The 72,089-nt window shown below is 42.9% G+C and overlaps 1 protein-coding gene across 1 annotated transcript; it reads right to left on the reverse strand.

The window, feature by feature from the left end:
• Window positions 1–17,613: 17,613 nt before the first annotated feature.
• Window positions 17,614–21,620, reverse strand: LOC123443189. The gene is made up of 3 exons (XM_045119485.1): window positions 21,483–21,620; window positions 21,234–21,385; window positions 17,614–17,973 (listed from the first exon to the last, which is right to left on the reverse strand). The coding sequence occupies exons 1-3, from the start codon at window positions 21,580–21,582 to the stop codon at window positions 17,893–17,895; spliced, it is 333 nt and encodes a 110-aa protein (XP_044975420.1). The 5' UTR covers window positions 21,583–21,620; the 3' UTR covers window positions 17,614–17,892.
• Window positions 21,621–72,089: the final 50,469 nt, after the last annotated feature.

Here is a 72,089-nt window from a genome sequence, read left to right on the forward strand (position 1 = left end):
GTGAACTACTCACGAGTCATTGGAGGGGCGATGATGTTGGTGTAGAAGCCCTCCAACCCCAAAGTCCCCTCCGGCAGGGCACCGGGAAGGGTCTCCAGATGAGATCTCGCGGAAACGGAAGCTTGCGGCGGCGGAAAAGTGTTTCCGTGGATTCCCCTATTTTTCTGTATTTTAGGGAATATATAGGCGAAGGAGCTAGGTCAAGGGGCGCCAGGGAGGCCACAAGCCTGGTAGCCGCCGCCCCCCTGGTGGCGGCTACAGGGCTTGTGGGCCCCCTGTGGCTCTCCTGCCTTGGCCCTCAAGTCCCCTGATCTTCTTCCGTTCTGGAAAAATTTATTTCGGGGATTTTATTCCGTTTGGACTCCGTTCCAAAATCAGATCTGAAAAGAGTCAAAAACACAGAAAAAACAGGAACAGGCACTTGGAACTGAATTAATAAGTTAGTCCCAAAAAAGATATAAAAGGTACATAAAACATCCAAAGATGACAAGATAAAAGCATGAAACCATAAAAAATTATAGATACGTTTGAGATGTATCAGTGACCCGGTACGGTCTATACGAATGCACTGTCATGTCTTTCGGGTTGACTAAAGCCCGAGCTTACTTCATGTACCTCATGAACAAGGTCTTCATGGAATACCTTGATAAGTTTGTCGTCGTATTTATTGATGACATATTAATATTTTCCAAGTCCAAAGAAGAATATGAGCAACACTTGAGGCTAATGCTGGAAAAGCTTTGAGAGCACCAACTTTATGCCAAGTTCAGCAAATGCCAATTCTGGCTGAACGAAGTTGGATTCTTGGGTCATACCATTACAGCAAATGGATTGGCAGTCGACCCCTCCAAGATTACTACGGTAACCAACTAGGAGTCGTCAATTGATGTGAAGGAAGTCAGGAGCTTCCTCGGGCTCGCGGGATACTACCGCAAGTTTGTAGAAGGATTCTCCCGCATCGCTCGACCCATGACTCAGCTCTTGAAGAAAGGCAAGAAGTTTGAATGGACGCCGGAGTGTGAAGCAAGCTTCCAGGAGTTGAAGAAGAGGTTAACTACCGCCCCGGTATTGGCCACTCCAGATATCAGCAAGGAGTTTGTGATATATTGTGATGCCTCCAGAACCGGGCTCGGTGGAGTTTTAATGCAAGACGGCGGAGTCGTGGTGTATCTGTCACGACAACTGCGTCCGCATGAGGAGAATTATGCCACCCATGATCTCGAATTGGCAGCCGTAGTGCATGCTCTAAAGACATGGCGACATTACCTTCTGGGAAAGCAATGTGAAATATACACCGACCACAAAAGTCTGAAGTATATCTTCACTCAAAGGGAATTGAATATGAGGCAACAAAGATGGTTGGAGTTAATCAAAGATTACGAGCTCAGCATTCAATATCACCCCGGTAAGGCCAATATGGTGGCCGATGCCTTAAGCAGGACGACCAACACCTTGAACGTCATGCTCAAGGAAAGGCTACCCACCTTATATGAAGAAATGGAGAACTTTGGATTGGAGCTAGTAGAATCGGGATTCCTAGCTAACCTTGAAGTCAAACCAACGCTGGCTGATGATATCAAGGAGGCCCAGAAGGGGCACAAGAGCATTGAAGGCATCAAGAAGAAGATTCGCGAAGGCATGGACCCAGAATTCTCGGTGGATGAACAAGGAGTAGTGTGGTTTGGGAAACGTTTGTGCATACCCAACAAGGCAGAAGTCAAGGATTTGATCCTGCAAGAAGCACATGATACACCCTACTCTATTCACCCCGGTGGTACCGAAATGTATCAAGATCTCTGAGAAAAATTATGGTGGCATGGCATGAAGAGGGAAATAACGTCTTATGTTGCCAAGTGCGATGTGTGTCAGCAGGTCAAGGCTGAGCATCAGCGACCTGTTGGACTGCTACAACCACTTCAAGTGCCAGAATGGAAGTGGGACAAGGTTGGCATGGACTTCATCACTCGATTGCCCAGGTCAAGCAAGGGGCGTAACTCCATATGGGCCATTGTCAACCATCTGATCAAGGTGGCCCATTTCATTCCAGTCAACACCACTTATGATGGAAGCCAATTGGCTAGTCTGTACATCCATCGTATAGTGAGTCTCCACGGAATTCCCAAGGAGATTGTATCTGACCGAGGCACGCAGTTCACCTCAAGATTCTGGAAGAAGTTCCAAGAAGCCCTCGAAACCAAACTCTCTTTCAGCACCGCTTTCCACCCGCAAATGGGCGGACAAACGGAGAGAGTAAACCAGATACTCGAATATATGCTCTGCGCTTGTGTCTTGGCACATGGAGCCAAATGGGAAGACTGTCTGCTGTTCGCTGAGTTCTCATACAACAACAACTACCAGTCCAGTCTCCAGATGGCCCCATTTGAAGTGTTGTACAGATGAAAGTTCCGCACCTCGCTCAACTGGTCCGAAACCGGTGAAGGATTGATTTTCGGGCCGGAAGTTTTGCAAGAAGCAGAATATAAGGTGCAGCTTGTTCGGGAGAACCTAAAGGTGGCCAAGTCACGACAGAAGAGCTATGCGGATTCTCACCGCAGAGATGTGGAGTTCGTTTTCGGAGGCCAGGTGTACCTCCGTGTCATGCCTCTCAAGGGAACCAAGCGTTTCCATGTTAAAGGGAAACTTGCTCCAAGGTTCATTGGACCTTTTAAGATCACGACAAGGCGTGGAGAAGTTGCTTATCAGTTGGAGCTACCTCCGGAACTTTCGGGTGTGCACAACGTCTTCCACGTTTCACAACTTCGGAAGTGTCTTCAAGCGCCAAACCGTCCCGATATTTACAAGGACATTGACCATCAGGCCATCGACCTTCTGCGAGACCTCATCTACCGTGAGAAGCCGATCCGCATCCTGGATGAAGCAGAGCGTTGCACCAGAAGCCGCACCATCAAGTATTTCAAGGTTCAGTGGAGCAACCACACCGAAGCAGAAGCAACATGGGAGAATGAAGGCTATCTCCGATCTAAGTTTTCGTACCTTTTTAGCACATAGCTTAGGAATCTCGGGGACGAGATTCTTGTAAGGGGGATAGGTCTCTCACACCCTGTTTTCACTACCACTTTTTCTGTAATCCAAAAATCTGAGTTTATCAAAACTTTTTCAAACCAATGTTGTGAGTGCCATGATTGTCATTATATGCTTGTATGCTTGATCATGTGATGATAAAAACGACATTTCTCAAGATCAAATTATTTTCAAAACCCTTTTCTTATTTTCTGGTTAAAGTAAAACCCTCCTTTGAGTTGCACTACATGCCCTTGATGGCAAGGAGTGTTCTCACCCAAAGGTGGTGATCTGGTTCTCGCACCATTTTAGTGCACCAAAACCACAAAATAATTATTTTGTGAATTATTTTTCTAATTTAATTGCATGTCCATTTCTGAGGCCAGAAATGGTATTCCTATATGGAAAAATACTTTTCTGCCTTAGAAAAATCTGATTAAATTTGGAGATGATCAGAAGGACATATATTTTCCATACAAAAGAATTTAACCCCTATTTATGTTATTATTATTTGAGTAAAACCCTGAAAACCATTTCTGTCTGTTTTGATCTTTTGAAATATTTCCAATGAAATATTCTCAATAAATTCCTAGAAAATTCCAGTGGTATCCCTAAGCCATATTTGGTGTCCACATAAAGTTTCACCTTGATCCAAGGTGATTAAGGACACCAAATAACTGCAAAACCCCTTGTGTCCAGATTGAAGTTAGAGCAACTCTACATAGCAAGGTTTGTCCAATGGAGTTGAAACTTTGCAGGAGTGCCTAATACATCAAATGAGGGTTCCACACCAAAAATGGAATTTGTGGGACTTAATTTGCCCACACTCTCTTTGGAAGGAACATATCTGGTCAGATGGTGAAGTTTTCAAGTTTACAAAGCTAAACTTGTCCAATGAAGCTCAAACTTGGTGAAACCCCATGTTCTAGCACCAAACCCAATCGTGTTAAGTTGCAGAACCAGTGGTGGGGTGCAACCACCCCAAACCACTGTCGAGCACCTTCTGACAGATGGGTAAAACCCCTCTAACCTTAGCTAAACCCCAACTCTTTGCCCCAAGCTCTCAGATTAGGTGGCCATTATCAATGCCCAGCCCCAGTCAACTGGCCCCTCTCTGGTTCAAAGTAGAAATAACAAAATCCCCATTCTATGCTTCAGCTCAAGGCTGACAGCACCTGTTTCTCTTGTCTCCTTTGACCAACCGAAGCTCCCATGGGTCTTCAACGGCAAGACACATCCCAGCCAGTGCCCACGACATGCTAGACACGTCCAAGGCACCCAGAGCGCGCCAGCATGCCGTGGCATGCCAAAGCTGCGCTCTCGGTGCGCTACAGGAAGCCACCAAGGTGGGGGCGATGCTCTTGGCCTCTTCCAGCCTCCCCCGAGGTGTCTAACCTCTTCCCCAACAATCCCTCTACATCACACAACTATCAGGGCCCCTCCTCTCGCGCGCTAAGAGCTGGTGCGATGCATGCCCGCGCGCACCAGAACCGGCCAGAGATGCGCGGCCACGGATGCTCATCTCCCTTCTCTCTCCCTTCCCCGCAGTAGGTTGTGGCAGTCCAAAACCACGTCCTGAGACCGTGGTTTCGACCCCAGCTCCTCTCTGCACCCCCATGCGTGCCATGGTGAGTCACCGGCGCTCCCGAATCGGCTCATCGTCGCGGGCCTATATATAGCCCTCTCCCTCGCTCATGCACCCCTCAAACTGCATCGCAACAACCTCTAGCACCTCCCTAGCCACCCCAGCAAGCCAGCAGAGCCCCGGTAGTCGAGATCGACCGAGGCCCCTCCGCCTCGGAGCTCCGGTCGATCTCCGGCTACACGTCGGCTCCTGCGTCCCTCTGCCCCCCCCCAAACCACTCCCCTGTGACACCAGGGATCTTTCCACCATCTTTCCCATGCTAATCCGTGCCCCTAGCTACCACCTCCACCTTCGCCCGAAACTCCTCCGCCGCGGCTTCCTCGTCGCCGGTGAACTTGAGCCTCTCCGTCGTTGACTCGACCACCATCAGGTAGGCGACGACGAGCCGGACTCATTTCCGTCTTCGTTGGGGCCCGCGCGTCAGGTTCAAACCTGACGGCGCGCGCGCCTGGGCAGGCTAGCTGGTTGGCCTTTGGACTGGCCCAGTCCCATACCAAGCCAGGCCAGGGGCTGTAGCCTTTTTCTTTTATTTTAAACTTGATTTTCAATGATTTTTATAAAAAGATTTAACGAGTGTAAAAATATAATTTTTCCACTGTTATTCTTCTAAAAATGTGTAGTATTTAATAGAACCATTGGTTGAATTTTTGCAGCAACTATTGTGTTTTATAATAATAAAAAGGATTAATTTGGAATAGTTTTGCTTCTGTTAAGTTGATTTTTAAAATATTCCTTCATTAGAAATAGAAGCAAAAAAATTTAAAATAACAACCTGGACTTATCAGAAAGAACCAACATTTTTAAAATGACTTTGTGATCTGTTTTGGAGTGAGCTACTTATTATTTTTTACCTTATTACGATGATAGAAAACCCGTGTGACGAAGGAATCGGAGCGGAAGACCTCAAAGACCCTGGATACCTAGCTGACCAAGGCAAGCAGCCCTTTGACCATGTCTGAGCATATGTTATGATGCATGCTAGTGTAGCAAATATTTTTGTTGCATATGATCATAAGTGTCGGTAAATCATTGAAGTGATGTTACCGATGGCTCCTCCAGAGCATATGCATTGAGCTTGATCCTACCACCTATGAGGGTCATGCTAGTATCATGTTGACAAGTAAAGTTAGAATAGTAGTAGCATGAGCATGATGATGACATAAATCAAAGGTTTATGAAAACCCGTCGGGTGCCAGTAATGCCCGAGGGTGATGATGAGTTAGGTGGCCACTTTCAGAAAAATGGTGCATCGGGTAATTTGAGTGAGTATGGTTTCGGAAATGGGATTAGATTTATGATGTGTCGACCGTCCCAACCTTACATGTACGGCCACATTACCCCTTTATGGGACGGGGATGTGTTGATTACTCTGGTTGGTGCTAGCAAAGAGCCACATTACTAGTGGCGGGAGTGATGTGTGGTCACTCTCGTGATGGGGTCGTGCCAGGTAGGGCGACTATGCCGTTTTTACGTGTTCCAGGCACACCATTGGTCCCGCATGGTTGATACTGTCCAGAGTGGGTGCTCGTAAGACGTACACCATGTGGGCTAGGTACCAATCGAGCAGACCTCTTTGTCTAGTATCGTCAGGGGAAAGGCATTGATCGGGTACTTACCTCGGGTATGTTATATACCGCGAGTCGTGGATGACACGGAAGTTTCCCGGATCTCGTGGGTCCAGCGTACTACCTCTGCAAAGTGTAAAACTATTCGAATAGCCGTGTCCACGGTCAAGGACAGTTGGGTGGTGCTGCTTAAACTACGTCGAGTCATTTCCGCATAAACCAAGTGTGTGTGCGTATGTGTTAAATGGTGTTAATATGAAAGTATTGATATGACCAAGTTTGGTGACTTGCCATAAAGGGTGGACCCGGATGGTTCAGCCCGTAACAGATATATTGATATCTCTAACCTGTTCTTCAAAAGTAGTTTTACTTATGATGCATACCTATGATCATGTTTATTACCACCAAGAAGATATCCACCAAAGAAGCATGTTATTGTTATCCTTCACTTGCATTGTTCATATCATGGACTGTTTGCGAGTACATTCAAAAGTACTCATTGGCTTGACACTGGTTATATTATTGACCAGACATGGAAGGACCGGAGTTTGGAGACGAGTACGTCTTTGGAGACGCCCCTGCGAACTAGGACACTTCCCAGTCAGAATGCCTGTTGGTGAAGGCTGATGGCATGGGCACCCGCTTAGCCCTAAGAATTCTGCTACTAGTTGTATCAGTGTGATTTGGCCTTATAGGCCCTACCTTGTGAACTTGACCATTCGGTCACGTGATGTAATAATTCGATACTTGGATGTAAGACTCTTAATATTCAATATGTGTGTGTTCGATGAGCATTGATCTCTGGGATCACTGAGCACGTTCATTCGACGATCTCGACTCATAAGTCGGGGTCCCCACAGATGCGGTCCAAGTTCGATCAATCAAGGGGGCTCCTAGGTCCGTACTACTCTGATACCAACTTGTAACACCCAAGATGCGGTCCTATCCTTATATTGGCTCAAGGTCCTCAATAGGGATAGAAGCGCATCTTGTAGTTTTGCAAGAATGGATATCATTGATAAACCACAAGTGCAGGGGCTCACGATAGTCTTCACGGGTAGTATTTCACCCTAATTTATCGATTCGACACAAGTGGAGCCAAAGAATATTTATTGGCCATGAAAATTGAGTTTTCAATTCAATCGCACATGTGATATCACTCTGCAGCAAAGATTTCGCAGCACAACAAATAATAGTAGTAAGAGTAGCAGTGATAGCAGCAATTTTGGTAAGAGTAGTAACGAGAGCAATAGTAAAAATTGAGTAGCAGGTGTGATAGTAACAGCAACAATAGTAAATTAGCAAGATTCAATATATGTAAAGCGTAGGCACGTGAATCAGTGATGGACAATGATTTAGATGACATTGATCATGTAATAGTTACACACTAGGCCGACACAGAACTAGCTCCAATTCATCAATATAATGTAGGCATGTATTCTGTATATAGTCATACGTGCTTGCGATAAGAACTTGCATGACATCTTTTGTCCTAACCTACCATGGCAGATGGGTCCTATTGGAAACTAAGGGATATTAAGGCCTCCTTTTAATAGAGAACTGGAAAAAGCATCAACACATGGTGAATACATGAACTCCTAAAACTACGACAATCACCAGAAAGAATCCTAGTTATTGTCACCTTGGGGTATGCGGATCAAGCCACGTAATAGGTAACTACAACTTGCAAGAAAGGATCCAAATCACTCTCATATTCAAGAAAACATAATAGATTCAGATCTGAAATCATGGCACTCGGGCCCTAGTGACAAGCATTAAGCATAGCAAAGTCATAGTAACATCCATCTTAGAACATAGTTGACACTAGGGATCAAGCCCTATCAAACTTAACTCAATTACATGATCAATCTCATCCAATCCACCGCTGTCCAGCAAGCCTACAAAGGAATTACTCACTCCTGGTGGTGAGCATCATGGCAGTGTTGATGAAGAAGGGTTGGTGATGATGACAGCGACGAATCCCCCTATCCGGAGTCCTAAATGGGCTCTAGATTAGCCCTCCGGTGGAAGAACAACATTAGTCTAGGTTAGTCTCATTCAAATCATGCAAATTAGAGGTCAAAATGAGAGCAGAAGTGTTTGGAAAAGTAGATACGTTGGAGATGTATCAACTCCCCCAAGATTAACGCATTGCTTGTCCTTAAGCAATTCACTTGATAAACTGAAAGTGATCAAAAAAACTTTTACAAACTCTTTTGTTCTCGTCATTATACATATGCTTAGCTAGTGTTTAGGTTTTCAGTGTAAATTATAAATACACACATCCATGATAATAATTTAAGCATCATATGCAATCATGGCAATACATAACCAACTAGCAAGCAATAATAACATATCTCACATGCCAATAATTTGTCAATATAATCACGATATAATATGGTGACATGGTATCTCACTAGCCCTTTCTGAAACCGCAAAACATAAATGCAGAGCACCTTCGAGTTTCAAGCAGTGACTAAATATTATAATTCAAAATAGAAAAGATCCTAATCATACTCATAACCTACATTGGCTAGACTCAAAGCATAAAAAGGACAACAGTGCTCTCCAGTCTCGTGTTGTAAGTAAGAGGGTGATGACTCAACATAAATGTAAATAGACATGCCCTTCGTAGAGGGAAGCATTGATTTGCATAGGTGACATAGCTCAAATTTTTAAAGTAGGATTGAAAATGTTATTTTGAGAGGTGTTCTTTAGTGTCCATGTTGACATAGGTTTCGAGTAGCTCCCATGCCAAATTCATTATTGGTGCTTCCCAAATAGAATTGTAAAGTTTTACTCCCATTCACCATCCGTACACAACCATGGCTAGCCGAATTCATGGATGCCCTCCAACATATCAACTTTCCAAAGGAGTTTTTTTAATTTAATTTTGATTAAGCAGGACTGCGCATCCTTGTTACCAACCTCTCTCATGCAATGACGGTGAATAAACTCCCGTCGTGAGAGTAACTTACTTAGCATGGAAGATATAGATTGCCCAGTCGCTCCATGAGCGGTACGAGTGCACAAAACAGATGCTTGTTTGAATATTTAGAGGTGGCACATGCAAATTTACTTGGAATGAAGGGATAATACCGCATATAGGTAGGCATGGTGGACTCATGTGGAATAACTTGATTTTAAGGATACTGGATGCACAAGCAGCATTCCCGCTTAGTGCAGGTGAAGGCTAGCAAAAGATTGGAAAGCGACCAGCTATAGAGCAACAACGATCACTATCATGCATTGAAAATAATCAACTTTGGACAAAGCATGGGTAGGATATAAACACTCTGAATTTAAATATCATGATGGTTGCATTGGTTTTGAATAAACTACATGTTCGCACACAGACAGAGTCCAACCACTTGAACTACTAAGAGTAAAATACCATACTACCATATCACATCATAATCATTTTAATGCATGTTACCACACAAGGTAAATCATTATCAGCTCCTAGCTATTTAAGCATGACATGAAAAGCCATGATCTCTAATTTTCATCACAAAAATATTTACCCATGATGTATTGAATCAAGATCGAACGAGCCAACATATTTACTAAAACGAAAAACAACAAGAGTTCATACCCGTTTCCTTTGCCACAGTCACTTCATCAAATATCATCATTATTGCCTTTCAGTTGAACGATCAAATGATGTGATAATAATAAAAGTGCAGTGGTACTGTGGGCTAAGCTGGAATCTTCACGACAGTTTTAAAAAAAGGGGAAGACATGGTAATATTAACTTTTTGTTAGATCAACGACAAAACATATGTGAGTCGCTCATCATTTTCATCGCGATCTTCCCTTTTCAAGACTCAAAAAAAAAACTAAGGGTAAGCAAGAACGAGAAAAACTATTTACACTGGAAAGCTCCCGACAAGCAAAATGAAATATTTTTAGGTTTTATTTTAATGCTACAACCAATTGAATAGGAAAGAAAAAACTAAAAGAAGCACACAATATTTTTAGATTTTCTAAAGTTTTTCATACACACAAGAAGAAAGCGGAAAATTTAAGCTAAACATGAATATCCACTGAAAGAGGATGAACACCGACAATTTTTATGAAGTCTGTGAACATGAATGTAATGTCGGTGGGAAATACATACTCCCCCAAGCTTAGGCTTTTTCCTAGCTTCGTAGTCACAACTGGTAGTATGGGAAGTGGTTAACATGGTAGCTTATCGGGGCATTCATGGCTGCCTCTTCCACCAGGTGAGCAGCCACTACTGGAGCATTGTACTCCCGCACTTCGTTCCCAAGAACGTAGTATATCTGGCGAGCCTGAAAATTAAAGAGGGTAGGCGGAGGCAAAACAACATGCAATGACGTGTATTTTTCCAAAATTAAGTTATACTCATATCATCTATCCTGACTTACAATAAACTCACGAGAACGCATAGCGTCATAATCTAAATATCTATCGAGCAAAATAGAGTCATTTTTCTATGGTACGGGGAACTCACAAAATAGGGTAATCATGGCAGTTTATTTTTTTTCTATAGCTAAGAGAACAGGGAATAAACTTGAGATACACAGAGTTGTGAATACTCAATTCATAAATCACATGCCTTTAGAAAAGGATCCATTAATAAGGTTGATCAAGTCTTATTAATAATCGCTTTCAATAACACATGAAACCAAAGATTTTTTTTGTATATCACTAGGCTACCTCAATGGGGATTTCATATCCCCCACAATAAGATTATAGGATTTCCTTTTCTTGGCAGTAGGTAGAGGGATGGTAAAATCTCCAATAATGACCATGGGAATTGGCTCAATAATAACATTAATATTGCTAACCTAAGTTTGCTTCTTCGGAAAATCCACCGTATGTGACCTTGCTTTTGTTGCAGTCAATAACAGCCGCTGCAGTATTTAGAAAAGATCTACCAAGGATAATTGACATATTGTCATCCTCGGGCATATCAAGAATAACAAAGTCTGTCAAGATAGTAACATTTGCAATCACAAGGGGGACATCCTCACAAATTCCAATAGGTAAATCAGTTGATTTATCAACCATTTGCAAAGATATCTTAGTGGGTGTAGGCTTATCCAATTCAAGTCTTTTATAAAGGGAGAAATTCATAACACTAACACCAGCTCCTAAATCACATAAAGCAGTTTTAACATAATTTATTTTAATAGAGCAAGGTATTGTGGGTATACCCGGGTCTCCCAACTTCTTAGTTATCCCACCATCAAAAGAGTAATTAGCAAGCATAGTAGCAATTTTAGTCTCAGGTATCTTTTTTTATTGGTAATAATATCCTTCATGTACTTAGCATACAGAGGCATTTTCAATATATCAGTCAAGCGAGTGCACAAAAAGACAGGTCTAATCATTTCAGCAAAGCGTTCAAAATCTTCATTGTCCCTACTTTTAGAAGACTTTTGAGGGAATGGCATGGGGTTTTGAACCCATGGCCCCCTTTCCCTTCCATGTTTTCTAGAAACAAAATCCCTTTTACCATAACATTTGTTTTTAGGAGGTGGTTTATCAAGACCCTCAATAGGTTCTATCTCAACATCATTATCAGGTTCCTTATTACTACGTGGTGGATTTTCTACATGAACATCATTATTATCATTACCATTATCATTATGTTCATGTTTACTACGAGATTGTGTCTCAGCATTAGAGATAGAAACATCATTATGATTCTCAACACTTTTTTCAATATCAGGTTCACTAGGGGAATGCAAAGTCCTATCATTTTTCTTTTTCTTTTTGTTTTTAGTGGGAGTAGGAGTATCATCATTAATTCTCTAATAATCCTAGTCTATTCTTTTAGGACGACCTTCAGGATAGAGAGGTTCCCGAGTTATTCTACCTCCTCTAGTCATCACTCTGACAACATGATCACTAATATTATTCACTCTGATCTTCGTAAGTTAGCCACCATAAATGCTTAGGATGCTGCAACCTAAACACTGAACCTTCCTCACCTAATAACTTGACTAGTTTCGGTACAAGGTCATCGATTGCTGAGTCCCCCGTGGCTCACAGTTTACTACAACACCCCAACAGGTACAGGCACGCCCGACGCACGAGATCCAGATGGCACGCAGCTGGCGTGGCAGTACGATGAGGAGAACGATCGCCTGTACGTGAACTATCCAGAAGACTGAGGCGTGGTCGTGATCGTGGGTGAGCATGCGGGATATCATAGTCTTTTCCTTGTTTCATGTAGCCCGTAGAGGGACTATCTTGTCTGAATAATTGTGTGGATGTAACTCTGATATTATCTATGTGAGATGACAAATGAATGCCCTATTTGTCAATCTTAATTTATGAATGTTCTATGATTATCTCGCTCGCGAAACGCTTAGATGTGCTTCTTTCCCTTTTGGGGCATCGCCCCCTAAATAGGAAAGGACCGCATCTTAGTCATTACAGCAAGCCCAGAAGTTCCAGGCTACATTTTTATGTGCATAACAGGCAGATTTGGTGGGGAACTATATAAGGTACACTTCTTCCCCCAACGAGTCACAACTTTTGGATCTGATATTTCCCCATTGTTTTGAGCTCTCTCCTCCTCCCCCAACCCTCAAAATTCCAATCCATTTGGGGGAAAACTATCCCATGGATCTAGGGTTCATTTGTTGACCTCCTCCATTGTTCCTCTCCTCTTCCATCCCTTCATAGCATTAGTTGCTTTTGGTGGGATTTGAGGAGAGGGATTTGAGCATTCTTGTGGTAAATCATGAAGAGAGATCTGAGAGTTCTTGAGAGAGATTTCATCCAAGCATACATCCACTCCTCCTCTCTCTTTTGACCAAAGCAATTTATGATTTGAGCAAGTCTTAAGCATCCCCTTTGATCTTGTTACTCGGAGGTTGGGGACTCCTAGGCGGTAGGAGTGCTTCGGTGGGGAATCAACTTGTTATTTGTCTCTCGAAAAGTTTGTGAAGGTTTGGAGGCCACCTCAAGGTCTACCACTAGTGGTTGGGAATCGCCTTCGTGGTGATATCTCAAGGAGAATAGGGTGAGCTTTCGTGGCGTTGGTGTGCCTTCATGGTAACATCCACCTCTCTAACGGTGACTAGCTTCCCTCCAAGGAAGTGAACATCGGGATACATCCTCGTCTCCGTGACTTCGGTTATCCCTAACCCTAACTCCTTACTCGTGGTTTACTTTTGTTACTTGAGCGTACATTCACTGCATATTGTTTTCCTCATTATATTGTGTTGGCTATTTCCCTGTAAAGATTAATCATTTAGGCCTACACTTTATATCCCGCAATTCATACTTGCTACTATTGATATATCTTGTGTTTAGTGTGAATTTCTAACTTGTGTCGTACACTTACATATCTTGTGATATTGCTCAAGTAAGTTTGTGTAACTTACTTGTGCTTCTGAGTAATCTTGTTGTGCTCATTTTAGTAGAACAAGTTGTTAGTGCACGTAATGTATCCTAGTATATTTAGGATTTGTGCTTGAAAGTATCCTCTTAGTTTATTTCCGCATTAGGATAAAGCTAAATCCGTAGAAGTTTTAAAATGCTTATTCACCCCCCCCCCCACACACACACACACCCTCTAGGCGACATCGTGGTCCTTTCACCACTATTGGCCATTCAAGTTCCCATCGCTGCATTTGAAGGCAGAGCCTTGGGCATCGCATAGCTCCTCGTCGCCTAGCCACTGGCACTCCTCTCGAAGCTCGGCCTCTGCCGCCATTAAACTAGTTTACATCTTCAAATACATTAACTGTTGGAGTAGTATGTTTACATCATGAAATATACATCATATGTTAAGAGTTTTTTTTTAAACGGAGGCAAAAGATTTGCCTCGTCGATTAATTAAGAAGCAGAGAATTTCCCAATTAATCAACGGATAATCATGCAAAAACCGATACATATAGATCACACGTGGACTACTCGCTAAGAAAGAAACTCCATGATCCCACGGTTAACTCGACAAACAAACATAATGCACAAGAACCATGATCCCTCGCACTTCTACGTCGTATTGAAATTCCCAACGAAACCAAGCTTGAATACAACGGGCACAATCAAATCCACGGAGACGAACCAATCGAAGATGATGGTCTAAGAGACTGAGTATCATCCATTAAGCGGCCGCATACACCTTACCAATGGCGCCACTCTTATTGCATATGTTCCTCAAAGACTTCTTCACCTTCTAGATTTTGCCCGTAGGAGCCTCCTCCGTTAGGAGGAAGGCAATCACCTTGCCAGACCCAGGGCTAGTTGCCTACAAAGTAGTGAGCAAGCTTCAACTCGACATCCACGGATGCCACCTGGCCAACAGCCATAGGTGGGACAACAATAGCAGCAACCAAACCGCCACGGTCCACAAAGGCGATCAATTGTCTTGGCTCTAACAACAACGGTAAGGTCGCAGTCGACATCGCCAAGGTCCCTCCAAGTGACCCCATCTCCTTAGTAAGCACCATCGAAATAGGCAAAGTGGGCTCCCCACAAAGCTTCTGCAACTCACGCATAATCTGCAGCACCGAAGCCACGACCTCAACACCGGTTTCACTCCGAGAAGCAATTGACATGACACGCGGCTAGGACGAGCAGGGTGTAGCACGAGGGGAGAGATCTCCATACATGTATGCTTCCTCATCGACATAACCAATTTGGGTCTCGGGTAATAGGGACGCAACATGGAGCTTAGCGAACGTGGCCTTTGCACTTGCTAAAACAATCCCCACTCATGCAATGCAATCGCGAATTTCAGCTCGGAGTAGCTCAGTCTGCTCCACGAGGACGGGTTGCAATGCCACAACAACCAGTGTTGCATCGACATGTGATGCACGCGTTGGGATGGATGGTGAAGCAACATGTCGCGGCGTCGTAATCCGGTCGGTGCGATGTTGTGTACGATAGAAACATGCTTTGTGGCCGAATCGAAGGCATCCCATGCACCGGAATGGGTCCCTGCTCTCACGAGCACAATGACCCTTAGAGAGACATCAGAAGCAACGGTCTCTTAGCCACGCCGATGGAGCTGGCCGAGCGATGGACACGGGGCCACTAAAGGGCACAAGAGGCAACAAGCGAGGCCCCGATACAAGGTGTCATCCATTCTGAAGACCCCTAGGAGGTGCCGACACACCATATATGGGAACACCATGCGTTGCATTCCTAACGAAGCAGACACGCCAATCACCCCAACCTCAATAATCCTACACCTACGTAACATACTCTTACTCAACTTCCTACTAGTCCCTCCATTCATAAATATAAGATGTACTCCCTCAGTCCCAAAATAAATGACTCAACTTTGCACTAATTTTAGTACTTATTTTAAGACGGATAGAGTATTATTTTTTCAAAAAATCAAACTTCTCTGACTTTAACCAAGTTTGTAGATAAAAATATTAATATCTAGAATACCAAATTATTATCATTAGATTCACCATGAAATGTATTTTTATATTTTATATATTTGATATTTTAAATACTTATATATTTTGTTGTATAGATGGTTAAACATAGTCAAGTTTGACTTTTTTAAATACTTATATGTTTTTCCAATCAAACCATGTCAGTCCGCTTTCACCGTTTCACGTAAGTTTACGTACGTGTTGTACGTTACAGCAAACTTGCTGGGAGAAGAGGTCGTCGGGGTCGTCGCAGCAGGATCCAGCTCCCCTTGGACTGGATGCAAGGACCTCGTGGTTCAGCGCAGGGAGGTGAATCAGCTGGCCGTTGGAGGGGCCGAGGTGGCAAGCAGTGGTGTCCGAGTGGTCGCCGCCACATGCATCGCCCCAGTGGCAGGCTCAGCCGCCATATCAGGACCTGTCAGGGGCGGACGTGGCGGCAGGCGGCCAGTGGAGGCATCGGCAAGAGGAGCGGAGGTTGGCGTGGCGGGCTCGGCGAGGTGAGGGGGCCATCGGACACCCACAGACTGGTCAGACCTACGAAGAACAAGCACGGCGGTGGAAGCTTCGGACGTGGTGCGCGTGTCGCTGCCTGAAGATGCAGCCGCGGGTTGGCAGAGAGTGTCGCCACCGGCGTCACCAAGAGCACACCAGCCCCAACGGCAGTAGCAGAGTCGCGGCCAGCCGCCGCCGGCGGCAGGAGCGTGGAGACCCGATCCAGATCCTCCCGGTCCAGACTGAAGGGGCAACTGACGCACGCTCCAGATCCTCCCGATCTGGACAGAGAGACCCGATCCGGGGCCGGCAGCGCGTCCGAGGCGGCTCCAGGCTCCAGTCAGCAGGGAAGCAGCGGCAGCGGTGGACGGCCGCCGCCGCGGGCGACGCGAGCGGTCGCGAGAGCGCTCCCATGTCCCAGACCGCCACGAATGTCAAATCTCCATTGATGATCAATCATGCATGATGATGCATCACCCTGAATGAATGAATGAATGAATGCTCGGTTCTTAGAGCAACTCTAGAAGACCTTTTAAAATCGATCAAATCTGTAAAAAAAACAAGATGTGTTACAGTTTTGATCAGAAAACAACGCGTAGCAGACCCGTAAAACTTGTTCGATCCTTAAACTTTTTAAAGGCACTGTAAATCTATCCACAAAAAATTTATATGTACAATTTCAAAGGCAGTATACAGTCCAGCCCGTAAACCGTTCAAACCTCCTCGGAACAGAGGCGCCGCTACATAACTAATCGGAATCTACCCAAAACTCATCGAAATCCATCACCGCACGTCGGAAGAAGCGGCCGCACGCGGGAATTTGCCGCCGCCGGCTCGACCACCACTATCAAGGCGAGGCCGTCCATGGACAGGACAGAGCAGGCCACCGGCGGCCCATACGTCCACGGACAGAGCAGGCCACCGACGGCCCAAATATGAGCAGGGCAGTGCCGAAGAAGGGCGAGGGGATGGAGCTCGCGTGGCCACGTCAGGGAACACACACATACGTCGGTTAGTCCCGGGCTCAATTGGTGATGGGAAGGCGTGATCAGGGCGGGCGGTGTGGGGCTCCTCCGCGGCACGCGTGGCCAAGAACGGGCGACACCGAGACAAAGCGCGGGTGAGGCGGGCGGCGCCGCTCCTTCACGGCACGCATAGCCGAGAACGGGGTTGGCGGCGCCTAGGCGAGGCATGCCGTGGCCGAAGACGGGCTCTATCGGGATGGGAGGAAAAAAATAGGTTATAATAGGATACTGTTTTATTTACGAGGTCTGCTCTATTCGGGGCAATTTCACGTTACGCTTTCTTAAAGACCAACTTTTAAGGGGTCTGCTAGAGCTGAGATGCTCCTAGGACTTCTTTGAAGATGTAAAAGGCACTTTTTTTATGATGTAAATTATACAACCCTTACTTTTACATCTTTAAATATACATCATCTATTGGAGTGCTTTAATGCTATTGCATTAAAAAAATGGAAAACTAAGGATCGACCATAACTCATAACATCCTGGTATAATCATTAGGCCAATTGATATATTATTAGGGATAACACAGGGGAAGCAAAGTACGCCAGCCGACTCACTTTAGAACAATATAAGAGTGATGATTCCCAAACCTAACAAAGAGAATCCTACAAAAGAGTACCATCAAGTGGGCCAGTTATTGGTTGGATGTGCATAAGAGTTTATCAATTATCAGATAACATTTTAATTGCGGCATCCAAATTACAACACAACTATTCGATGCCTCAAGCATGAATTTCTCCAAGTGGACGCTTGAAAACAAACCAACTTTATTGCACTTTCCTGGCTTCTGCCGGGGGCTTCCAAAGACCAAGACGGTACTTGTGAGCGAAACTCAAAATCAACTTTCTCTGCACCATGGCAAAGAAACAAAATAGTAATTTAATTCAAACATAATTTAAATCATAAATTAACCACATGGAAAAGAAAGGACATTAAACAGAAGAAATATATCACAGTAAATGTCGATGATGGCAATTAGCGGTGAGCAAGCTGTGAACTATCTTTAAGACTTGTGTGGATTAGCAACCTGGATATGTGGAATATCTGAAATGCTTCTCATGCACTCGTTTAGCTGCTGTTATTTAGAACACTGCTCACAGTATTTTACAAGCAATTGGAACATCCACCAAATGTAATCCACACATTTACAAGCTACCTACTTCCTAGGAAACATCATAACCGACTAAATAACACTTCACACATGTTAGTATAATAGCGAGTTAATTGACAGAAGGAATTACCTCAAATGCATTCAGAAATTACAAATACTGTACTTCTATCAAAATTTGCAGCCTCGGTGCAGTTATTTAACTGCAAATGCATTCAACTCAAAAAATCCTAGTCCAAATCAGATTTCAACATATGCCAGCCTCCTCTGTCGGGCTTCCACAGCACTGCCACGTGCCTTCGCCAGCCCACCATATGGCAAAACAGAAACTTTGTGGGTGTCAAGTCCTCTGACCAAGCCTCAACTGGCTCCAACCTTTGTCCGTTGGTGCTGCTATTTCATGTTGACTAGAGTAACCAGGTGAAACAAACAAGTACAAACTTGCTACCGGAATGTTAGTGCACTGGAATCTCCTTTCCAGGTTACCGTTTTTATCTACAAATTCCATTCTACCAGATTATTGGGGTTTCATGGAGCATGTTCAGTAAATCTGTTGGAACTTGGTAATGTTCTCTGTATTCGCCTGAATAACACATGTTACAATAGTGCCTGTTGTACTCCTGGTCCGGCAGTAACATTACTGTAAATGTTACTATAAACTATGCTTTTGTCAGACGTGGGGAAATGAAACCCAGTGAAAGGATCCTGTAATTTCATCAATCCACAGTACACCTATAATATTGTCAAGTATAACTATGTATGCTATAGGAAATATGTAGCTCTGTATGTTATTAATCCACGTGATGATAATGTTAAAGCAGTTGTTAAACTGTCTGCCCAAATCAAAAGTATGCTCTCTTCTAAAGTTCATAGACAGGATCATAGCTGTAAGGACTTAAGGCACCAATTCTGCAGTCATGGCTCCACAAGTTGTTGTGTCTATGGTAGTGCACTATGTGCGTTTGCTTCTTTTGATTGCTCAGAGTGAAGGTTCGAAAAGGGTACACGAGGAAATGATTAGAAGGGGGCTTCTATATGGTTACAGACGGATGAAAACGCCATACTTGTTTAGCACATTAACTTTCATCACTTGTTTCATCCTTCTGTCTAAACCAGATTAACTTTCATCATTTGTTACAAAGCAAAGCTACCGCCTTACTGATAGCTACCCCTACAATTTCTACAATTTTCTGGAGTCGGTGCCTGAAGGGTGCTGAAATGATTATTTAGACAAGTAGGATGGAAGCTAGAATTAATTGGTTCCTTTCGTACTTATTTAGCATGCATTTGTATTCGATGATCCATGTGAGCTTAGTTTTAGTTCTTTTCCCTCCAGTTTATACTTGCAATTGTTTAGAAGAATAAAAAGTCTGTACTCTAGGATGTGGTCTTTTGGATTTTAAATTAGCAGAAGTATGAGTGTTATGGTTTCTTAATGAATAAACATGGCCAATTATAGCTTTGACGAGAAGCTATAATTCTGCAAATACTCTGTTTTTTTACTAACAGCAACTGTTCTGGTTGTATGCTTCTATAGAGAATGTTGTCTAGATAACAAGTACATTATTGAAGGGTTTATTTGTAGAGATTCAGGGAGCTGCCGCAGTTCAATATTTATCAAATGCCCACGTAATTAAGTTCCTGATCAGAACCGTTCAATTCATTTATGCTGATAGATGTAGTAGTATGAACAATTGTTTTCGAGATCTGATACTTATTTTCTCAACATATTAGACTCATTGAGCCATTCTGCAGCTTATAAGAATAATAATACACAAAGAAACAAGTACTCCCTCCGTCCTAAAATAAGTGTCTCAACTTTGTACTAGCTCTAGTACAAAATTGTGTCCTAAGCTTGAGACAGTTATTTTGGGACGGAGGGAGTAGTTTGGTTTCCTCATCTTAGCCTATCAGATTGTCGCTCCAAGAGATGTTCTCAGAATTTCTTAACAAATTTGTTTCATGTTATGGGACAATGTGCTCAGCTTAGATACTCAACTAGATCGGTAACATTTTTTTCCCATTCAAACTTTTGCGTACGGTTAATTTAACATTCCGTAGTTGGCAAATCTTTATGCTTGCCTATTGTTGTAATCAGCGTGTGGAAGAATATGTCAACTAGTAGGCTTACTATTTGTCTATTTCACAAAGCTTTGGAAGCAAACTGGACCTCACTAAATAGAGCTGGGAAGTTTCTATTAGATGTCTGGTCTAGTAAAATGCTATCTAAAGCTGAATACGGTATTCAGATTAATTTCGTTTAGTTTACTTCTGCATCTCCTTCAATTATTATATTTCTGTAGGGTCATCTTTGAATCACCTTTTTCTCGGTCTTAAGTTAACTAAGAGTTTTGACATTGCAGTCCCAAAGAATTTTTCTAATTTTGTGGCAATTGTTCAGAAATGCTGGTTATTAGGACATCGCTATAGGATATGTCAGGGACTTCTGTTATGATAACTTTCATTTTATTAAACCCCAGAGAGGTCTTACGTGGTGGAATGTCGTCCAAGGAACCATCAAATGCTAATGAGTTCCACACAGGAATGACACTGAGTCAATAATGTGACGTCCGAGCTCCGGTTTACTCTGGCATTTGTATGTTATCCTAAATCATGCTATTGAACATCTTGATTGGTTCTTTCTGGATATGTGTGTGCCAATTTATATGCAATCATATGCCTAGAACATTGGACGGATCAAATATATTTTGAACAAATCTGCCAGACTTTCTCAAATCACTTCATCAAGATGGATGGGGGAGCGGCAATGCACACCTTCGTGTTCGTGCACATGAACCATCTAATACCAACCTGACCCGATGGCTGTTATCCAAGCGTCACAACATTGGAGAACAAAACCTAACCAAACCATACATTTAAACTACGAAATGCCCGAACAAACCGGGCGTAGCCAGCAAAACCACATCAAGCCTTCTGTGAAACTACAAAGGAGACTATAAAGTAAATCAAAGGAATGTCGTGAACAGGAAGGACACGTACATGCTTACAGGGGACGCCGAGCTTCTTGAGGCGTAGCGTGCGGGTCTCGAGCAGCCTCTGGAGATCGCCACCTACAGCCTCCTCCAGCTTCCCGGCGTGCGTCTCCACCCCCTTCCCGACCCCATTCAAGAACTCCACCACGCCAACCTTGGCTGCGCATAGGAATTCCAATCCACTTCACCACGACGAACGGCGAAGAAAGAACCACAAAGTTTACAGATCAGGAGGAAAGTAGCTAAAAGGGTGTACCTTGGTAGGGCTGGGCGTAGAAAGATCTCGCCCGAGCTCCGGCGCCGGAGTGGAGGAGGAGGAGGCGGCGCACATTAGATGCACAGGCCAAGGCCGCCATAGGGGAGACTAATGGATGGAATTTTTTTTAACAATCTACTGAGGGGTGGATCGTAGTCCACCCCATACCTGGCCAAATGGGCCGGTCCGGCACAGCCTGCTGTAAACGGCCCGCACCGGCACGTTTACTAAGGCAAATCCTATTTGACGCTGCAGGCGTCGGTTAAAATGCATTTTTCTTAACCGGGCCTGCAGCCGCATTTGGTCATGGGCGGCCATCGGAAGGGGGAGGTATTTCTGTTTTCTGAAGGTTCCGGAAGCTTCCTAGATGGGTTTTTTCATTTAGGTTTTTCAGGACTGGTTTTCTTTGATTTATCTTTTTTTCTTTTCTTTACTTTTTTCATTACTTTTTCATCTTCATTTTCATTTTTTCAGAAAAAACTGCCATTTTTGATTAATTTTTTTTCAAACGAACAAATATTTTTTCAAATCAATGAACCCTTTTCTGAATTTTATGAACTTTTTTATTAAAATTCTATGAACTTTTTTGAATATCGATGATTTTTTTCAAATTATGATGAACTTTTTTTAGATTTGGTGAACTTTTTTAAGATTTATGAACTTTTTTGTCAGTTCAACGAACATTTTAAAAACTTTTTTCAAATTCATGAACTAATTTTCAAAATCAGTGAACTTTTTTTAGATCACAGTGAGTTTTTTTAATTCGTGAACTTTTTGTTTCGAAATTTGTGAACCATTTTTTGCTTTATGAACCTTTTATGTTCAGTTTTATCTGCTTTTTTATTTTTATATAAAAAATCCACACTAAGACTGGGTCGGTCCGTTATGCGGTGCGTGTGGGTGCTGGTTTTCCTAGCTGGCGCTTAAGGCGCCGACTAGGAGTTCCCGTTTACTAATCGGGTCGTACCATGCCAGCCCGTGAGTTGCAACTCCAGGTTCAGATACGATCCGTTATTAAACGGGCAGTCATGTAGGTCCGATTAACACGTTGGACCATATATTTTCAGCTACATGGGCTTGTTTTTGGGCCTGCTGAACCATATTATATATATATATATACATACTAGCAAAATGGCCCGTGCGTTGCCACGGAAGAAAAAAACATAATCTCCAATGATGATGACCACATTACGTTCAAATATCATCGCTTGATTTAGAAATTTTGTGCACAAATGCAAAAAAATGTTTCTTCTTTTAAATTTAGTCACAAGTTGAAGCAATCTTTACATTTTCAAAAAATATATATCATGGTTGTCAAAAATCTTGGTAACTCAAAAATTTATTCTGAATTTCAAGATTTTTTTTAGAAAACATACAATAATAATCTGATCCATCCAACAGTTAATTTTTCAAAATTCACACACGTATATTGTCACAAAGACTTATAAGCATTAATGTTTAACCACATACATTAGATCTTTCGTGAACAATTTTACAAATATGGAAACAATTTTAAAATTGAGAACATTTTTTCCAATTTACAAACATTTGCTAAAAATCGTGAATATTTTTCATATTTCGAATGGGTTTAAATATTTTCTTTTGAATTGGCAACCAATACAAGAAAAGACGAACATAATTTTTTATGTTGGAGGATTTTATTTTAAATTCACAAACATTTTTTGAAACGCATGAAGTTTTTCTGAATAAACAAACATATTTATAAATCAGTAATATATTTATTAAATTCATGGACATTGTTTTGGAATTTGCAAAATATATATATATATAAATCATACGTTTTTTTAATCCTATTTTTAATTCAAAATTAAAATACGTCAACGTTTTAATTCGAAATTCCTATTTTTTAATATGCAAAAGTTTTTGTAATTCTAAATTATTTAAATTATAAATAAACAAAAATGGAACGGAAGATTTTAAATAAAAAAAAGAAACTATCAAAACAGACATTAGCTATTTTTAAATTTTTGTAACATTTTTTATATGCATTAACATATTTTGAATTTGAAAGCATTTTGTTAAATGCCTTTAAAAATTTTTAATACATGGAATTGTATTTGAGATCATGGACTTTTCTTATTGTACAAAACTTTTTCTAAAATTGCAAACATTTTATTGTATATGCGAGCATTTTTTACAAAACTCCGAGCAGTTTTTGAAGTCATAAACATTTTAGTTTTTTAAATATGTTGATTTATAATTTTCAGTTTATCATAAATTTAAAGATTATTTGAAGTTCTAAATTATTTAAAATAGAAAATAAAACGGAACTGAAAATAAATAAATAAACAGAAATAAAAGCAGGTGTCTCTGCATGGGCCGGCCCATATGCTGTGTTGGATATTCTCCCAGCATGCAGAGCGTAATATAGAAGTATTTTACATGGGCCGGCCCAGTTCAAATTTTTCGCTTTGTGAAACGTTTTTTATTACTTACCAGTGGCATGGTGGGTAATTTATGCAAAATTTAGGGGTAATTTCCAAAACGGACGACCAGAAACCGTATTTGCTTTATTATTTAGGAGAGGTATTAAAATAATCGGAGTATATATATAAAAAAGTAAACAAACGACCCGAGGCATGCTGCGTGCCGCCATGAGCACGAATAGAGCGTGCCGGACCGGACCCGTCTCGTGTCGGGCTGGCGTGTTGTCGGGTCGACCCGATTGACACGACCCGTTTGGTCACGTATAGTCCACGCCATATCGCGCATTCCCGTTGCGTACTCCTTAAAGGGACCTCCTACCGGAAAACCCTAATTGCCGCTCTGTGCGAAGCGATGTCGAGGCTTCGCATAGAGCCGGCGGGGATCAGTTTGGCCCACGTAGTCGGGATGCCATGCTCGGTTCTAGGAATCTTCTAGAGGTCCCAGTCGATTTTTTTTGGTTTTGGGAAACTTCTAGAAGGTTCCCTGAACCGGTTTTTTTCTTCTCTTTTTTTGTTTCTTTTTTCTTTTCTGTTTCTGATTTAGAAAATATTTTTTGGTTTTTCAAAAATGTTCTTGATTTTATAAAAATATTCTGTATTTTCCAAAAAATGTTCTTGGTTTGAAAATTTCTCCTTAAGATTCAAATTTGTTCTTAATTTCGAAAAGAACTTAAGTTTCAAAAATTGTTCGTGCTTTATTTATTTTTTTGCGTTTTTAAATTTGTTCAGGATTTTTCAAAATTGTACTTGATTGCAAATTTTCTCTTAATTTTCAAAAAATGTTTGTGCTTTAAAATTTTGTTTGCACTTCCAAATTTGTTTTCAAGATTAAAAAAATGTTCGCGCTTTCAAATTTGTTCACGATTTTTCGAAATTGTTCTTGATTTTTTTTTCTCCAAATTTAAAAAATGTTCGTGCTTTAAATGTTTGTTTGCGCTTTCAAATTTGTTCGGGATTTTTCAAAATTGTTCTGCTTTCCAAAAATTTGTTCTCAAGATTCAAAAAATAGCCGTGCTTTTATAAAATTGTTCGCGCTTTCAAATTTGTTCACTTTTTGAAAAATTGTTCTGTGTTTCAATTTTTTTCTCAAAATTCAAAAGATGTTCATGCTTTCAAAAATTGTTCGCACTTTCAAATTTCCTCGGGATTTTTCAAAATTGTTCTCCTTTTCAGTTATCAAGATTCAAGAAATGTTCGTGCTTTAAAAAATTATTCGCGCTTCCAAATTTGTTCACATTTTTTTTAAATTATTCTTGGTTTCAAAATTTGTTCTCAAAATTTAAAAAATGTTCCTCTTTAAAAAGTTGTTTACGCTTTCAAATTTGTTCTGGCTTTTCAAAAAAAAATTCCTTTTCAAAATTTTGGTCTCAAGATTAAAAAATGTTCATGTTTTAAAAAATTGTTTGCGATTTCAAATTTGTTCACGTTTTTACAAAAATATTCTCGGTTTCAAAATTTGTTCTCAAAATTCAAAAAAGTTCCTGCCTTAAGAAATTGTTCGCACTTTCAAATTTGTTCGATTTTTTTCAAAGTTGTTCTCTTTTAAAAAAAATTGTTCTCAAGATTCATAAATGTTCATGCTTTTAAAAATAGTTCGCGCTTCCAAATTTGTTCACTTTTTTGTTAAATTGCTCTTCAAATTCAAAAATGTTTTTCCTTCAAATGCAAAAAGAAAAGGAAATGAAAGAAAAAAAGGAACCCAAAAAAGGAACAAAACAGAGAAGGAAAAAGGTAACGGAGAAAAGTTAACAAGGTTGTTTTCCTAGGATTTGTGGTATCTTATAAGGGTGTTCGAGTTGATGAAACTAAAATTGATGTTATTAAAACTTGGCCTACCCCTACAAATTTGCAAAAAGTGTGTAGCTTACCAAGAATAGTCGGCTTTTACCATCGCTTTGCTACAGATTTTAGCACGACTGCATCACCTTTACATGTGTGAGGGCATATTTTGTCCTAAGTGATTTTGATGATTGATGACAGCACCTCTGCGGACTAATCGTGTGAATTGAGCATTTGAGATAATACATCGCATGACACAAGATGATTCATCGTCCCTTTGTGTTTTTGAAGCACGGTGTTTTCTATGGTTCTTCTTGGTGGTTTTGAGTCGTAGGAAAGTCGTACTATTAAGAGGGGGTCCGCGTCGGAAAGATTTGGGTGGAATCAACTCACACACGAGCGAAGCATGATCCACACCAGAACTGTATGGGTGTTAGATTCATTCCAGTGTAAATCGCATAGCGATGTGAGACTAGATTATTGACTCTAGTGCAAGTGGGAGACTGTTGGAAATATGTTCTAGAGGCAATGATAAAATAGTTATTATTATATTTCCTGTTTCAAGATAATCGTTTATTATTCATGATATAATTGTATTGAATGAAAGCATAGATAAATGTATGGATATATAGACAAAACAATGTCCCTAGTAATCCTCTAGTTGACTAGCCAGTTGATCAAGGATGGTTAAGGTTTTCTGATCATATGCAAAGTGTTGTCACTTGATAACTGGATCACATCATTAGGAGAATGATGTGATGGACAAGACCCAAACTATGAACGTAGCATGTGATCGTGTCATTTTGTTGCTATTGTTTTCCGCGTGTCAAGTATTCATTCCTATGACCATGAGATCATGTAACTCACTGACACCGGAGGAATACCTTGTGTGTATCAAACGTCACAACGTTACTGGATGACTATAAAGGTGCTCTACAGGTATCTCCGAAGGTGTCCGTTGAGTTAGCATGGATCAAGACTGGGATTTGTCACACCGTGTGACGGAGAGGTATCTCAGGGCCCACTCAATAATACAACATCACATACAAGCCTTGCAAGCAATGTGACTCAAGTGTAAGTCACATGATCTTGTATTACGGAATGAGTAAAGAGACTTGCTGGTAACGAGATTGAAATAGGTATAGAGATACTGACGATCAAATCTCGGGCAAGTAACATACGGAAGGACAAAGGGAATGTTATACGGGATTATATGAATCCTTGGCACAGAGGTTCAACCGATAAGATCTTCATAGAATATGTAGGATCCAATATGGACATCCAGGTCCCGATATTGGAATATGACCGGGGACTGTCTCGGGTCATGTCCGCATAGTTCTCGACCCCGCAGGGTCTGCACACTTAAGGTTCGATGACGTTTTAGTATAGTTGAGTTATAGGTGTTGGTAACCAAAGGTTGTTCGGAGTCCCGGATGAGGTCACCGTCGTCACGAGGGTTTCCGAATGGTCCGAAAACAAAGATTGATATATAGGATGGTTTCATTTGGTCACCGAAAAGATTTCGGGCATTATTGGAAGTGTACCGGGAGTGACGAATTGGTTCCGGGTTTTCATTGGGAGGGGCCCACCCACCCGGGAGTGAGCCCAATAGTCCTAGGGTGGCGCACCAGCCCTTAGTGGGCTGGTGAGGCCAGCCCAAGTGGGCTATGACGCCACAAGGAGAAAACCAAAGAAAAAAAAGGGAGGTGGGAAGGAAGGAGTGGACTCCTCCTCCTCCAAACCGAATTGGAGTGGGAGTCCATCTCCTCCTTCGGCCGGCGCCCTTGGGGCTCCCTTAAACCCCAAGGCTAACCCTCCCCTCCTCCTATATATACTAGAGGTTTTAGGGTTTTTGAGACACAACTTTGTCACATGCAACTCAAACCTATACATTGTAGTTCTTCCTCTAGATCGGATTTCTGCGGAGCTCGGGCGGAGCCCTATAGGAATAGATCATCACCATCACCGGCGCGCCGTCATGCTGCCGGAGAACTCATCTACTTCCCCGTCTCTCTTGCTGGATCAAGATGGCGGAGATCGTCATCAAGATGTACGTGTGGTGAACTCGGAGGTGCCGTCCGTTTGGTGCTAGATCGGGACGGATCGTGGGACAGATCGTGGGACGACAGTGATTTGAATCACGAAGTTGTACCACTACATCAACCGCGTTTCTTAACACTTCCCGCTCAGCGATCTACAAGGGTATGTGGATCCGATCTCCCTCTCGTAGATGAACATCACCATGATAGGTCTTCATGTGAGTAGATTTTTTTGTTTCCCATGCAACGTTCCCCAACAGTGGCATCAGAGTTAGGTTCATGCGTAGATGTAATCTCGAGTAGAACACAAAAGTTTTTGTGGGCGTTGATGTTCGATTTGCTGCCCTCCTTAGTCTTTTCTCGATTCGGCGGTATTGTTAGATTGAAGAGGCCCGGACCAACATTAGTCGTACGCTTACGAGAGACCGGTTTCATTGACCAACATGCAACTCGTTGCATAAAGATGACTGGCGGGTGTCGGTTTCTTCAACTTTAGTTGAATTGGATTTGACCAAGGCGGTCCTTGGAGAGAGGTTAAATAGCAATTTGCACATCTCCGTTGTGGTTTTTGCGTAAGTAAGATGCGATCATACTAGATACCCATAGCATCCATGTAAACACATGCAACAACAAATTAGAGGACGTATAACTTGTTTTTGCAGGGTATGCTTGTGATGTGATATGGTCAAAGATATGATGTGATATATTGGATGTATGAGATGATCATGTTGTAATAGTTAATATCGACTTGCACGTCGATGCTACGGCAACCGGCAGGAGCCATAGGGTTGTCTTTAAACTAACGTTTGTGTTTGCACATGTGTTTACTATATTGCTAGGTTGTAGCTTTAGTAGTAATAGCATAGATAGCACGACAACCTCGATGGTGGCAGGATGATGGAGATCATGATGATGGAGATCATGGTGTGGCTCCGGTGACAAGAAGATCATGCCGGTGCTTTGGTGATGGAGATCAAGAAGCACAAGATCATGGCCATATCATGTCACTTATGAATTGCATGCGATGTTAATCCTTTTATGCACCTTATCTTGCTTAGAACGACGGTAGCATTATAAGGTGACCCCTTGATGTTTGATGTGTATCCCTTGCAACGGCGCCAGAAATAGTTGTGTCGACGGCACCAGGAATCCTTCAGCTGCAGCTACGCCTTAAGGGACTTCCTAGGCAAGTATGCAAAGGATTTCCCCCATGGCCTTGGAGCCTTGCGTTGGTGTTCCGTCGAAGCGGAAAGGGTGATGTAGCACAACGACGGTAAGTATTTCCCTCAGTTTGAGAACCAACGTATCAATCCGACGGAGGAGTATCTCAAGATCCTGCACAAACACAAAAGCTTGCACCCAACGCTATGAAGGGGTTGTCAATCCCTTATAGATTGTTTGCCAAGTGAGAACTGAAAGCAACAAAGTAACAAAGCAAAGTAAAAGCAGAAGTGTAAACGATGGATGTGAATAGACCCGGGGGCCGTAGTGTTTACTAGTGGCTTCTCTCATGAAAGCAAGTAGACGGTGGGTGAACAAATTACTATCGAGCAATTGATAGAACCGCGCAAAGTCGTGACGATATCTATGCAATGATTATATCTATAGGCATCACGTCCAAAACAAGTAGACCGATACTGTGTGCATCTACTACTATTAGTACACACGTCGACCGCTATCCAGCATGCATCTAGTGTATTAAGTCCATAAGAACAGAGTAACGCCTTAAGCAAGATGACATGAGGTAGAGGGATAATCTCAAACCAATGATAAAACCCCCATCTTTTTACCCTTGATGGCAACTACTTGATGTGTGCCTTGCTGCTCCTACTGTCACTCGGAAAGGTCACCACATGGCAGAACCCAAAACCAAGCACTTCTCCCATTGCAAGAATCATAGATCTAGTTGGCCAAACAAAACCCAAGACTCGGAGAGACTTACAAGGATATCAAATCATGCATATAAGAAATCAGCAAAGACTCAAATATATATCATAGATAATCTGATCACAAATCCACAATTCATCGGATCTCGACAAACACACCGCCAAAGAAGATTACATCGGATAGATCTCCATGAAGATCATGGAGAACTTTGTATTGAAGATCCAAGAGAGAGAAGAAGCCATCTAGCTACTAACTACGGACCCGTAGGTCTGAAGTGAACTACTCACGAGTCATTGGAGGGGCGATCATGATGATGAAGAAGCCCTCCAACTCCAAAGTCCCCTCCGGCAGGGCGCCGGGAAGGGTCTCTAGATGAGATCTCGCGGAAACGGAAGCTTGCGACGACGGAAAAGTATTTTCGAGGCTCCCCTGATTTTTTGCGGAATATTTGGGAATTTATAGGCCAAAGACCTATGTGAGGGGGCAGCCAGGGAGGCCACAAGCCTGCCCACCGCCGCCTCCCCCTGGTAGCGGAGTGGGGGCTTGTGGGCTCCCTGGAGCCCACCTGGCTTGGCCCAAAAGCCCCGTGGTCTTCTTCCGTTCGGGAAAAAATCATTTCGGGGTTTTTCTTCCGTTTGGACTCCGTTCCAAAATCAGTTCTGAAAAGAGTCAAAAACACGGAAAAAACAGGAACTGGCACTTGGCACTGAATTAATAAGTTAGTCCCCAAAAAGATATAAAAGGTACATAAAACAACCAAAGAAGACAAGATAACAGCGTGAAACCATAAGAAATTATAGATACGTTTGAGACGTATCAAGCATCCCCAAGCTTAACTCCTGCTCGTCCTCGAGTAGGGACGTGATAAGAATGAATTGTTCATGCTTTCATGCTACCTAGCATAGGTGTCCTTTATAATTCCTCTTATGTGACGTGAATGTTCAGATCCATTAGATTCAAAACAATAGTTTGCTATTGACGTGGAAACAATAATAATTCAAGCAAACTAGCAAAGTAATCATGAATTTTCAAAATAACAAGGCCAAAAGAAAGTTATCCCTACAAAAGCATATAGTCTGGCTATGCTCTATCATCATTGCACAACGAATTTAAATTATGCACAACCCCGGTATTGGCCAAGTAATTGTTTCACACCTTTACTTTCTCAAACCTTTTCAACTCTCACGCAATACATGAGTGTGAGCCATGGTTATAGCACTATAGATGGTGTGGAATGTAGTGGAGGTTGCAAGACAAAAAAGGAGAAGATAGTCACATTAACTAGGCATATCAATGAGCTGTAGAGATGCTCATCAATATATATCAATGTGAATGAGTAGGTATAAGTATGTGAAAGCTCTTAAAGAAAACTAGTGGGTGTGCATCCAACTTGCTTGCTCACGAAGACCTAAGGAAATTTTGAGGAAGCCTATCATTGGAATATACAAGCCATGTTATATAATGAAAATTTCCCACTAGCTATATGGTGGTGACAAAACGAGAGACTCTCAATCATGAAGATCATGGTGCTTAATATGCACAAGTGTGGAAAAAGTGGTAGCATTGTCCCTTCTCTCTTTTTCTCACATTTTTTTTTAATATTTGGTGGGCTCTTTGGCCTCTTTTTTTTGGTGGGCTTCTTTGGCCTCTTTTATTTCCTCACATGGGACAATGCTCCATTAATGATGATCATCACACTTTCAACTCAAAACTTAGAGTAACGATGACTCTATATGGAATGCCTTCGGTAGTGTACCGTGGCAATGATCTAGCATGGCATAGACATCAATGGAAACATCATGCTAGCTATCTTACGATCGTGCAAAGGCAAAGTAGACGTGGTGCACATGTCATGGTGGTAGTTGCATGGAAATATATCTCGGAATGACTTTAAAAAAGCCATAATAGGTAGGTATGGTGGCTGTTTTGAGGGAGGCTAATGGTGGGTTTTGTGCACCGGCGAAAGTTGCATGACACTAAGAAGATAGTGATGGTGGAAGGTGAAAGTGCATCTAAACCATGGACTCAACATTAGTCATGAAGAACTCATATACTTGTTGCAAAAGTTTTATTAGTAATCGAAACAAAGCATTCAACGCATACTCCTAGGGGAAGGGTTGGTAGGTATAAACCATCGCGTGATCCCGACCGCCACGCAAAGGATGACAATCAATATACTAATCATGCTCAGATTTCATCACATAGCGGTTCACCATACGTGCATGCTACGAGAATCACTAACTTCAACACAAGTATTTCTATATCCACAACACCTTACTAGCATGACTTCAATATTACCATAACCACAACTCAAAACTAATTGAGATGAATCAAACTTCCCTAACTATTCAATGCACATGAAGGTGGAAGTTTTCGTATCCCTTTGGATAACTACCCCTTTTTTAGACTACTTTCAAAGCATAGATCAACTACCAAGCCACGCACCGCTGCACTCTAAAATATATAAGTGAAGCACATAGAGCAAAAGTATCTAGCTCAAAAGATATAAGTGAAGCACATGTGAGCTGAATTGTCTACCAAAAGATATAAGTGAAGCTCGACAAAATCACGGTGTGTGCATGTCTCTCTCTCTCTAGGTGTAGAGCAAGGATGATTGTGACACAACAAAAATAAAAGACTCCTACGATACAAGACGCTCCAAGCAAAAACACATAACATGTGGTGAATAAAAATATAGCCCCAAGTAACGTTACCGATGGATTGAAGACGAGAGAGGGGATGCCTTCCCAGGGCATCCCCAAGCTTAGGCTTTTACGACATCATTGAATCTCTTGGGGTGACTTGGGAATCCCCAAGCTTGAGCTCTTGCCACTCTTTATCTCTTTGTCCATAAGAACTTCACCCAAAACTTGAAAACTTCACAACAAGAAACTTAAACAGAAACTCGTGATAACATTAGTACAAGAAAGCAAACCACCACTTCCTTAGGTACTGTAGCAAATTTAAATTCTACTTGTGCTGATGTTGGGTTACTGTACTTTCAATCTTCCATGGCTAATACCCCCGATACTATCCATAGTTTCATCAAAATAAACAACCAATACAACAAAAACAGAATCTGTTAACAGCAGACCAGTCTGTAGCAATCTGTATATTTCGTATACCTCTGATATTTCAAAAATTATGAAAAATTACGGAAGTCTGAAGAATTTGCGTATCAATGAGAAGAAAAAAGAATGAACTCAAAAGCTCTTACATAAAAAAATGAAAATTCTTTTCATGAGCAGAAAGTTTTTGTCTTTTCCAGCATGACCAAACGATCATCCCCAAGACTAATCATAACGGTTTTGCTTGGCACAAAAGCAAAAAGAAAACACAAAAACACAATCATAACAGAATTATGAAAGTGTGGAAAACAGAAATAAAAAGGATAGATTCGTTGGGTTGCCTCCCAACAAGCCCTTTTGTTTAACGCCCTTAGCTAGGCGAAAGTGATGGAATCACGTATAGTCATCTTTGGTGCTCAAACCATAGGTAGCCCTCATCATAGATTCATAAGGCAATCTTATTTTCTTTCTAGGAAAGTGCTCCATGCCCTTCTTTAAAGGAAATTGAAATCTAATATTCCCTTCCTTCATATCGATGATAGCACCAATAGTCCTTAGGAAAGGTCTACCAAGAATAATGGGACATGAAGGATTGCAATCTATGTCAAGTACAATGAAATCCACGGGTACATAGTTCTTATTTGCAACAATAAGAACATCATCGATCCTCCCCATGGGTTTCTTGACAGTAGAATCCACAAGATGCAAATTAAGAGAACACTCTTCAATCTCATGAAAACCAAGAATATCACATAAAGACTTTGGAATCGCGGAAACACTAGCACCCAAATCACACAAAGCATTGCACTCATAGTTTTTGATCTTGATTTTGATAGTAGCTTACCACTCATCATGAAGTTTTATAGGTATAGAGACTTCTAGTTCGAGCTTCTCTTCAAGAGATTTCATCATAGCATCTACGATATGCGCGGTAAAGGCTTTGCTTTGGCTATAAGCATGTGGAGAGTTCGCAATGGATTGCATCAAAGAAATGCATTCAAACAAGGAGCAATTATCATAATTGAATTCCTTGAAATCCAAAGTGGGAGTTTCATTACTACCCAAAATTTTGACTTCTTCTACTCCACTCTCCACACCTTTATCATCAAGATAGGTGGACTCCGAATCATTGGGGCGTTTTTCAACCAAAGTGGATTCATATCCAGCCCCTCCATAAGTAGGTTTGACACACGAAAACAAAGATTCAAGAGGAGACACACCAAGCACTTTAAGATCTTCGTGATTTGCATCACTAGAACACACCCTTTTAAACCATTCATGTCTAGCGCGAATTTGGGCGGTTCTTTCTTTGCTCTCATTCATGGAGATACACATAGCTTTCAAAGTTTCATCCAAGTTGACCTTGGGAGGAGCGCATCTAACTTCCAAAGCATCAATATCACAAGACATCCTATCAACGCTCTTAGCCAAATCGTCTTTTTTGAGTAGTTTTTCCTCTATGGACGCATTGAAAATCTTTTGAGAGTTGATGAACTCTTTGATATTACTCTCTAGATCAGAGGGTAATTTGTTGTGATTTCCATAAGTGTTGCCGTAGGAATTGCCATAATTGTTAGAGGAGTTACTAGGAAAAGGCCTAGGAACATAGTTTCCTCTAAAAGCATTGTTGTTGCCAAAATTGTTCCTACCAACAAAATTCACGTCCAAACTAGCGTTGCTACTCTCAATCAAAGAAGATAGTGGCATGTCATTAGGATCTACGGTAGCGTTTCTACTAGCAACCAAATTCATCAACTCGTCCATCTTAGCACTAAGCGAGTTAATCTCTTCTATAGCGTGCACCTTTTTGCTAGCAGACGACCTTTCAGTGTGCCACTGAGAGTAGTTGGTCATGATATTGTCTAGGAGTTTTGTAGCGTCTCCTAACGTGATTTCCATGAACGTTCCACCTGAGGCGGAGTCCAAGATATTGCGAGAAGCGAAATTCAAGCCAGCGTAAAAGATTTGTATAATCATCCACAAACTCAAGCCATGAGCGGGACAATTTCTAATCATAAGCTTCATCCTCTCCCAAGATTGTGCAACGTGTTCATGATCAAGTTGCTTGAAATTCATGATATCGTTACGTAAGGAGATGATCTTGGCCGGCGGAAAATACTTGGATACGTAAGCATCTTTGCACTTATCCCAAGAATCGATACTATTTTTAGGCAAAGAAGAAAACCAAGTTTTTGCGCGATCTCGCAACGAGAAAGGAAAAAGTTTCAACTTAATCACGTCATTATCCACATCTCTTTTCTTTTGCATATCACAAATCTCAATGAAGGTATTGATATGGGATGCATCATCTTCACTAGGAAGGCCAGAGAATTGCTCTTTCATAACAAGATTCAACAAAGCTGCGTTGATTTCATACGATTCCGCACTAGTGGCGGGACCAATCGGAGTACTAATAAAATCATTATTATTAGTGCTCGAGAAGTCGCAAAGTTTGGTGTTTTCAGACAAGATGACTTCAACAACCAAACAAGCACACAAGCAAGCAAGAAAACCAGCAAAGGCAAAAGAAAATGGCGAAGGCGAAAGGCGAATGAAAACGGCAAATGTGAAGTGGGGGAGAGGAAAACGAGAGGCAACTGGCAACAAAAGTAAATGCAAGAGAAGAGTTTGTGAGACCTAATTGGATAGATCTTGATTTCTCCTCCCCGGCAATGGCGCCAGAAATACTTCTGATGTTTGCTGTGTATCCCTTGCAGCGGCGCCAGAAATAGTTGTGTCGACGGCACCAGGAATCCTTCAGCTGCAGCTATGCCTTAAGGGACTTCCTAGGCAAGTATGCAAAGGATTTCCCCCGTGGCCTTGGAGCCTTGCATTGGTGTTCCCTCGAAGCGGAAAGGGTGATGTAGCACAACGATGGTAAGTATTTCCCTCAGTTTGAGAACCAAGGTATAAATCCGGCGGAGGAGTATCTCAAGATCCTGCACAAACACAAAAGCTTGCACCCAACGCTATGAAGGGGTTGTCAATCCCTTATAGATTGTTTGCCAAGTGAGAACTGAAAGCAACAAAGTAACAAAGCAAAGTAAAAGCGGAAGTGTAAACGATGGATGTGAATAGACCCGGGGGCCGTAGTGTTTACTAGTGGCTTCTCTCATGAAAGCAAGTAGACGGTGGGTGAACAAATTACTGTCGAGCAATTGATAGAACCGCGCAAAGTCGTGACGATATCTATGCAATGATTATATTTATAGGCATCACGTCCGAAACAAGTAGACCGATACTGTGTGCATCTACTACTATTACTCCACACGCCGACTGCTATCCAACATGCATCTAGTGTATTAAGTCCATAAGAACAGAGTAACGCCTTAAGCAAGATGACATGATGTAGAGGGATAATCTCAAACCAATGATAAAAACCCCATCTTTTTACCCTTGATGGCAACTACTTGATGTGTGCCTTGCTGCCCCTACTATCACTGGGAAAGGTCACCACATGGCAGAGCCCAAAACCAAACACTTCTCCCATTGCAAGAATCATAGATCTAGTTGGCCAAACGAAACCCAAGACTCGGAGAGACTTACAAGGATATCAAATCATGCATATAAGAAATCAGCAAAGACTCAAATATATATCATAGATAATATGATCACAAATCCACAATTCATCGGATCTCGACAAACACACCGCCAAAGAAGATTACATCGGATAGATCTCCATGAAGATCATGGAGAACTTTGTATTGAAGATCCAAGAGAGAGAAGAAGCCATCTAGCTACTAACTACGGACCTGTAGGTCTAAAGTGAACTACTCACGAGTCATTGGAGGGGCGATGATGATGATGAAGAAGCCCTCCAACTCCAAAGTCCCCTCCGGCAGGGCGCCGGGAAGGGTCTCCAGATGAGATCTCGCGGAAACGGAAGCTTGCGGCGGCGGAAAAGTATTTTCGAGGCTCCCCTGATTTTGTGCGGAATATTTGGGAATTTATAGGCCAAAGACCTAGGTCAGGGGGCGGCCAGGGAGGCCACAAGCCTGCCCACCGCCGCCTCCCCATGGTGGCGGAGTGGGGGCTTGTGGGCTCCCTGGAGCCCACCTGGCTTGCCCCAAAAGCCCCCTGGTCTTCTTCCGTTCGGGAAAAAATCATTTCGGGGTTTTTCTTCCGTTTGGACTCCATTCCAAAATCAGATCTGAAAAGAGTCAAAAACACGGAAAAAACAGGAACTGGCACTTGGCACTGAATTAATAAGTTAGTCCCAAAAAAGATATAAAAGGTACATAAAACAACCAAAGAAGACAAGATAACAGCGTGAAACCATAAAAAATTATAGATACGTTTGAGACGTATGACCCCTCACAAAAATTTCGAGATAAAATTGTGTTCTCCCCGACTGTGCGTCGTTGCGACAGTTCATCATTTTGAGACACCACGTGATGATCGGGTGTGATAGACTCAACGTTCACATACAACGGGTGCAAAACAGTTGCACACACGGAACACTCGGGTTAAACTTGACGAGCCTAGCATGTGCAGACATGGCCTCGGAACACAAGAGGCCGAAAGGTCGAGCATGAATCATATAGTTGATATGATTAGCATAGAGATGTTTACCACTGAAACTGTACTCAACTCACGTGATGATCAGACTTGAGTTAGTAATTTGGATCATGCCACACTCAAGTAACTAGAGGGATGTCTATTTGAGTGGGACTTTATTAGTAATTTGATTAATTAAACTAATTGTATTGAACATAGTCTAAGTCCACTTTGCAATATTTTATGTTGTAGATCAATGGCTCACGCAGTAGCAACCTTGAATTTCAATACCTTCCTAGAGAAAGCTAAGTTGAAAGATGATGGAAGCAACTTTGTAGACTGTGCTCGTAATCTTAGGCTCATCCTACAAGCTGGGAAAAAGAATTATGTCCTTGATGCTGCGCTAGGAGATGAACCACCCGCTACGTCTGACCAAGATGTTTTGAACGCTTGGCAATCACGTAAGGAGGACTGCTCAGTAGTTCAATGTGCAGTCTTGTATGGATTAGAACCGGGACTTCAACGGTGTTTTGAGCGTCATGGAGCATATGAGATGTTCCAGGAGTTGAAGTTTATCTTTCAGAAGAACACCCAGATCGAGAGGTATGAGACCTCCAATAAATTCTATGCTTGCAAGATGGAGGAGAATTCGTTTGTCAGTGAACATGTTCTCAAAATGTCTGGGTACTCAAACCGTCTAGCTGAGATGGGGATTGAACTCCCGCAAGAGGCTATCACTGACATAATTCTTCAATCACTGCCACCTAGCTATAAGAGCTTTGTGTTGAACTATAACATGCAAGGGATGAACAAGTCACCCGGCGAGTTATTCGCGATGCTGAAAGTCACAGAGTTAGAACTCCGGAAAGAGCATCAAGTGTTGATGGTCAATAAGACCACTGGTTTCAAAAGAAACGACAAAGGAATGAAGGGTAACTCCAAGAAGAGCGGCAAAACTGTTGCCAATCTGACGAAGAAACCCAAGGCTGGACCTAAGCCGAAAACATATTGCTATTATTGCAAGGGGATGGGTCACTGGAAGCACAACTGCCTCAAGTATTTGGCTGATAAGAAGGCGGCCAAAAAAAATCAGGTATATGTGATATACATGTTATTGATGTGTACTTAACCAACTCTTATAGTAGTGCCTGGGTATTTGATACCGGTTCTGTTACTCATATTTGCAACTCGAAGCAGGAACTGCAGAATAAACGAAGGCTGACGAAGGATGAAGTGACGATGCGCGTGGGAAATGGTTCCAAGGTTGATGCAATCGCCGTCGACACAGTCTCACTTCAATTACCAGCAGGATTAGTTATGAACTTAAATAATTGTTATTTAGTGCCTGTGTTAAGCATGGACATTATATCTGGATCTTGCTTATTGCGAGATGGTTACTCATTTAAGTCAGAGAATAATGGTTGTTCTATTTTTATGAGTAATATCTTTTATGGTCATGCACCCAATGTGAGGGGTTTGTTCATATTGAATCTTGATTGTGATGACACACATATACATAACATTGAGACCAAAAGATGTAGAGTTAACAATGATAGCGCCACATTTTTGTGGCACTGCCGGTTAGGTCATATTGGAGTAAAGCGCATGAAGAAACTCCATACCGATGGGCTTTTGGAGTCACTTGATTTTTAATCACTTGACACGTGCGAACCATGCCTCATGGGCAAGATGACTAAGACGCCGTTATCCGGAACAATGGGGCGTGCAAGTGACTTGTTGGAGATCATACACACCGATGTGTGTGGTCCAATGAGTGTGGAGGTGCACGACGGATATCATTATTTTCTCACCTTCACTGATGATTTGAGTAGGTATGGATATATCTACTTGATGAAACACAAGTCTGAAACGTTTGAGAAGTTCAAGCAATTTCAGAGTGAAGTTGAAAATCATCGTACAAGAAGATCAAGTTCCTACGTTCTGATCGAGGGGGCGAATATCTGAGTTTCGAGTTTGGTGCTCACTTAAGACAATGTGGAATCGTTTCACAGTTGACACCGCCTGGAACACCACAACGTAATGGTGTGTCCGAACATCGTAATCGTACTTTGTTAGATATGGTGCGATCTATGATGTCTCTTACCAATTTGTCGTTATCGTTTTGGGGTTATGCATTAGAGACAACTGCATTCACTTTAAATAGGGCACTGTCAAAATCCGTTGAGACAACACCATATGAGCTATGGTATGGCAAGAGGTCAAAGTTGTCGTTTCTTAAAGTTTGGGGATGCGATGCTTATGTCAAAAAGCTTCAGCCTGAAAAGCTGAAACCCAAAGCGGAAAAAGTGCGTCTTCTTAGGTTACCCAAAGGAGACAGTTGGGTACACCTTCTATCTCAGATCCGAGGGCAAAATGTTTGTTGCTAAGAACAGAGCTTTTCTTGAGAAGGAGTTTCTCTCGAAAGAATTGAGTGGGAGGAAGATAGAACTTGATGAGGTTGTAGAACCTATGATCCCTCTAGATGGTGGCGCAGGGCAGGGGGAAACCTCTGTCGAGGCGACACCGGTTGAGGAGGAAGCTAATGATGATGATCATGAAGCTTCGGATCAAGTTACTATCGGACCTCGCAGGTCGACAAGATCATGTACTGCTCCTGAGTGGTACAGTAATCCTGTCCTATCTATCATGTTGTTAGACAACAATGAACCTACGAATTATGAAGAAGCAATGGTGGGCCCGGATTCCAACAAATTGCTGGAGGCCATGAAGTCCGAGATAGGATCTATGTATGAAAACAAAGTGTGGACTTTGGAAGTATTACCTGAAGGTCGCAAGGCTATTCAGAACAAATGGATCTTTAAGAAGAAGATGGACGCAGACGGGAATGTGACCGTTTATAAAGCTCGACTTGTGGCAAAGGGTTTTTCACAAGTTCAAGGAGTTGACTATGATGAGACATTCTCACCGGTAGTGATGCTTAAGTCCGTCTGAATCATGTTAGCAATAGTTGCATTTTTCGATTATGAAATCTGGCAGATGGATGTCAAAACGGCGTTCCTTAACAGTTTTCTTAAGGAAGAGTTGTATATGATGCAACCTGAAGGTTTTATCGATCCGAAGAATGCTAACAAAGTGTGCAAGCTCCAGCGATCCATTTATGGACTGGTGCAAGCATCTCGGACTTGGAATAAGCACATTGATGAGGTGATCAAATCATTTGGGTTTATAAAAGTTGTTGGAGAATCTTGTATTTACAAGAAAGTGAGTGGGAGCTCTGTAGCGTTTCTAATATTATATTTGGATGACATATTGTTGATTGGAAACAATGTGGAGTTTTTAGAGAGCGTAAAAGATTACTTGAACAAATGTTTTCAATGAAGGACCTAGGAGAAGCTGCTTACATATTAGGCATTAAGATATATACGGATAGATCGAGGCGCCTAATAGGACTTTCACAAAGCACATACCTTGATGAAGTTTTGAAGAAGTTCAAAATGGAGCAGTCCAAGAAGGGGTTCTTTCCAGTATTACAAGGTATAAAGTTGAGTAAGACTCAATGTCCAGTAACTGCGGAAGATAGAGAAAAGATGAGTACCGTCCCCTATGCTTCAGCCATAGGGTCTATCATGTATGCAATGTTGTGCACGAGACAGGACGTCATCCTGGCCATAAGTATGGCAGGCAGGTTTCAAAGTAATCCAGGAGTGGATCACTGGACGGTGGTCAAGAATATTCTGAGGTACCTGAAAAGGACTATGGAAATGTTTCTCGTTTATGGAGGTGACGAAGAGCTCGCCATAAAGGGTTACGTTGATGCAAGCTTTGACACTGATACGGATGACTCTAAGTCTCAAGCCGGATACATATTTATTCTTAATGGGGGTACGGTAAGCTGGTGCAGTTCCAAGCAAAGCGTCGTAGCAGATTCCAAATGTGAAGCGGAGTACATGGCTGCCTTGGAGGCAGCTAAGGAGGGTGTCTAGATGAAGCAGTTCATGACGGATCTTGGAGTTGTGCCGAGTGCACTAAATCCAATAACTCTCTTATGTGACAACACTGGTGCCATTGTTCTAGCAAAGGAACCAAGGTTTCACAAGAAGAGCAGACACATCAAACGACGCTTCAACCTCATCCGTGACTACGTCAAAGGAGAGGACGTAAATATTTGCAAAGTGCACATAGATCTAAATGTAGCAGATCCGCTGACTAAACCTCTTCCACGAGCGAAGCATGATCCACACCAGAACTATATGGGTGTTAGATTCATTCCAGTGTAAATCGCATAGCGATGTGAGACTAGATTATTGACTCTAGTGCAAGTGGGAGACTGTTGTAAATATGTCCTAGAGGCAATGATAAAATAGTTATTATTATATTTCCTGTTTCAAGATAATCGTTTATTATTCATGATATAATTGTATTGAATGAAAGCATAGATAAATGTATGGATATATAGACAAAACAATGTCCCTAGTAATCCTCTAGTTGACTAGCCAGTTGATCAAGGATGGTTAAGGTTTTCTGATCATATGCAAAGTGTTGTCACTTGATAACTGGATCACATCATTAGGAGAATGATGTGATGGACAAGACCCAAACTATGAACGTAGCATGTGATCATGTCATTTTGTTGCTATTGTTTTCCGCGTGTCAAGTATTCATTCCTATGACCATGAGATCATGTAACTCACTGACACCGGAGGAATACCTTGTGTGTATCAAACGTCACAACGTTACTGGATGACTATAAAGGTGCTCTACAGGTATCTCCGAAGGTGTCCGTTGAGTTAGCCTGGATCAATACTGGGCTTTGTCACTCCGTGTGACGGAGAGGTATCTCAGGGCCCACTCGATAATAGAACATCACATACAAGCCTTGCAAGCAATGTGACTCAAGTGTAAGTCACGGGATCTTGTATTATGGAACGAGTAAAGAGGCTTGCTGGTAACGAGATTGAAATAGGTATAGAGATACTGACGACCAAATCTCGGGCAAGTAACATACCGAAGGACAAAGGGAATGTTATACAGGATTATATGAATCCTTGGGATAGAGGTTCAACGGACAATATCTTCATAGAATATGTAGGATCCAATATGGACATCCATGTCCCGCTATTGGATATTGACCGGGGAGTGTCTCGGTCATGTCCGCATAGTTCTCGAACCCGCAGGGTCTGCATACTTAAGGTTCGATGGCGTGTTAGTATAGTTGAGTTATAGGTGTTGGTAACCGAAGGTTGTTTGGAGTCCCGGATGAGATCACCGTCGTCACGAGGGTTTCCAGAATGGTCCGAAAATGAAGATTGATATATAGGATGGTTTCATTTGGTCACCGAAAAGATTTCGGGCATTACCGGGAGTGTACCCGGAGTGACGAATGGGTTCCGGGTTTTCATCGGGAGGGGCCCACCCACCCGGGAGTGAGCCCAATAGTGCTAGGGTGGCACACCAGCCCTTAGTGGGCTGGTGAGGCCATCCAAGTGGGCTATGGCTCCACAAGGAGAAAACCAAAGAAAAAAAAAGAGGGAGGTGGGAAGGAAGGAGTGGACTCCTCCTCCAAACCAAATTGGAGTGGGAGTCCATCTCCTCCTTCGGCCGGCGCCCTTCGGGCTCGCTTGAGACCCAAGGCTAGCCCATCCCCTCCTCCTATATATACTAGAGGTTTTAGGGGCTTTGAGACACAACTTTGCCACGTGCAACTCAAACCTATACCTCGTAGTTCTTCCTCTAGATCGGATTTCTGCGGAGCTCGGGCAGAGCCGTTCAGGAATAGATCATCACCATCATCGGCGCGCCATCACGCCGCCGGAGAACTTATCTACTTCCCCGTCTCTCTTGCTGGATCAAGAAGGCGAAGATCGTCATCGAGTTGTACGTGTGCTGAACGCGGAGGTGCCATCCGTTCGGTGCTAGATCGGGACGGATCATGGGACGATGGTGATTTGAATCACAAAGCTGTACCACTACATCAACCACATTTCTTAATGCTTCCCGCTTAGCGATCTACAAGGTATGTGGATCCGATCTCCCTCTCGTAGATGAACATCACCATGATAGGTTTTCGTGTGCGTAGGAAAATTTTTGTTTCCCATGCAACGTTCCCCAACTCGGTAGTACCACTCCCTGAGTGGTAGTACCGCTCACTAAGCGGTAGTACCAGTCCAGTTGAGCGGTAGTATCGCTTGGGGACGGTAGTACCTCCCACTCTGAGCGGTTGTACTTCGTCAAACTTTTTGCGAGTACTTTTCCAGCGGTGGTATGCTCGGTAGTAGTATTTTTACTATCGTGGATATGAGCCTACAAGGCAGTAGTATCGCTCCTGGTATAGCGGTAGTACCACTGGGGCTTGCGGTAGTACCGCTCCTCCCAAGCGGTAGTACCGCTAGGGGCAGCGGTAGTACCTCTTCCTCAAAGCGGTAGTACCATGGTGAGCGTGCTGTTAGTGGGGGTAATGATTGGATTTCCCCCCCCCCACTATATAAAGGATTCTTCTACTTCAAGAACCCTACATTTGACCCTCCAAGACTCCATTGTTGCTCCCTAAGCTCATATGTCCCTGATCTCTCTCCCTAGCCAATCAAAGTTGTTGATTTCCTAGGGATTGGTTGAGAAGGCCAAGATCTATACTTCCACCAAGAGAAAATTGATTCCCCCCACTAATCCCTTGCGGATCTTGTTACTCTTGGGTGTCTGAGCACCCTAGACGGTTGAGGTCACCTCGGAGCCACATCCCATTGTGGTGAAGCACTGTGGTCTTCTTGGGAGCCTCTAAGCTTTGTGTGGAGATAGCCCCAACCTTGTTTGTAAAGGTCCGGTCGCCGCCTTCAAGGGCACCTATAGTGGAATCACGACACCTTGCATTGTGTGAGGGCGTGAGGAGAATACAGTGGCCCTAGTGGCTTATTGGGGAGCATTGTGTCTCCACACCGCTCCAATGGGAGCGTACTTTCTATCAAAGGGAAGGAACTTCGGTAACACATCGTCATCTTCATCGGTTCCACTTGCGGTTATCTCTTACCTTTACATTGTGTATGCTATTGTTGTAGAGTATTTCTTACTTGCATTAGTGGTCATAGTAGGTAGCATCATATAGGTTGCTCACCTAGTTATTATTTTAGAGAACCTTTATGTTGCTAAACCTAACTTATTAAGAAAAGCTAAAAATTGGTAGTTGCCTATTCACCCCCTCTAGTCAACCATATCGATCCTTTCAATTGGTATCACAGCCACGTCTCTTTATTAAGGGTTTCACCACCTGAAGAGTATGGCTTACGATGAGGAGGGAGTCCATAGACCACCCGAGGTCGTGGCCTTGAATTCGGTCACAAGGGACGACTTGAATGCGGCTATGTACAACCTCAGGACGTCCTTGACGAACGAAGTCAAGACCATATTTAAAGAGTTGCTTGAGGGGATTAAAAGTTCTCCCGAACCGGCGTTGGTGGTTAAACCTACCAACATGGAATCGGAGGCCAATTCCTCCAAGGAAGTGGCTAAAGGTATGCAACCTTCTTCTCCTCTCGACAATAATGGGTCTGGAACCTTTGCCTCGGTTCCACCTCCCCCAGTCTATGGAGGAGCGGTTCCTACACCACGTATCAATAATCTTGGTCCTCCTCCTAAGCTTGTTGAGGGTGAGTTTGCTAACAGGGTGTTTTGCATTAAGTCTCATTTGAATCACAACTCAACAAACTTATGGAGAATCATTGAGCAAGGCTACTAGCCGCATTACCCAAGCAACCTCACTCCAAGAGAAGAAGCGGACAATCAATATAATCACTCTGCATTATTCATCTCTAGTCCGTAGTGCCTCCTGAAGATCTTCCTCACTTGCGCCCCTTCACTCGGGCTAAGGACTGCTTGGAGCACATCACGGTGTTGTACAAGGGAAGCTCAAGCATTCAACGGTCCAACTATGAAGTGGTTCTTGATGAGGCCGATGAGTTTGTGATGAAGGAAGATGAGGACCCTCGATATCTCTATCGAAGGGTGACTCCTATTGCTGTTGCCCTCAAGGATCATGGAAGCAAGGATGTGGATGACTGCTACTTCTCAAACAACAACGCCAGCAATTGACACGTTGACGGAGACTTGCTTGCGTTGGTTTTTCCCTTGAAGAGGAAAGGGTGATGCAGCACAAGAGCAGTAAGTATTTCCCTCAGTTGAGAACCAAGGTATCAATCCAGTAGGAGAATATCGTCAAGTCCAGAGTACGTGCGCAAACACAAAAGAGCTTGCACCCAACGCTATAAAGGGTTTGTCTATCCCTTCAAGATTTATTGCAAAGTGAGATCTGAAGGTCGAAAGTGCAACGAAGTAAAAAGAGTAAGGCTGAAAATATGGTGTGAAGTAGACCCCGGGGGACATAGTGTTCACTAGAGGCTTCTCTCGAAATAGAAAATATTACGATGGGTGAACAAATTACTGTCGAGCAATTGATAGAACCGCGCAAAGTCATGACGATATCTAAGACAATGATCATACATATAGGCATCACGTCCGAGAAAAGAAGACCGATACTTTCTGCATCTACTACTATTACTCCACACATCGACCGCTATCCAGCATGCATCTAGTGTTTTGAGTTCATGACGAAGAGAGTAACGCCTTAAGCAAGATGACATGATGTAGAGGGATAAACTCAAACCAATGATGAAAACCCCATCTTTTTACCCTTGATGGCAACAACACGATGCATGCCTCGCTACCCCTTCTGTCACTGGGTGAGTTCACCGCATGTATGAACCCAAAACCAAGCACCTCTCCCATTGCAAGAATTATAGATCAAGCTAGCCAAACAAAACCCACAACTCGAAGAGAATTACAAGGATATGAAATCATGCATAAGAGAGATCAGAAGAAACTCAAATAAGATTCATAGATAATCTGATCATAAATCCACAATTCATCGGATCTCGACAAACACACCGCAAAATAAGATTACATCGGATAGATCTCCATGAAGATCATGGAGAACTTTGTATTGAAGATCCAAGAGAGAGAAGAAGCCATATAGCTACTAGCTATGGACCCGTAGGTCTATGGTGAACTACTCACGCATCATCGGAGAGGTCATGGTGTTGATGAAGAAGCCCTCCGTATCCGAATCCCCCCTCCGGCAGGGCACCAGAACGTGCCCCAGATGGGATCTTGCGGAGGCAGAAGCTTACGGCGGCGGAAAAGTACTTTCGATGATCTCCTGATTTTTTCTGGAATTTATGGGAATATATAGGCGAAAGACCTAGGGCAGAGGTGGCCCAGGGAGCCCACAAGCCTGGGAGGTGCAGGCCCCCTGGCCGCGGCTAGGGGGCTTGTGGGGTCCCTGGTGGCCCCCTGCCTAGCTTCTCAAGCTTCCCGATCTTCTTCTGTTTCGGAACAAATCTTTTTGGAAGTTTCGTTCCGTTTGGACTCCGTTTAAAATCCTCCTCTGAAAGGTGTCAAAAACACGGAAAAAACAGGAACTGGCACTTGGCACTGAGTTAATAAGTTAGTCCCAAAAAGATATAAAAGGCATACAAAACAACCAAAGTTTGACAGGAAAATAGCATGAAACCATAAAAAATTATAGATACGTTGGAGACGTATCAAGCATCCCCAAGCTTAACTCCTGCTCGTCCTTGAGTAGGGAAGTGATAAAGACCGAATTTTTGATGTGGAATGCTACCTATCATAGTTGTCCTTTGCAACTTCTTTCGTGCGACATGAATGTTCAGATCCGTAAGATTCAAAACAATAGTTTGCTATTGACATGAAAACAATAATACTTCAAGCAAACTAGCAAGGTAATCATGAACTTTCGAAATAACAAGGCCAAAGAAAGTTATCCCTACAAAATCATATAGTCTCGCTATGCTCCATCATCCCCACACAACTAATTTAAATCATGCACAACCCCGGTATTGGCCAAGTAATTGTTTTCGCATTCTTACTTTCTCAAACCTTTTATAACTATCATGCAATACATGAGCGTGCGCCATGGATATAGCACTATAGGTGGAATAGAGTGTGGTGGTGGTTGTTAGACAAAAAAGGAGGATATGGTCACATTGACTCGGCATATAAAAGGGCTATGGAGATGCCCATTAATAGATATCAATGTGAATGAGTAGGGATTGCCATACAAAGGATGCACTAGATCTATAAGTATGTGAAAGCTCAAAAGGAGAACTAGTGGGTGTGCATCCAACTTGCTTGCTCACGAAGACCTAGGGCAATTTTGAGGAAGCCCATCATTGGAATATACAAGCCAAGGTATATAAAGAAGATTCCCACTAGCATATGGTGGTGACGAAACGAGAGGCTCTCAATCATGAAGAACATGGTGCTATAATGAAGCACACGTGTGGAAAAAGATAGTAGCATTGTCCCTTTTTTTTTATTTGGGGTCTTGGGCCTCTTTTTTTTATTATTTATTTATTTGGGCTCTTTGGCCTCTTTTTTTTATTTCCTCACATGGGACAATGCTCTAATAATGATGATCATCACACTTTTATTTACTTACAGCTCAAAGCTCAGAACGATGATGACTCTATAGGAAATGCTTCCGGCAGTGTACCGGGATGTGCAATGATCTAGCTTGGCGTATGACGTTGAAACATCTCGCTAGCTATCTTACGATCATGCAATGGCAATATGAGAGTGACGGCACAAGTCATGAGACGGAACGGTGGGAGTTGCATGGCAATATATCTCGGAATGGATATGAAAATGCCATAGTAGGTAGGTATGGTGGCTGTTTTGAGAAAGGCATATGGTGGGTTTGTTGGGGAACGTCGCATGGGAAACAAAATTTTGCCTACGCGCACGAAGACCTATCATGGTGATGTCCATCTATGAGAGGGGATTTCCGATCTACGTACCCTTGTAGATCGCACAGCAGAAGCGTTAGTGAACGCGGTTGATGTAGTGGAACGTCCTCACGTCCCTCGATCCGCCCCGCAAACCGTCCCACGAACCGTCCCGCGATCCGTCCCACGATCTAGTGCCGAACGGACGGCACCTCCGCGTTCAGGACACGTACATCTCGACGATGATCTCGGCCTTCTTGATCCAGCAAGAGAGACGGAGAGGTAGATGAGTTCTCCGGCAGCGTGACGGCGCTCCGGAGGTTGGTGGTGATCGAATCTCGGCTGGGCTCCGCCCGAGCTCCGCAGAAACGCGATCTAGAGGTAAAACCGTGGAGGTATGTGGTCGGGCTGCCTTTGAAAAGTTGTATCAAATCAGCCCTAATTGCTCCATATATATAGGAGGAGGGAGGGGAGGCTTTCCTTGAGGCTCAAGGAGCCCCAAGGGCTGCGCACCAAGGGGAGGAGGAGTCCTCCTCCAATCCTAGTCCAACTAGGATTGGAAAGTGGAGTCCTTTGTCTCCTTTCCCACCTCCTTTTTTTTCTTTTCTCTTTGATTTTCTATCCTTGGCGCATAGGGCCTTCTTGGGCTGTCCCACCAGCCCACCAAGGGCTGGTGCGCCACCCCCAAGATCTATGGGCTTCCCCGGGGTGGGTTGCCCCCCCGGTGAACACCCGGAACCCATTCGTCATTCCCGGTACATTCCCGGTAACTCCGAAAACCTTCCGGTAATCAAATGAGGTCATCCTATATATCAATCTTCGTTTCCGGACCATTCCGGAAACCCTCGTGACGTCCGTGATCTCATCCGGGACTCCGAACAACATTCGGTAACCAACCATATAACTCAAATACGCATAAAACAACGTCGAACCTTAAGTGTGCAGACCCTACGGGTTCGAGAACTATGTAGACATGACCCGAGTGACTCCTCGGTCAATATCCATTAGCGGGACCTGGATGCCCATATTGGATCCCACATATTCTACGAAGATCTTATCGTTTGAACCTCAGTGCCAAGGATTCATATAATCCCGTATGTCATTCCCTTTGTCCTTCAGTATGTTACTTGCCCGAGATTCGATCGTCAGTATCCGCATACCTATTTCAATCTCGTTTACCGGCAAGTCTCCTTACTCGTTCCGTAATACAAGATCCCGCAACTTACACTAAGTCACATTTCTTGCAAGGCTTGTGTGTGATGTTGTATTACGAGTGGGCCCCGAGATACCTCTCCGTCACACGGAGTGACAAATCCCAGTCTCGATCCATACTAACTCAATGAACACCTTCGGAGATACCTGTAGAGCATCTTTATAGTCACCCAGTTACGTTGCGACGTTTGATACACACAAAGCATTCCTCCGGTGTCAGTGAGTTACATGATCTCATGGTCATAGTAACAAATACTTGACACGCAGAAAACAGTAGCAACAAAATGACACGATCAACATGCTACATCTATTAGTTTGGGTCTAGTCCATCACGTGATTCTCCTAATGACGTGATCAAGTTATCAAGCAACAACACCTTGTATATAATCAGAAGACCCTGACTATCTTTGATCAACTGGCTAGCCAACTAGAGGCTTGCTAGGGACAGTGTTTTGTCTATGTATCCACACATGTATATAAGTCTTCATTCAATACATTTATAGCATGGATAATAAACGATTATCTTGATACAGGAATTATAATAATAACTATATTTATTATTGCCTCTAGGGCATAATTCCAACAGGGTTTGTGCACCGGCGAGAATTGCGCGGCACTAGAGAGGCTAGCAATGGTGGAAGGTGAAAGTGCATCTATACCATGGACTCACATTAGTCATGAAGATCTCACATACTTGTTGTGAATTTTTTTATTAGTAATCGAAACAAAGTGCTAAACGCATACTCCTAGGGGAAGGGTTGGTAGGTGTTAACCATCGTGCGATCCCGACCGCAACACAAAGGATGACAATCAATAGATCAATTATGCTCCGACTTCCTAACTTAGCGGTTCACCATACGTGCATGCTACGGGAATCACTAACTTCAACACAAGTATTTCTAGATTCACAACACCCTACTAACATAACTCTTAATATTATCAAGTCCACGTCTCAAAACTAATTGAGAGGAATCAAACTTCTCTTTCTACTCAATGCACATGAAGATGGAAGTTTTTGTATCCTCTTTGGGTGCCTATCACCTTTGGGGACTACTTTCGTAGCACAAGCCAACTACCAAGTCACGAACCGCCATGCTCTAAAATATCTAAGTGAAGCACATAGAGCAAAATTATCTAGCTCAAAAAATATAAGTGCAGCACTATGAGCATTCTAGCAAAATCACGATGAGTGCATGTCTCTCTCAAAGGGTGTGCAGGAAGGATGATTGTGACACAACAAAAAGAAAAGACTCCTACGATACAAGACGCTCCAAGCAAAACACATATCATGTGGTGAATACAAATATAGCTCCAAGTAATGTTACCGATGGATTGAAGACGAAAGAGGGGATGCCTTCCCGGGGCATCCCCAAACTTAGACTTTTTGGTGTCCTTGAATTTGTATTGGGATGCCTTGGGCATCCCCAAGCTTGAGATCTTTCCACTCCTTATCTCTTTGTCCATGAGATCATCACCCAAAACTTGAAAACTTCACAACACAAAACTTAAACAGAAACTCGTGATAACATTAGCACAAGAAATCAAACTACCACCTCTTTAGGTACTGTAGCAATCTTGATTTCCAATTATATTGGTGTTAGATTACTGTATTCTCACTTCTACATGGCTAGTACCCCCAGATACTATCCATAGTTTCATCAAAACAAGCAACCAACTCAACAAAAACAGAATTTGTCAAAAACAGACCAGTCTGTAGCAATCTGTATACTTCGTATACTTCTGTTACCTCAAAAATTCTGAAAAATTACGACTGCCTGGGAAAAAGGCATATCAACCAGCATAAAAAATAATAAACTCAAAATCTCTTTCTAAATAAAAATGAAAAATAATCTCGTGAGCGAAAAGTTTCTGTCTTTTTCCAGCAGGATCAAACAACCATCACCAAGACTAGTCATAAAGGTTTTGCTTGGCTCAAACACAAAAGGAAACACAAAATACACAATCACAACAGAATTATGATGGCATGGACGCAACAAAACAGAAAGAAAAAGATAAATTCATTGGGTTGCCTCCCAACAAGCGCTATTGTTTAACGCCCTTAGCTAGGCATAAAGCGATGGAATCACGTATCGTCGTCTTTGGTGCTCAAACCGTAAGTAGCCCTCATCATGGATTCATAAGGCAATCTTATTTTCTTTCTAGGAAAATATTCCATGCCCTTCTTTAAAGGAATTGAAATCTAATATTCCCTTACTTCATATCGATGATAGCACCGATATTCCTTAGGAAAGGTCTACCAAGAATAATAGGGCATGTAGGATTGCAATCAATGTCAAGCACAATGAAATCCACGGGTACATAGTGCCTATTTGTGTTGGAAATATGCCCTATAGGCAATAATAAATTAGTTATTATTATATTTCTTTGTTCATGATAATCGTTTATTATCCATGCTATAATTGTATTGATTGGAAACACAGTGCATGTGTGGATACATAGACAAAACACTGTCCCTAGTAAGCCTCTACTTGACTAGCTCGTTGATCAAAGATGATCAAGGTTTCCTGACCACAGGCAAGTGTTGTCACTTGATAACGGGATCACATCATTAGGAGAATCATGTGATGGACTAGACCCACACTAATAGACGTAGCATGTTGATCGTGTCATTTTGTTTCTACTGTTTTCTGCGTGTCAAGTATTTGTTCCTATGACCATGAGATCATATAACTCACTGACACCGGAGGAATGCTTTGTGTCTATCAGACGTTGCAATGTAACTGGGTGACTATAAAGATGCTCTACAGGTATCTCCGAAGGTGTTCGTTGAGTTAGTATGGATTGAGACTAGGATTTGTCACTCCGTGTGACGGAGAGGTATCTCGGGGCCCACTCGGTAATACAACATCACACACAAGCCTTGCAAGCAATGTGACGTAGTGTAAGTTGCGAGATCTTGTATTACGGAACGAGTAAAGAGACTTGCCGGTAAACGAGATTGAAATAGTTATGCGGATACTGACGATCGAATCTTGGGCAAGTAACATACCGAAGGACAAAGGGAATGACATACGGGATTATATGAATCCTTGGCACTAAGGTTCAAACGATAAGATCTTCGTAGAATATGTAGGATCCAATATGGGCATCCACGTCCCACTATTGGATATTGACCGAGGAGTCACTCGGGTCTTGTCTACATAGTTCTCGAACCCGCAGGGTCTGCACACTTAAGGTTCGACGTTGTTTTATGCGTATTTGAGTTATATGGTTGGTTATCGAATGTTGTTCGGAGTCCCGGATGAGATCACGGACGTCAAGAGGGTTTCCTAAATGGTCCGGAAATGAAGATTGATATATAGGATGACTTCATTTGGTTACCGGAAGGTTTTCGGGCATTACCGGTAATGTACCGGGAATGACGAATGGGTTCCGGATCTTCACCGGGAGGGGGGACCACCCACCCGGGAGGGCCCAAGGACCTTGGGGGTGGCGCACCAAGTAGGTGGGGTCAGCCAAAGGCTATCTTGCGCAAGAGATAAAGAAAAACCAATAGAAGAGAAAGAGAAAAAAGGGGATAGGTGGGAAGGAAGAGAAGGACTCCTCCTTCCAATCCTAGTTGGACTAGGATTGGAGGAGGACTCCAACTCCTCCTTGGTGGCACAGCCCTTGGGGATCCTTGAGCCTCAAGGCAAGCCTCCCCTCCCCTCCTCCTATATATATGGAGCTATTAGGGCTGATTTGAGACAACTTTTGCCACGGCAGCCCGACCACATACCTCCACGGTTTTTCCTCTAGATCACGTTTCTGCGGAGCTCGGGCGGAGCCCTGCTGATATTAGATCACCACCAACCTCCGGAGCGCCTTCACGCTTCCGGAGAACTCATCTACCTCTCCGTATCTCTTGCTGGATCAAGAAGGCCGAGATCATCGTTGAGCTGTACGTGTGCTGAACGCGGAGGTGCCGTTAGTTCGGCACTAGATTGGAGCAGATCGTGGGACGGATCGCGGGACGGTTCGTGGGACGGTTCACGGGGCGGATCGAGGGACGTGAGGACATTCCACTACATTAACCGCGTTCACTAACGCTTCTGCTGTACGATCTACAAGGGTACGTAGATCAGAAATCGCCTCTCGTAGATGGACATCACCATGATAGGTCTTCGTGCGCGTAGGAAAATTTTTGTTTCCCATGCGACGTTCGCCAACAGTGGCACCATGAGCTAGGTTCATGCGTAGATGTCTTCTCGAGTAGAACGCAAAAGTTTTTGTGGGCGGTGATGTGCGTTTTGCAGAGACTGGTTTCATCGCTACGAGTAACTCCGTTGCTCAAAGATGACTGACGAGTGTCGGTTTCTCCAACTTTAGTTGAATCGGATTTGACTGAGGAGGTCCTTGGATGAGGTTAAATAGCAATTGATATATCTCCGTTGTGGTGTTTGCGTAGGTAGATGCGATGCTACTAGATACCCATGGTCACCACGTAAAACATGCAACAACAATTAGAGGACGTCTAACTTGTTTTTGCAGGGTATGCTTGTGATGTGATATGGACAGCGATGTGATGTGATATATTGGATGTATGAGATGATCATGTTGTAATAGTTAATATAGACTTGCACGTCGATGGTACGGCAACCGGCTGGAGCCATAGGGTTGTCTTTTAACTAACGTTTGTGCTTGCAGATGCGTTTACTATATTGCTAGGACGTAGCTTTAGTAGTAATAGGATGAGTAGCACGACAACCCCGATGGCAACACGTTGATGGAGATCATGATGATGGAGATCATGGTGTGACGCCGGTGACAAGAAGATCGTGCCGGTGCTTTGGTGATGGAGATCAAGAAGCACATGATGATGGCCATATCATGTCACTTTTGAATTGCATGTGATGTTAATCCTTTACGCACCTTATCTTGCTTAGAATGACGGTAGCATTATGAGGTGATCTCTAACTAAAATTTCAAATTACCACCTTCCCTGACTGTGCACCGTTGCGATAGTTCTTCGTTTCGAGACACCACGTGATGATCGGGTGTGATAGACTCAACGTTCACATACAACGGGTGCAAAACAGTTGCACACGCGGAACACTCGGGTTAAGTTTGACGAGCCTAGCATGTGCAGACATGGCCTCGGAACACATGAGACCGAAAGGTGGAGCATGAATCGTATAGTTGATATGATTAGCATAGAGATGCTTACCACTGAAACTATTCTCGACTCACGTGATGATCAGACTTGAGATAGTGGATTTGGATCATGACCACTCAAATGACTAGAGAGATGTACTTTTTGAGTGGGAGTTCTTAAGTAATATGATTAATTGAACTAATTGTCATGAACATAGTCTAATGGTCTTTGCGAATTACGATGTAGCTTGTGCTATAGCTCTACTGTTTTTATATGTTCCTAGAGAAAATTTAGTTGAAAGTTGATAGTAGCAAACTTTGCAGACCGAGTCTGTAAAACCGAGGATTGTCCTCGTTGCTGCGCAGAAGGCTTATGTCCTTAATGCACCACTCGGTGTGCTGCACCTCGAGCGTCGTCTGTAGATGTTGTGAACATCCGACATACACGTTTCTGATGACTACACGATAGTTCAGTGCAAAATACTTAATGGCTTAGAAGCAAGGCGCCGAAGACGTTTTGAAACGTCACGGAACATAAGAGATGTTCTAAAGAGATGAAATTGTTATTTCATGCTTGTGCCCTTGTTAAGAGGTATGAGACCTCCGACAAGATTCTTTGTCCACGAAGTAAAGGAGAAAATCTCAATCGTTGAGCCTGTGCTCAGATTATCTGAGTACGACAATCGCTTGAATCAAGTGGGAGTTGATCTTCCAGATAAGATAGTGATGGTTCTCCAAAGTCACTGCCACCAAGCTGTGAGAGCTTCGTGATGAACTATAACATATCAAGGATAGATACAATGATCCTTGAGCGATTCGCGATGTTTGGCACTGCGAAAGTAGAAATCAAGAAGGAGCATCAATAGTTGATGGTTAGTAAAACCACTAAGTTTCGATAAAGGCAAGGGCTAGAAGGGATACTTCCTGAAACGGCAAAGCAGTTGCTGCACTAATGAAGAGACCCCAGATTAAACCCAAGCCCGGGACTAAGTGCTTCTGTTATGAGGGGAACGGTCACTGAGGCGGAGCAACTCTAGATACTTGGTAGATAAGAAGGCTGGCAAAAGTCGAAAGAAGTATATTCGATATACATGATGTTGATGTGTACTTTACTAGTACTCCTAGTAGCACGAGGGTATTGGATACCGGTTCGGTTACTAAGTGATTAGTAACACGGAATGAAAGCTACGACATAAACGAAGACTAGCTAAAGGCGAGGTGACGATACGCGTTGGAAGTGTTTCCAAGGTTGATATGATCAAACGTCGCACACTCCCTCTACCATCGGGATTGGTGTTAAACCTAAATAATTGTTATTTGGTGCTTGCGTTAAGCATGAACATGATTGGATCGTGTTTATTGCAATACGATTATTCATTTAAATAGAATAATGGTTACTCTATTTGCTTGAATAATCACCTTCAATGGTTTACTGAATCTCGATCGTAGTGTTACACATGTTCATGATATTGGTGCCAAAAGATACGAGGTAATGATGATAGTACCACTTACTTGTGGCACTGCCGCTTGAGTCATGTTGGTATCAATTGCATGAAGAGGCTCCATGCTGATGGATCTTTATACTCACTTGATTTTGAATCACTAGTGACATGCAAATCATACCACATGAGCAAGGCCTTGTTTTCATTGAGATGAAACAAGATAGTAACTTGTTGGAAGTGATACATTTTGATGTATGCAGTCCAATGGGTGCTGAGGCACGCAGTGGATATCATTATGTTCTTACTTCAGTGACGATTTAAGTAGATACAAGAGTATTTACTTAATGAATCACAAGTCTGAAATATTGAAAAGTTCAATTCTGTTTCGGAGTGAAGTTCGTCGTAACAAGAGGATAAACTGTCTACAATATGATCATAGAAATGAATATCTGAGTTACGAGTTTTGGTACGCAATTAAGACAATGTGGAAATTGTTTCGTAGTTCATGCCACCTGGAACATCATAGTGTGATGATGTGTCTGAACGTCATAGCCAGGCATTATTCGCTATGGTGCATGCTATGATGTCTCTTATCGAATTACCACTATCGTTTATGGGTTATGCATTAGAGACAACCACATTCACTTTAAATAGGGCACCGCGTATTTCCGTTGAGATGACACAGTATAGACTGAGGTTTAGAGAAATCTAAACTGTCGTTTCTTGAAAGTTTGGGGCTTCGACACTTATGTGAAACAGTTTCAGTCTGATAAGCTCGAACCCAAAGTGGATAAATGCATCTTCATAGGATATCCAAAATAGTTGGGTACATCTCCTATCTCAGATCCGAAAGCAAAGTCTTTGTTTCTAGAAACGGATCCTTTCTCAAGGAAAGGTTTCTCTCGAAAGAATTGAGTGGGAGGGTGGTAGAACTTGATGAGGTTACTGAACCATCACTTCAACCAGTGTGTAGCAGGGCGCAGGAAGTTGTTCCTGTGGCACCTACACCAATTGAAGTGAAAGCTGATGATGGTGATCATCGAGCATCGGATCAAGTTACTACAAACCTCGTAGGTTGACAAGGTCGCGTACTACTGCAGAGTGGTACGGTAACCCTGTCTTGGAGGTCATCTTGTTGAGCAACAGTGAACCTACGAGTTATGAAGAAAGCAATGGTGGGCCCGGATTCCGACAAATGGCTGGAGGCCATGAAATCCGAGAGAGGATCCATGTATAAAACCAAAGTGTAGACTTTGGAAGAACTACTTGATGGTCATAGGACTATTGAGTAAAGATGGATCTTTAAAAGGAAGACAGACGATGATGGTGATAAGTCACAATTAAGAAAAGCTCGACTTGTCGCAAAGATGTTTCCGACAAGATCAAACCGTTGACTATGATGAGACTTTCTCACTCGTAGCGATGCTAAAAGTCTGTTAGAATTATGTTAGTAGTTGCTGCATTATTTATGAAACATTGCACATAGGATGTCAAAACATTGTTTCCTCGACGGTTTCCTTGAGCAAACATTGTATGTGATACAACCAGGAGGTTTTGTCGATCCTAAAGATACTAGCAAGTATGCAAGCTCCAGCGATCCTTCAATGGACTGGTGCAAGCATCTCGGAGTTGGAATATACACTTTGATGAGATGATCAAAGATTTTGGGTTTGTACAAGGTTTATGAGAAACTTGTATTTCCAAAGAAGTGAGTGGGAGCACTATAGAATTTCTGATAAGTATATGTGGTTGACATATTGTGGATCAGAAGTAATGTAGAATTTCTGTAAAGCATACAAGGTTGTTTGAAAGGAGTTTTTCAAAGGAATACCTGGATTGCGCTACTTGAACATTGAGCATCAAAGATCTATGGAGATAGATCGAAAGCGCTTAATAGAAGTTTCAACAAGATGCATGCCTTGACAAGTTTCTGAAGGAGTTCAAAATAGATCAGCAAAGAAGGAGTTCTTGGTTGCGTTGTGAGGTGTGAATTTGAGTAAGACTCAAAACCCGACCCCGTCAGAATAAAGAGAATAGACGAAGGTCGTCTTCTATGCCTTGGCTGTAGAATCTGAAGTATGCCATGCTGGGTACCGCACCTGATGTGTGCCTTGACTCAAAGTTTGTTGAGAGGTTTAGAGAGTGATCCATGATTGAATCACTAGCAGCGGTCAAAATTTATCCTTAGTAACTGATGGACTAAGGAATTTTTCTCGATTATGGAGGTGGTTAACGAGTTCGTCGTAAAGGGTTACGTCGATGCAAGCTTTGACACTAATCCGAATAACTATGAGTAGTGAAACGGATTCGTATAGTAGAGTAGATGTTTGGAGTATTTCCGAATAGCACATAGTAGCAGCATCTATAAGATGACATAAAGATTTGTAAAGAACACACGGATCTGAAAGTTTCAGAACCGTTGACTAAAACCTCTCTCACGAGCAAGACGTGATCAGACCCCATAACTATATGGGTGTTGGATTCGTTGGAATCACATGGTGATGTGAACTAGATTATTGACTCTAGTGCAAGTGGGAGACTGTTGGAAATATGCCCTAGAGGCAATAATAAATTAGTTATTAATATATTTCTTTGTTCACGATAATCGTTTATTATCCATGCTATAATTGTATTGATTGGAAACACAGTGCATATGTGGATACATAGACAAAACACTGTCCCTAGTAAGCCTCTACTTGACTAGCTCGTTGATCAAAGATGGTCAAGGTTTCCTGACCATAGGCAAGTGTTGTCACTTGATAACGGGATCACATCATTAGGAGAATCATGTGATGGACTAGACCCAAACTAATAGACGTAGCATGTTGATCGTGTCATTTTGTTGCTACTGTTTTCTGCGTGTCAAGTATTTGTTCCTATGACCATGAGATCATATAACTCACTGACACCGGAGGAATGCTTTGTGTGTATCAAACTTTGCAACGTAACTGGGTGACTATAAAGATGCTCTACAGGTATCTCCGAAGGTGTTCGTTGAGTTAGTATGGATCGAGACTGTGATTTGTCACTCCATGTGACGGAGAGGTATCTCGGGGCCCACTTGGTAATACAACATCACACACAAGCCTTGCAAGCAATGTGACTTAGTGTAAGTTGTGAGATCTTGTATTACGAAACGAGTAAAGAGACTTGCCAGTAAGCGAGATTGAAACAGGTAAGCGGATACTGACGATCGAATCTCGGGCAAGTAACATACCGAAGGACAAAGGGAATGACATACGGGATTATATGAATCCTTGGCACTGAGGTTCAAATGATAAGATCTTCGTAGAATATGTAGGATCCAATATGGGCATCCAGGTCCCGCTATTGGATATTGACCGAGGAGTCACTCGGGTCATGTCTACATAGTTCTCGAACCCGCAGGGTTTGCACACTTAAGGTTCAACGTTGTTTTATGCGTATTTGAGTTATATGGTTGGTTACCAAATGTTGTTCGGAGTCCCGGATGAGATCACGGACGTGACGAGGGTTTCCGGAATGGTCCGGAAATGAAGATTGATATATAGGATGACTTCATTTGGTTACCGGAAGGTTTTCGGGCATTACCGGTAATGTACCGGGAATGACGAATGGGTTCCGGATCTTCATCGGGAGGGGGGACCACCCACCCGGGAGGGCCCAAGGACCTTGGGGGTGGCGCACCAAGTAGGTGGGGTCAGCCCAAGGCTGTCTTGCGCAAGAGATAAAGAAAAACAAAAAGAAGAGAAAGAGAAAAAAAGGGGATAGGTGGGAAGGAAGAGAAGGATTCCTCCTTCCAGTCCTAGTTGGACTAGGATTGGAGGAGGACTCCAACTCCTCCTTGGTGGCACAACCCTTGGGGCTCCTTGAGCCTCAAGGCAAGCCTCCCCTCCCCTCCTCCTATATATATGGAGCTATTAGGGCTGATTTGAGACAACTTTTGCCATGGCAGCCCGACCACATACCTGCACGGTTTTTCCTCTAGATCGCGTTACTGCGGAGCTCGGGCGGAGCCCTGCTGAGATTAGATCACCACCAACCTCCGGAGCGCCGTCACGCTTCCGTAGAACTCATCTACTTCTCCGTCTCTCTTGCTGGATCAAGAAGGCCGAGATCATCGTCGATCTGTACGTGTGCTGAACGCGGAGGTGTCGTCAGTTCGGCACTAGATCGGAGCGGATCGTGGGACGGATCGTGGGATGGTTCGTGGGACGGTTCGCGGGGTGGATCGAGGGACGTGAGGACATTCCACTACATCAACCGCGTTCACTAACGCTTCTGCTGTACGATCTGTAAGGGTACGTAGATCGGAAATCGCCTCTCGTAGATGGACATCACCATGATAGGTCTTCGTGCGTGTAGGAAATTTTTTGTTTCCCATGCGACGTTCCCCAAAAATTTGCAAAAATAAGAACATCATTGATCCTTCCCATGGGTTTCTTGTCAGTAGAATCCACAAGATGCAAATTAAGAGAACACTCCTCAATCTCATTAAAACCCAGAACATCACATAAAGACTTTGGAATCGCGGAAACACTAGCACCCAAATCACACAAAGCATTGCATTCATAATTTTTGATTTTGATTTTGATAGTAGGTTCCCACTCGTCATGAAGCTTTCTAGGGATAGAGACTTCCAATTCAAGTTTCACTTCAAGAGATTTTATCATAGCTTCGACGATATGATCGGCAAAGTCCTTGTTTTGGCTATAAGCGTGTGGAGAGTTTAGCATGGATTGCATCAAGGAAATGCATTTAATCAAGGAGCAACTATCATAATTGAATTCCTTGAAATCCAAAGTAGTAATTCCATTACTACTCAAAGTTTTAATATCTCCTACTCCACGTTCAATGCTTTTAGCATCAAGATAGATGGACTCCGAATCATTGGGGCGTTTTTCAACCAAAGTGGATTCATATCCAGCCCCATCATCATTAGGTTTGACACAAGAAAACAAAGATTCAATGGGAGTCACACCAAGCACTTTAAGATCTTCGTGATTCTTATCACGAGAACACGCCTTTCTAAGCCATTCATGTCTAGCACGAATTTGGGCGGTTCTTTCTTTGCTCTCACTCATGGAAACACGCATAACTTTCAAAGTTTCATCCATATTGATCTTGGGAGGAACACATCTAACTTTCAAAGCATCAATATCACTAGACATTCTATCAACGCTCCTAGCCAAATCGTCAATTTTGAGTAGTTTTTCCTCTATGGACGCATTGAAAATCTTTTGTGAGTTGATAAACTCTTTGATATTACTCTCTAGATCAGAAGGTAATCTATTGTAATTTCCATGAGTATTGTTGTAGGAGTTGCCAAAGTTATTAGAGGAGCTACTAGGAAAAGGCCTAGGAACATAGTTTCCTCTAAAAGCATTGTTGTTGCCAAAGTTATTCCTACCAACAAAATTATCGTCCAAGCTAGCGTTGCTACTCTCAATCAAGGAAGACAAGGGCATATCATTAGGATCTAAAGGAGCACTTCTACTAGAAACCAAATTCATTAACTCATCCATCTTAGCACTTGACGAGTTAATTTCTTATATAGCGTGTACCTTCTTACTAGTAGGTGACCTTTCAGTGTCCCACTGAGAGTAGTTCGTCATGATATTATCTAGGAGTTTTGTGGCTTCTCCTAACGTGATTTCCATGAATGTTCCACCGGAGGCGGAGTCCAAGATGTTTCTAGAAGCGAAATTCAAGCCATCGTAGAAGATTTGTATAATCATCCAAAGACTCAAGCCATGAGCGGGACATTTTGTAATCATCAATTTCATCCTCTCCCAAGATTGTGCAACATGTTCATGATCAAGTTGCTTAAAATTCATGATATCATTACAGAGAGAGATAATCTTAGCCGGCGGAAGATACTTGGATATGTAAGCATCTTTGCACTTATTCCAAGAATCAATACTATTTTTGGGAAAGATGAAAACCAAGTTTTTGCTTGATCTCGCAACGAGAAAGGAAAAAGCTTCAATTTAATCACATCATTATCCACATATTTCTTCTTTTGCATATCGCAAAGCTCAATGAAGGTATTAAGATGGGATGCAGCATCTTCACTAGGAAGGCCGGAGAATTGCTCTTTCATAACAAGATTCAGCAAAGCAGCATTGATTTCGTATGACTCCGCACTAGTGGCGGGAGCAATCAGAGTAGTAATAAAATCATTATTATTAGTATTCGAGAAGTCAGAAAGTTTGGTGTTTTCAGTCATGGTGACTTCAGCAAGCAAGCAAGCACACAAGCGAACAAAGAGCAAGCGAGAGAAAAAGGCAAATAAAAAGGCAAATATTTTTTTGTAAATTTTTGTTTTTCAGAAGTGGGGGAGAGGAAAACGAGAGGAAAAAAGGTAAATGCAAGAGATGAGTCTGCGACACTTACTTGGATGAGTTCTTGACTTGATCCTCCCTGGCAACGGCGCCAGAAATCCTTCTGCTACTTCTCAAACAACAGCGCCAGAAATTGACATGTTGACGGAGACTTGCTTGTGTTGGTTTTTCCCTTGAAGAGGAAAGTGTGATGCAGCACAAGAGCAGTAAGTATTTCCCTCAGTTGAGAACCAAGGTATCAATCCAGTAGGAGAATATCGTCAAGTCCAGAGTACCTACGCAAACACAAAAGAGCTTGCACCCAACGCTATAAAGGGGTTGTCAATCCCTTCAAGATTGATTGCAAAGTGAGATCTGAAGGCGGAAAGTGCAACGAAGTAAAAGAGTAAGGCTGAAAATATGGTGTGAAGTAGACCCCCGGGGCCATAGTGTTCACTAGAGGATTCTCTCAAAATAGCAAATATTACGGTGGGTGAACAAATTACTGTCGAGCAATTGATAGAACCGCGCAAAGTCATGACGATATCTAAGGCAATGATCATACATATAGGCATCACATCCGAGACAAGTAGACCGATACTTTCTGCATCTACTACTATTACTCCACGCATCGACCGCTATCCAGCATGCATCTAGTGTATTGAGTTCATGACGAACAGAGTAACGCCTTAAGCAAGATGACATGATGTAGAGGGATAAACTCAAACCAATGATGAAAACCCCATCTTTTTACCCTTGATGGCAACAACATGATGCGTGCCTCGCTACCCCTTCTGTCACTGGGTGAGTTCATCGCACGGTATGAACCCAAAACCAAGCACTTCTCCCATTGCAAGAATCATAGATCAAGCTGGCCAAACAAAACCCACAACTCAAAGAGAATTACAAGGATATGAAATCATGCATAAGAGAGATCAGAAGAAACTCAAATAAGATTCATAGATAATCGGATCATAAATCCACAATTCATCGGATCTCGACAAACAAACTGCAAAAGAAGATTACATCGGATAGATCTCCATGAAGATCATGGAGAACTTTGTATTGAAGATCCAAGAGAGAGAAGAAGCCATCTAGCTACTAGCTATGGACCCGTAGGTCTATGGTGAACTACTCACGCATCATCGGAGAGGTCATAGTGTTGATGAAGAAGCCCTCCGTATCCGAATCCCCCTTCGGTAGGGCACCAGAACGTGCCCCAGATGGGATCTTGCGGAGATAGAAGCTTGCGGCGGCGGAAAAGTACTTTCAATGATCTCCTCATTTTTTCTGGAATTTATGGGAATATATAGGCGGAAGACCTAGGGCAGATGTGGCCCAGGGAGCCCACAAGCCTGGGAGGCGCGGGCCCTCTGGCCGCAGCTAGGGGGCTTGTGGGGTCCCCGGTGCCCCCTGCCTTGGTTCTCAAGCTTCCCGATCTTCTTCTGTTTCAAAAAAAATCTTTTTGGAAGTTTCGTTTCATTTGGACCCCGTTTAAAATCCTCCTCTGAAAGGGGTAAAAAACACGGAAAAAACAGGAACTCGCACTTGGCACCGAGTTAATAAGTTAGTCCCAAAAATATATAAAAGGCATACAAAACAACCAAAGTTTGACAGGATAATAGCATGAAACCATCAAAAATTTTAGATACGTTGGAGACGTATCAATGACACATGGATCAAGCGCAAGTTTCTCAAGGCCATCATGCCATTCAACAAAACCATGTCTTCCGTCATTCACCAACGGCCAGATTTCCACTCCTTGTCCTCCAGTGAAGTGTTGGATGAATTCATTGCGATGACTATCATGAACAAGACTGCTGATAATGCTCTTGCTCGCGTTCGGTCAAAGACAACCTCACCCAACCTTGCCTTAAAAGTCAAGGCTGCTTCTGAATAAGAAGAAGAGGAAGAGGAAGAGAACGGCTGCCCTGAAGACACTAAGTATGCATATCACGAGCACATGGCTCTTGCGTCAAGGCAATTCTGGGGCAACAAGAGAAACTCAAGGCCCAATTTCTCCAAGAATAACTCAAGTGGGTCCAAGACCAAGCAGCGTGTGAGGACATGCTATAACTGCGGCAATGTGAGTCACTTCGTGGCATATTGTCCCTATCAGGGGCGGAGCTAGAGCTAGTCTTACCCTGAAGCACCCCTTAACCATGGTGTAAATTTATGAAGCAACGAATATGTTGTAACACGAATTACAAAACATAATAGAAGTCGTTTTATAATATCCAAATAGAAATCAAAGTGCGTAATATAATGCTGAAACAAACTCCAAAATTACTTGAAAAGAAGTGTAGAACATAACAAAATGCCCAAATCAAAGTACTTAAATTACCTTTAGTACATTCTGTTCCTTCGAGCCATGAAATACTCAATCACTTGATCATTGGTGACCTTTTTCATCTCTTATTTCTCGACATAACAAATAACATCATCACTCAAGCTATCATCATTGAGGCGACTACGCAAGTCAGTTTTGACTAATTTCATTGCTGAAAAGCACCTCTCAACTGTAGCAGTAGCAATAGGCAACACAATTACTAATTTCAACAACCGATAAAACAAAGGATACATAATATGCCTCCTTGTCTGCACCATTTTTTTTGAAAGCTCGGTGATTGTTGTTATGTTGGAAAAGCTATCATCTGTGCGCACATCAACAATATAAAGTCGTAGATCCTTATCAAGATCCCTCATATCTGTGGAATCAAAATCTTGAGGGTATAGTTTAGCCAAGTTCATGAGATTTTCCAAATTGAAATCACGAAATGAGTCTCTTGGACTCAAAGCCGCTGACCATACCAGCAAATTAGAAGATGTCTCACTGAACCTACTGTCAAGCTCTTGAACAAGCCAATCAAAAACATCATTGAAGAAATCAACTTGATAGTGATGTTTGTTGGTAATTCCAGTTACTTGCCTTCTCTTTTTCGGATTAACATATGCTTCTTCCATGTCCAACTCTACAATATCTTGTTTATCACAAAACACATGAACCTCACCTAGCATATATTCTCATCCATCTCCTCTAATTTCATTCAAAACTGTTCTAGTTGACTTGACACATTTCATGGCATTTACTATGTCTTGATCCTTATGCTGCAATGCTAATGATAATGTGTTGGTAGTAGTGAGGATTGTCAACATGAGATGCAAATAGAAGACAAAGTCAAAAGATTGGAAGTACACAAGAAGACCAATTGCTTGGTCTCTATTTGTTCTATCGGTGTCTTCTTCTTCAACAAATTCAAGAACTTTAATAACTGACCTAAACATGGAAACCAAACTCTTAAGTGTTTTAGCATGTGAACCCCAATGAGTGTCTCCAGGTCTTTGAAGGCATTGCTCTTGATTCTGACCTGTTCCCGTTGTAAGCTGCCCACACCCTAAAGCCTTGCTCATTTCTTCAAGATTTATATCTCTAATCATGTCCCTTCGCTTGGAAGAACCACCCACAACATTTAACAAGGTAGAAATCATACTGAAGAAATTACTAACTCCTTTATGCTTTCTTACAACAGCCACAACAACTAACTGAAGCTGGTGAGCAAAGCAATGATCATAATAAGCTGTGCTACTTTCTCTCATGATTAATGATTTGAGACCATTAAACTCACCTCGCATATTGCTAGCACCATCATATCCTTGTCCTCTAACTTGATTGTAACTCAGCTTATATTTTGCAAAAAGTGAATCAATTGAACTCTTGAGGTACGAAGAAGTTGTTTATTTCACATGAACAAGACAAACAAAGCTTTCTTTAGAATCTCCAGAACTATCAACATACCGTAAGGCCACAACCATTTGTTCTTTGCAAGAGGCATCTCTGGACTCATCAACAAGCAAGAAAAACACATTATTGTGAACTTCTTTGAGAATAGATTGGACTATCACATGCGCAAAACCTTCAGCAATATCTTTCTGGACTTGAGGAGCAGCCATAAGAGCATTATTTGCAGCATCTTTTCCCATAGCCTTGCCAACAACTGAATCATGCTCAGCTAAGAAATCACGAACTTCCAAAAAATTCCCTTTATTGTGTGAGTTCTTTGACTCGTCATGGCCCCGGAAAGGCAACCCTTGCTTCAACAATAGTCTAGCCGTGTCAATTGCAGCATTGAGTCGAGTAAAACATGCAACCTTTGAAGCTTCACTTTGAAATTGGATAGCAACATCAATGTGTTCATCTCTTTTTAGTAGAGCGGTACATTTTTTCATTGCTTGATCATGGACACTACCTGTCTCACCAACATGATCCTTTAGCCTTGATGGAACGCTCCAGGTATCCCAACCATTAAGAACAAATGCCTCATACCCAGCTTCTTTCTTGTGGCCACGATCCCTAAATAAGAAACAACAAAAGCAATATGCCTTTCTCTTCTCTTTGCTATATTCAAGCCAACTTGCATGATCATCAAACCATTCAGGATTGAACCTTCTCCTCTTAGTCCCAAAGTTAGAATATGGAAAATCGATATCTTTTGGCTGACAAGGTCCATTAATCAAGTATTTTCTTCTTACCAAATCCTTCAAATTTGGATGATAATGTTCTATCAATTTCCTCTTGCCTGGATCATATTGAATCTCTTCCTCCCAATTCATGTCTTTTGGACCAACTTGTGATGGTGCCTTTCTTTTGAGAAAAACTTGTCCTTAATAACTGTATTTAATAAATAAAATTACAAAAGAGAACAAAAATTGAATTGGCTGGGTGATAGCTAATGCATATAATCAGGGGCATGCAATATGGAAAAGCTATGTGTAGACGCAGGTGAAGATGAAATAAATTATGAAGGCATGCGTGGATACTGGATACAAATAAACATGCTTGCAAATAAACTACAGCCGCGCATCAAAGATTTTCCTATAACTTTTGCCTAAGCATCTATCCTGAAAGTCATTCCCCACCAAAAAAATCTATACTGAAAGGCCTACATAATGCATACAATTGTCCAGGGGCATGAGGAGTAACCTGTAACCGGCTACAACCTGCGTAATTAGGCAACAAATCATTAGTTTCTAACCTGGCCGGCTAGCCGCGTTTGCCGTTTGCCTAATTGCGCTGGAGGCAGGCAGGTGTCCGGCATCCGGCTTGCCGGTTGATCTGGAGGCGCACGACCGGCCGCCCAACCGCCAGGAACAAATCACGGGAGTTGGGAGACGAAGACGCGAAGACAGAAGGCGAACACCTAGCGGCAGCGTCTACGATCGTGTGTTCAATGGATTCGTCATGGGCTGCGAGTGTGGGCTGGTTCGTTTGTTTGATGGGCCACCCTGAAGCACTTTTTATGAGCCATCCTGTTGCCTTGAGCCCTATGCATTATAATTAGCCCTAAAAATTGGTTTGGACCCTGTAGCCTGTGCTACACGCTTGGCCCATTGGGCTCCGCCCCTGGTCCCTATGAGAAGAGGGAAGACAACGGTGGCAAGCTCATTTGCAAAGACAAAGCCAAGTCTTTCCCAAAGAAGAACAACTTTGTCAAGAAACCCCATCCAAAGGGTATGGTGGCACTTGAAGAGTACACCTCCGATGATGACGATGATGATACGGTGGCTACGGCTACTATAGCCATTGCCACCTCCTCTACCAAGGTGTCTCTCTTCAGCGCCCCCAACAATAACCGCATCGCCAAGTGCCTTATGGCCAAAGGTATCGATCAGGTAACACCCAGCATTAAGACCACCATCACTACTGCTCCTTCATTGTTAAACTGTGTTGATGATAGTGATGTTGTGCAACTTAATGAGCATGATTTTGACAAATTTCTGTGTAAAATCAAAGGAAAATCCAAGAAGCACTTTGTTGCTCTTTTGGAACAATTGGGTGAGGCTAATGACCTCATCGAGTCTCATGAGGATACTATCTCCGAGATGCAAGGACATAGTCGTGACTACGCCGATGAGATTGCTGAATTATCTATTGCTCTAGAAGAAGAGCGCATTCTTCGTTTGGCTCTTGAGGAGTCAGTGTTGGAATTATGCCCTAGAGGCAATGATAAATAAGTTATTACTATAATTCCTGTATCAAGATAATCATTTATTATCCATGCTATAATTGTATTGAATGAAGACTTAGATACATGTGTGGATACATAGACAAAACACTGTCCCTTGCAAGCCTCTAGTTGGCTGGTCAGTTGATCAAGGATAGTCAGGGTCTTCTGACTATGTACAAGGTGTTGTTGCTTGATAACTGGATCACATCATTGGGAGAATCATGTGATGGACTAGACCCAAACTAATAGACATAGCATGTTGATCGTGTCATTGTGTTGCTACTGTTTTCTGCGTGTCAAGTATTTATTCCTATGACCATGAGATCATATAACTCACTAACACCGGAGGAATACTTTGTGTGTATCAAACGTCACAACGTAACTGGGTGGCTATAAAGATGCTCTACAGGTATCTCCGAAGGTGTCCGTTGAGTTAGTATGGATCAAGACTCGGATTTGTCACTCCGTATGACAGAGAGGTATCTCGGGGCCCACTCGGTAATACAACATCACAGACAAGCCTTGCAAGCAATGTGACTTAGTGTAAGTTGCGGGATCTTGTATTACGGAACGAGTAAAGAGACTTGCCGGTAAACGAGATTGAAATAGGTATGCTGATACTGACGATCGAATCTCGGGCAAGTAACATGCCGAAGGACAAAGGGAATGCCATACGGGATTATATGAATCCTTGGCACTGAGGTTCAAACGATAAGATCTTCATAGAATATGTAGGATCCAATATGGGCATCCAGGTCCCGCTATTGGATATTGATCGAGGAGTCCCTTGGGTCATGTCTACATAGTTCTCGAACCCGCAAGGTCTGCACACTTAAGGTTCGACGTTGTTTTATGTGTATTTGAGTTATAGGGTTGGTTACCGAATGTTGTTCGGAGTCCCGGATGAGATCACGGACGTCACGAGGGTTTCCGAAATGGTTCGGAGACGAAGATTGATATATAGGATGACCTCATTTGATTACCGGAAGGTTTTCGGAGTTACCGGGAATGTACCGGGAATGACGAAGGAAGGACTCCCACCCACCAAACCAAGTCCAACTCGGTTTGGGGGGGGGGGAGCCTTCCCCCTTGGACTCGGCCGACCCCCTTGGGGCTCCTTGAGCCCCAAGGCAAGGTCCCCTCCCTCCCACCTATATATACGGAGGTTTTAGGGCTGATTTGAGACGACTTTTCCACGGCAGCCCGACCACATACCTCCACGGTTTTTCCTCTAGACCGCGTTTCTGTGGAGCTCGGGCGGAGCCCTGCTGAGAGAAGGTCATCACCAACCTCCGGAGCGCCGTCACGCTGCCGGAGAACTCTTCTACCTCTCCGTCTCTCTTGCTGGATCAAGAAGGCCGAGATCATCGTCGAGCTGTACGTGTGCTGAACGCGGAGGTGCCGTCCGTTCGGTACTAGATCGTGGGACTGATCGCGGGATTGTTCGCGTGGCGGATCGAGGGACGTGAGGACGTTCCACTACATCAACCGCGTTCACTAAACGCTACTGCTGTACGGTCTACAAGGGTACGTAGATCACTCATCCCCTCTCGTAGATGGACATCACCATGATAGGTCTTCGTGCGCGTAGGAAATTTTTTGTTTCCCATGCGACGTTCTTCAACAGGACATGCTCCTTATGTGTGAGGAGGGACAGACAAAGGACACTGGGCCACTCGATGTGTCTAATGTGATATTTTGCGAGCTTCAGATGGCCATATTCAACCGTAAGGTTCCCATCTATGGGCCTTACCTGTACTTCTACATCAAGACCAAGTGGGCTGAATCTTTTCCTTGCGTGCCCTTTCTTCTTTCCCCTGGGTGTTTCAGCCATGATCCCATCAAGCTGTGCTAGAAAGACAAGTGGGCCAACACCTCCACTTCACGCTTTGTTGAATGCATGGAGACTGAGGAGGTTGTTGCTGCTGAGGATGAGGGCGACCCTGCCACACATACCCGTTCTTCTGCTGAGCCATTTTGGGCCAAGAAGCTGAAGGACCACATGAGGACCTTATTTTGCATGCAGGCGAAAAGACAGTATCTGACTCATGTGACCCAGAAGGAGAGCTGTCAGAGGGATAAGCGCATTATGAGGATGCTTGATGTGCACTTATCGAGCTTGATCTGAAGATGTCATCACTCCAGAGGCCGGGCTGATGCACGCACGAGACTTCCAGTGGGCCGGGTCTGACCAGGAGGAGCCTGATGAGGAAGATGAGTCCTGGACTGATCCGGAAGATGAGGATGCTACAGAGGAATCTGATGGCTGAGCTACCATTTGTGTCGTTCGCATCCTCTCTACCTTTTTGGTGTCCTCATGCCAAAGGGGGAGAGAGAGTTAGGGATTTGCTTTGGTCTTTTTTCATATTTTTGGTTTCTTTGCTGAACTGGTTTTATCTTGTCGGATATTTTATCTTGTGTGTGAAGACTCTTAGTCATATGGTGTGAGACATATGCTATCCCTATCCCTATATTATCGTTATTTTTTCTCTATATGCTTAGCTTATGAGGTCATTCATCTTGTGCCCTTATCTTTATACTCACATACTACCTTGCTTTTTACTCAAGTGTTGTATCAGTTTATTGCATGGAGTATCCGTATACGATTTCAAGGGAATGTTTCCCCTTGGATTGTGTGCCTTGCTGTTCATAGCACCACTTTAAACATGCACACATCCAGGGGGAGCCAGTCTCTAACTCATATACCTTGGGTTTGCCTATGTCTTCATTTTATCATTATATCTTTTGTGCAAATCCAGTGTTGCCATCAATCCACCAAAAAGGGGGAGATTGTTAGGGCATATTTTGTCCTAAGTGATTTTGGTGATTGATGACAGCACATGTGCGGACTAATCGTGTGCATTGAGAATTTCAGATAATACATCGCATGGCACAAGATGATTCGTCTCCCCTCTGTGTTTTTGAAGCACAGTGTTTTCTATGGTTCTTCTTGGTGGTTTTGAGTCGTAGGAAAGCCATACTATTAAGAGGGGGTCCGTGTCGGAAAGGTTTGGGTGGAATCAACTCACACACACGCACTTTTTCTTTCCACCACCTCTTATGTGCAGCAATGGAGCTCCCGCATGTTCTCTTCTTTCGTCTGCAAAAGGTCCAGCGGTAGTACCGCTCCAGGTGAGCGGTAGTACCGCTTGGGGATGGTAGTACCTCCCTCTCTGAGCGGTTGTACTTCGTCGGACTTTTTGCGAGTACTTTTCTAGTGGTGGTAGGCTCGGTAGTAGTATTTTTACTACCGTGGCTATGAGACTACGAAGCGATAGTACCGCTCCTGGTCTAGCAGTAGTACCGCTGGGGCTTGCGGTAGTACCGCTCCTCCCAAGCGGTAGTACCGCTAGGGGCAGCGGTAGTACCACTTCCTCAAAGCGGTAGTACCACGATGAGCGTGTTATTAGTGGGGGTAACGGTTGGATTTGTTCCCCCACTATATAAAGGGTTCTTCTACTTCAAGAACCCTACCTTTGACCCTCCAAGACTCCATTGTTGCTCCCTAAGATCATATGTGCCCTATCTCTCTCCCTAGACAATCAAACTTGTTGATTTCCTAGGGATTGCTTGAGAAGGCCAAGATCTACACTTCCACAAGGAGAAAATTGATTCCCCCACTAGCCCCTTGCGGATCTTGTTACTCTTGGGTGTTTGAGCACCCTAGACGGTTGAGGTCACCTTGGAGCCACATTCCATTGTGGTGAAGCTCCGTGGTCTTCTTGGGAGCCTCCGAGCTTTGTGTGGAGATAGCCCCAACCTTGTTTGTAAAGGTTCGGTCTCCGCCTTCAAGGGCACCTATAGTGGAATCACGACACCTTGCATTGTGTGAGGGCGCGAGGAGAATATGGTGGCCCTAGTGGCTTATTGGGAGCATTGTGTGTCCACACCGCTCCAACGGAGACGTACTTCCTGTCAAAGGGAAGGAACTTCGGTAACACATCCTCGTCTTCATCGGTTCCACTTGCGGTTATCTCTTACCTTTACATTGTGTATGCTATTGTTGTAGAGTATTTCTTACTTGCATTAGTGGTCATAGTAGGTAGCATCATATAGGTTGCTCACCTAGTTATTATTTTAGAGA

This window comes from Hordeum vulgare, chromosome 3H (genome assembly GCF_904849725.1).
Source record: "Hordeum vulgare subsp. vulgare chromosome 3H, MorexV3_pseudomolecules_assembly, whole genome shotgun sequence".
In the NCBI taxonomy this organism is placed as follows: Eukaryota; Viridiplantae; Streptophyta; class Magnoliopsida; order Poales; family Poaceae; genus Hordeum; species Hordeum vulgare.

What these genes read in the sequence shown, in the direction of transcription:
- LOC123443189 (XM_045119485.1), bottom strand. Translation starts at nt 21,582, where the DNA reads ATGGCGGCCTTGGCCTGTGCATCTAATGTGCGCCGCCTCCTCCTCCTC. An exon ending in CTACGCCCAGCCCTACCAAG is followed by an intron (nt 21,386 to 21,482) that starts GTACACCCTTTT and finishes TCCTATGCGCAG; the next exon opens with CCAAGGTTGGCGTGGTGGAG. An exon ending in TCGGCGTCCCCTGTAAGCAT is followed by an intron (nt 17,974 to 21,233) that starts GTACGTGTCCTT and finishes GCCATGGTGCAG; the next exon opens with AGAAAGTTGATTTTGAGTTT.